The 72089-nt window shown below is 36.3% G+C and overlaps 4 protein-coding genes across 15 annotated transcripts in view; all 4 read left to right on the top strand.

Annotated features, from left to right (window-relative positions):
* Positions 1 to 17725: 17725 nt before the first annotated feature.
* On the top strand, positions 17726 to 20062 carry LOC105051659 (pentatricopeptide repeat-containing protein At1g71460, chloroplastic). The gene is given in 4 exon segments (XM_010932187.4): positions 17726 to 18065; positions 18068 to 18589; positions 18592 to 19782; positions 19785 to 20062. Coding segments are annotated over 4 exon segments (2052 nt in total). The 5' UTR covers positions 17726 to 17827; the 3' UTR covers positions 19886 to 20062.
* Positions 20063 to 25159: 5097 nt separating this feature from the next.
* LOC105051660 (ethylene-responsive transcription factor TINY) lies at positions 25160 to 25905 on the top strand. Its single transcript, XM_010932188.4, has one exon. The coding sequence runs from the start codon at positions 25227 to 25229 to the stop codon at positions 25749 to 25751; it is 525 nt and encodes a 174-aa protein (XP_010930490.1). The 5' UTR covers positions 25160 to 25226; the 3' UTR covers positions 25752 to 25905.
* A 19978-nt stretch (positions 25906 to 45883) lies between these two features.
* On the top strand, positions 45884 to 61922 carry LOC105051661 (uncharacterized). Of its 7 annotated transcripts, none has more exons than XM_073243664.1 (10): positions 45884 to 46062; positions 53310 to 53511; positions 56534 to 57325; positions 58687 to 59049; positions 59716 to 59777; positions 59873 to 59971; positions 60202 to 60295; positions 60590 to 60688; positions 61420 to 61508; positions 61592 to 61922. In XM_073243664.1, the coding sequence occupies exons 2-10, from the start codon at positions 53440 to 53442 to the stop codon at positions 61614 to 61616; spliced, it is 1695 nt and encodes a 564-aa protein (XP_073099765.1). In that variant the 5' UTR covers positions 45884 to 46062; positions 53310 to 53439; the 3' UTR covers positions 61617 to 61922. The 7 variants fall into 7 exon arrangements, with proteins under 7 accessions (XP_073099765.1, XP_073099768.1, XP_073099763.1 ...); XM_073243662.1 differs by lacking the exon at positions 45884 to 46062 and adding an exon at positions 51075 to 51471; XM_073243666.1 differs by lacking the exon at positions 45884 to 46062 and adding an exon at positions 51075 to 51522 and having other exon boundaries at positions 53346 to 53511.
* A 5337-nt stretch (positions 61923 to 67259) lies between these two features.
* LOC105051664 (cytochrome c) overlaps positions 67260 to 72089 on the top strand; it is an 8203-nt gene continuing 3373 nt past the window's right edge. Inside the window, exons 1-4 of one of the 6 annotated variants that reach the window (XM_073243798.1) lie at positions 67260 to 67529; positions 68461 to 70950; positions 71056 to 71175; positions 71833 to 72089. The exon at positions 71833 to 72089 is cut by the window's right edge and continues 249 nt beyond it. In XM_073243798.1, coding sequence (XP_073099899.1) covers positions 68776 to 69960 — 1185 coding nt within the window. In that variant the 5' untranslated portion in view covers positions 67260 to 67529; positions 68461 to 68775 and the 3' untranslated portion in view covers positions 69961 to 70950; positions 71056 to 71175; positions 71833 to 72089. Of the gene's footprint in view, positions 67530 to 68460 lie in introns of those variants that run through there. The other 5 variants (XM_073243796.1, XM_073243797.1, XM_073243799.1 and 2 more) reach the window with 5 other exon arrangements.

The following is a 72089-nucleotide window of genomic DNA, read 5'->3' as shown; positions in this document are numbered from 1 at the left end:
AGCCTAATTAAGCCTAATTATGTTGGGTTTAATCTGGTCTAATTGTGCTTAACCTATTTTAAACTAGGTTGGCTCAATTTGAATCAAACCACCTTGTTTTAAATTCCCTGCGACACCCAACTTCCTTGCACCCATTTGAATTCACGAGAAGAAACTTCTCATGAAATTTTTCTTACGCAAAACCCTTCCCCACGCCCTCATTTTTGCACCATATGGATGGATAAAATAATTAGTTAGCCATTCAAATTCAAAGCATGTTTGAATTTGAATGGATAACTTATCACTTGCCCTTTCATCCTTATCCATTTTGTGTGCCACATTACTTACATGAGAAAAGGTTTCTCGTGAAATATTTTCACACACAAAGAGCCACGCCCCTTCTCTTCTCACGCCCAAAAGGATAGGGATAAGTTGGTTTTCGTTTGAATTCAAATTTGATTTGAATTCAAATGTGTAACCTCTTGTCTTTATCCTCTCACGCGGATAAGACACGTTCGACGTTGTTTTAAAAAGAGGAGAAAGGTGGGACGTGCGTAGAAATTTTAGGAGAGAAACTTTGAGGCGTGAGGAAGGCTTCTGCTCAAGGTGAAGGTCCAAAACCTTCCGAGAGAAAAAGAAAGAAAAGAGAGAAAATTGGGCGCAGGGTTTTTGGTGTGTACCCTAGGGTTTCTACCTAGGGTTCGGGAAGTGAGATTGGTGTGCCACGAGTGTCGTGAGTCCACCAAATTTCAGGGAGAGATCCATCAACCTCTCAAGCAACTGTGCAAATGATCCGGAGCATCCGAGAAGTCGGCACACATCGATCGAAGGAGTTCGATCAACATCTGCCATCAAAAGGGTGAAATCACGAACTAGCATTCGTGAGGAGCTGATCAGACGGGAGCTTCGTGTGGACGATCCGCAGAGGCCAGACATTTGTGTGGCTGCGACGTGACGATCAGAGCCCTCCGACGGTGATCAGATTGCGATGATCGACTATCCGCAAAAGGTGATGTGTTCTGAACACAGTACTGTAAAACGTTTACTGATTCAAATTTGAATTTCAAATTTAAATGCATGCTGTTGTATCATATTTAGATCCTAGTGTAGGGTTAATTAGTATTAATTAATGAGATTAATTAATAATTCTACTGTAAAATAGTAATTTTGAAAAAGTTTTAAAATTACCATTTTGCCCCTGCACTAAATTTTCGCTACAATTGGTATCAGAGCATGGTTCTAGAATATGATATACATATGCATGCGTAGATTAAGGTGTAATCTATAAGTTTAAATTTGAAATTCAAAATTCAAAATTCAAAAAGATTTAAATTTAAAATTTGAAATTTAAAATTTGAAATTTGTTAGAAGTTTCAAATTTGAAATTCAAAATTTGAAATTTGAAATTTGGTTGAAATCTCAAATTTAAAATTTGAAATTCGAAATTTGAAATTTGAAATTCAAAATTCAAAATTTGAAATTTGAAATTTGGTTGAAATCTCAAATTTAAATTTAAAATTTGAAATTCGAAATTTAAAATTTGAAATTCAAAATTCAAAATTTAAAATTCAAAGATTGGAAATTGAAATTTGAAATTTGGTTGAAATTTCAAATTTAAAATTTAAAATTCAAAATTTAAAATTTAAAATTAGTATATTTAGATATACTTGATCCAAGTAGCAAGTAATCTAATTGGGTTGGTTGCCATGGCCGTCCGGTCATAGGAGAAAAGTAGGGTTTAAAGGCCCTCTCTTCCCATTCGATGGGGTCTCCTATGACGGTAGGGGTGCCGATGCAATTATATCCCATGCCGATGAAGAGCGAAAGGACTTAATTAAGAAATTTATCATGAATGTGTTAGATTAGATCTAAAAGAAAATTTATGATTTATTTTGAGTTATTTTCTGTTATGAAATGAGCAATAGAATTGCTGTTTATGAAATGTGCTGATCCGTTTGTGAAATGAGTTAACACATTTGGTGAACAGAAAATAAAATCTTTCAAATTTGAAAATTATTTTCAAAATGCCAAACCCTGACCCATCAGTCCAAGTACTTAATTAAAAGAATTAAGTTTGTCTAGTAGGTCTAGAATTGTGAATTAAGACCTAAGACAATTGCACAAACTTGTGGGTCAATGGGTTAGATGAATTAGGTCCATAATTGGGTTAGACCTAAGGTTAGTTTAAAAATGGACTAAATGGAGTAATTGGTCAAATCTAATCAAAAGTTGAATTAGATTAGGTCAAGGATACTCTAGACTCAACTTCAATAGTTGTAGTTGAATGGGTCCATGTCTTTAACTAGACCAAGATGGACTTAATTCATGGCTACGCGGTGGAGCCCTATTTACTAAGTTGATCAAAATTAAAACTAATGAACCGGTTGGTGTCTAAGGTAAGTTCGGCAGTTTTGACCAGTGGTTCTTAAGCGGGAGCTACTCGCATTGATTCGATCATTGACGAGTTAATGGCAAATCCCCACCACTGATCTCACTTACCTGGCCAATCTGGTAAGTTAGATTTTGATTAGATCACTTGGTGATTAGAGCTCACCCATGTCATTAGGTAAATCAGTGTGACTGATTTAGGTGCTCCTAATGCCAGCTTTAATTAAATCCTTTTTTTAATCTGACTTGGTGAAGTCAGTGGGAGGATTGAAATTGGCTGGATGATTTCTTCTCTACTATTCTTTAATAAAATCTCAAAATTATTAGGTCCCTAAAATGATTAAGTTATAATGATAACTAAGTCATAGCCTCCCATTAAGTGAGTGATAATGAGTCCATTAGTTCAATGATCATTGGAGGCCCAAAGGCCTGGTGCTCATTGGCTAATGGAATTATTATTCATAATATGATAATTTGATTGAGTCTTTCTGATGGTGGTTAGGTTGGCCGGCCAAAGTCGGCCTGATCATTTATTGGTCCGATTCACTAAATTAAGTCATGTTAATGGTTGGACCTAACCAGATCTTTTCAGTGGAGGCCAAAGCCTACTGATTAGGTTCTGGGGCAAAATCAATTACTAGAAGTTGTTTAGAGAAACAACTGGTTAAGAACCTACCCATAGATGCACATGGGTTGACCAACCAAAGTTGGGCTCGTGTGTAGTCTGTGTGGATTCTAGTACCATTAAGGAATTAAAGTAATTCCTCGAATTGGAGGATGAGGCTACCAGTTCGTAAAAATATTGAAAAAAACTTTAGACTAAAATCCAAGTCTTTAGTATTAATTTATGTACTAATAGAGGTCTCATTTTTTTTAAGCAGCTATGGCCACTACCCTGTCGCTCCGTCATTATTAGATAATGACAAGCTCATGGGACCAATTTCGATAGCTGGTATCGAAAATTGAAAATCGTCCTTGAGCATGAGCGGATCCTTTATGTAGTAACGGATCCAGCACCTGAGGACCAGCTCCGAACGCTAGTAAGGCGATCCGAGACACTTACTTGAAGTGGCTCAATGACCGCACCACCGTTCGATGTATTATGCTGGCAGCAATGAATGACGAGTTCAGCCGAAGGTTTGAGAACGCCCAGCCACAGGAGATGCTTCAAATGTTGAACGACTCCTTTGGCACGCCTGACGACGTTGAAAGGCACAAAACTAGTTGTGCCATTTTCAATGCTCGAATGAGGGATGGGGCCTCAGTCACTGATCATGTACTGTACATGATCGAGATGATTGAGCGCCTAAGCAAATTGGGCTTTCCTCTGCACGAGCAGCTCGTAAGGATGCGATCCTTAATTCCTTGCCCAAGTCCTTCCTCCCATTCCTTACTCATTTTCGAATGACAAAGCCTGCAGTAAACTACCACGGATTGTTGGGGTTGCTGCAGAACTTTGAGAAGGATCACCAACTCCATAAGGAGTCGGTGAATGTAGTGGGAGGTCTTCTTCTCGTCGTCAACCCTTTGGGAAGGGGAAGAAGAACAAGAAGAAGAAAAATAAGAAGGTGCAATCTCATGCTGGGACAGTAGCACGGGGTCAGACCAAGAAGCGCAAGCACGACCAGAGCCAGGCGGAGTGCTTCTTTTGCAAGAAGCACGGGCATTGGAAGAGGAACTGTCCTCAATACATTGCCTCCCTGGACCGAACAGGCCAAAGAAGAAGCAAGGTAATTATATGATAACTCCTTGCAACTTTTTGATTTGTGATACTACTGCCTGGGTATTGGATACCGGAAGCCCTTATCATATTTTTAATTCGATGCAGGGTCTGCAGGTCAGTAGGAGATTTGATGAAGGCGAGAGGTTCCTGAATGTTGGAGATGGAAGCAAAGTTCCAGTTCTAGCTTTAGGAATCATGAGTCTTGTAATCAATTCTCGTAATGTAATTCTGAGTGAATGTCACTATTGTCCAAGTTTTTTATTAAATATTATTTCTGTAGGCCTTTTGGCCATGTACGGTTATGATTTTTTAATAAAAAAAATATTTGCAATATCATTTTGAATGGTGTTATAATATTTGTTGGATAATTAAATAATAAATTTACTTACTATCACAGCCTGTTAATGTGGTTCAAAAATTTGGTAAACGCTCTAGAATAGATAATGTGTCAGAAGTCTACTTTGGCACTGTAGGCTAGGTCATATCAATAAGAACTGGATAAACAGGTTGGCTCAAGAAGGAATTCTTGAAGTTAGTGATTGTGAATCACTTCCAACCTGTGAGTCCTGTCTTCTTGTGAAGATGACCAAGTCACCTTTTACTGGAAAAGGTGAGCGAGCCAGTGAACTCTTAGGTCTGGTACATTCTGATGTATGTGGACCCATGAGCTCAAGTGCAAGAGGTGGATTTTTCTACTTCATAACTTTCACAGACGACCTATCTAGGTATTGGTATGTCTATTTAATGAAGCATAAGTCAGAATCATTTGAAATGTTCAAACTATTCCGAAATGAGGTAGAAAAACAAACTGAAAGTGTATTAAAACTCTTCGATCTGATCGAGGAGGTGAATATCTTTCCAATGAGTTTCTGACGTATCTAGGAGAGAATGGGATTCTCTCTCAGTGGACTCCTCCTGGAACACCACAACATAATGGTGTGTCTGAAAGGAGGAATCGGACCCTGTTAGACATGGTTCGATCCATGATGGGGTTTGCTGGTCTGCCGATCTCCCTCTGGGGATATGTGCTCGAATCGGCTTGTTACCTTCTAAATAGAGTTTCGAGTAAGTCTGTAGCCAAAACGCCATATGAGATATGGATAGGACGTAAGCCAGTACTCTCGCACCTTAGGGTTTGGGGGTGTCCGGCTTATGTTAAACGTTTAATTACAGACAAGCTTGGACCTAGGTCTGACAAGTGTAATTTTATAGGGTACCCAAAAGAGACCAAAGGGTATAATTTCTACCTTGCTGATGAAAAAAGGTGTTTGTCAGCCTTAAGGCAATCTTTTTAGAAAAGGAGTTCCTTAGTGAAGGAACTGTTGCCTCTAAAGTCGAACTTGACGAAGTTCGACAGGTGAAAAAACTGACACATGTTACTGAACCTGAACCGGATTTGATTAGATCAGAACCGGAGCCCATTGATTATGCCCCTTAAGGCGGTCTGGTAGAGTACCACATCAACCGGACAGATACTATGGTTTCTTGGTCCGGGATGGTGATCCTGTCGAACTTGATGAAAATGATGAGAATCCGATCACCTACATGATGCAATGCAGAGACCTGACTCTGAGAAATGGCTAGAGGCCATGAAATCCTAAATGGAGTCCATGAAGGTCAACGATGTGTGGACATTGGTTGACCCACCCGAAGGAGTAAAACTCATAGGGTGTAAGTGGGTCTTCAAAAGGAAGAGGGGCGCAGACGGAAAGGTGGAGACCTATAAAGTCCGTCTGGTTGCCAAGAATATCGTCAACGTTATGGTATAGACTATGACGAGACGTTTTCTCCTGTGGCAATGCTCAAATCCATTCGGATTATGCTTGCGATAGCTGCCCATCTGGACTATGAAATCTGACAGATGGATGTGAAGACAGCTTTCCTAAACGGAGAGCTGGACGAAGAGGTGTATATGATACAATCTGAAGGGTTCACATCCACAGATGAGTCTAAGGTGTGCAAGCTACAGAGGTCCATTTATGGACTTAAGCAGGCATCTCGGAGTTGGAACACATGTTTTGATAGGACGATCAAAACGTATGGCTTCGTTAAGAACGGAGAAGAGCCCTGCATTTATAAGTGGGCTAATGGTCCAGTAGTAGTATTTCTTGTATTGTATGTGGATGACATTCTCTTAATCGGGAATGATGTCCCTGCATTACAGGGAATAAAGATTTGGCTATCGTCACAGTTCTCCATGAAGGATCTGGGAGAAGCTTCCTACATCCTAGGGATGAGGATCTATAGGGATAGATCCAAAAAGTTGCTTGGCTTATCCCAGTCCACGTACATTGATACTATGCTGAAAAGGTTCAGCATGAAAAATTTCAAGAAAGGCTATCTACCGATAGGTCATAGAATTTCTCTCTCGAAGAGGGATTGTCCGACAACACCTCAAGAGAGAGAGCGTATGGGTAGGATTCATATGCTTCGGCAGTGGGATCTATCATGTACGCCATGACATGTACACGACCAGATGTGGCATACTCACTAGGGGTAGTGAGTAGATACCAATCTGATCCAGGAGAGAATCACTGGAAGGTTGTTAAAACCATCCTGAAGTATTTAAGAAATACTAAGGACCAGTGGCTTATATATGGTGAATCAGACTTGAGACTTATAGGGTTTACAGACTCTAGTTTCCAGTCTGATCGCGATGATAGCAAGAGTGTGTCAGGATTTATTTTTACCCTTAATGGTGAGGCTGTCTGCTGGAAGAGTTCCAAGCAGCACACTGTGGCTGATTCAGTATGCGAGGCGGAGTATATTGCTGCATCAGATGCTGCCAAAGAAGCGGTGTGGCTGAGAAAATTCATCACCGAGCTCGGAGTAGCACCCTCCCTTGTTGGTCCAGTTCTGCTCTACTGCGACAGCTTTGGAGCCATTGCTCAGGCGAAGGAACCAAAGGCACACCAGCGGACGAAGCATATTCTGCGCCGCTACCATCTCATCCGAAGATCGTGGATCGAGGTGACGTCGACCTTCAGAAGATCGACGGGAAGGAGAACCTGGCCGACCCATTCACTAAAGCCATTGCGGTGAAGGAGTTCAACGACTACAAGTCGAAGATGGGTATTAGATACTGCACCGATAGGCTTTAGGCCAAGTGGGAGATTGTTGGAAATAGTGTCCCAAAGCAATCGTCAGCCTGTTGACGGTTGTGCTCCTTTTTGTATTAGTACATGAATTATAAATAAATAAAAGTTATTTTGGTATTTTTTCATCACAAATATTTCATCTTCTAATGAACTCCTGTGTTGTGGTGAAGTCCTTAGGACTATTTAGACTCGACAAAGGAGGATTTGTCGCTTAGTCCTTAAACATGTTCGCGACCAAATGATACGTTGTTACCAAGGACGACAACGTTTATCGAGCATAGGTCGTTGTGTGTCATATGGGTTGGTTGTCCTCATAACCAAAGAGTGTGGAGACACTGGTATGGCATACAGGTGAGATGTAATGATACATCTGTACTGAACGTGACCAACTCCGGAGCTATTTCTGCTGTCAAGATTTGCTCCGATGGGATATGGGTATAAATGTCCCTCCGACCTGAGACCACCACGGTAACTTGCAAGCAACTCACTGCACTTAGGCACTGGACTACCTGAATTTCTAATTCAGTGATGGAAGGTTGCTGGGTGTAGTCAAGTACTTGACTTGTCGGTGCGTGTGTCAAGATGGGATTGACCACTCCAGTTTAGGAGCTGTGTACAGTCGTGTTTCAATTTAGCAAAATCTTGGCCAGGGTAGTCCTAGTGAGGAGTCACAGGACTAATTGAGTTGAGCACGATTCGGATGATATCATCAGGGTTGACAGTTTAACCCTGAGTCGTCCTAAACACAGGGGTCAAAAGGATGAATTATACGGTAACCATATTCACGTAGGTTCTGAATGTTGCGATTGCGATTATTCGACCTATCCGATCGTCGGGTACCATTGCTAGATGGTCACATCGATTAGTACAGAAATTGGTTCCTGTGCTACCGGCTTAGGTTCGAACCTGCGGGGTCACACACATTAGAGGTTCCTTTCTGATCTGATGGCTGATTATGAGTCTTATCTATCTGGGACTCTATGATTGAGAATTAGGATTCTCTAATCATGAGTTTCACACATTTTGGGTACCGGGGTCAAAATTTTGAATTTCAAATTTTGAATTTGAAATTTGAACTCTTTGATCAGGGTTTCATATCGATGGTCTCTGATGCTGATTGCCCATCGATTTGGACTCAATATTTATGAGAGATTTAATTAGTGATTTAATCACTAATTAACTCAATTTGATTGAGTAATTATTTTTGGATCAAGTCCAAATTGAATTGGATTCAGTTTGGATTGACCCGATTAGGTTAAATGTTGACCTAATCGCTAAGGTGGTTTAGTCCCTGATTTGATCAGGGGTTAGGTTTAGTTAATTTTGATTTGATTAGGATTTTATTGAGCCTAATTAAGCCTAATTATGTTGGGTTTAATCTGGTCTAATTGTGCTTAACCTATTTTAAACTAGGTTGGCTCAATTTGAATCAAACCACCTTGTTTTAAATTCCCTGCGACACCCAACTTCCTTGCACCCATTTGAATTCACGAGAAGAAACTTCTCGTGAAATTTTTCTCACGCAAAACCCTTCCCCATGCCCTCATTTGTGCACCATATGGATGGATAAAATAATTAGTTAGCCATTCAAATTCAAAGGATGTTTGAATTTGAATGGATAACTTATCACTTGCCCTTTCATCCTTATCCATTTTGTGCGCCACATTACTTACACGAGAAAAGGTTTCTCGTGAAACATTTTCCACGCACAAAGAGCCACGCCCCTTCTCTTCTCACACCCAAAAGGATAGGGATAAGTTGGTTTTCATTTGAATTCAAATTTGATTTGAATTCAAATGTGTAACCTCTTGTCTTTATCCTCTCACGCGGATAAGACACGTTCGACGTTGTTTTAAAAAGAGGAGAAAGGTGGGACGTGCGTAGAAATTTTAGAAGAGAAACTTTGAGGCGTGAGGAAGGTTCTGCACAAGGTGAAGGTCCAAAACCTTCCGGGAGAAAAAGAAAGAAAAGAGAGAAAATTGGGCGCAGGGTTTTTGGTATGTACCCTAGGGTTTCTACCTAGGGTTCGGGAAGTGAGATTGGTGTGCCACGAGTGTCGTGAGTCCACCAAATTTTAGGAAGAGATCCATCAGCCTCTCAAGCAACTGTGCAAATGATCCAGAGCATCCGAGAAGTCGGCACACATCGATCGAAGGAGTTCGATCAACATCTGCCATCAAAAGGGTGAAATCACGAACTAGCATTCGTGAGGAGCTGATCAGACGGAGCTTCGTGTGGACGATCCGCAGAGGTCAGACATTTGTGTGGCTGCGACGTGATGATCAGAGCCCCCCGACGGTGATCAGATTACGGTGATCGACTACTCGCAAAAGGTGATGTGTTCTGAACACAGTACTGTAAAACGTTTACTGATTCAAATTTGAATTTCAAATTTAAATGTATGCTGTTGTATCATATTTAGATCCTAGTATAGGGTTAATTAGTATTAATTAATGAGATTAATTAATAATTCTGCTGTAAAATAGTAATTTTGAAAAAATTTTAAAATTACCATTTTGCCCCTGCACTAAATTTTCGCTTCAAGAAAGACTATATCATTGTCTTTAAGATATCTCAAAAAATTTTGATTAAGGTATTCACCTTCTCAATCAGATCGAAGAACCTTAATGAGTTTATCTGTTTATTTTTTTACTTCATGTCTGAATTTCTTGAATTTTTCAAAGGCTTCAGACTTGTGTTTCATCAGAAACACATATGCATACCTAGAAAAATCATTGATAAAGATAATGAAGTAGCTATAACCATCCCTGATCTGCACATTAAATGGCCTATACATATCGGTGTCTATCAAGACAAGTAACTCAGTAGCCCTTTCCCCATGTCCTACAAAGGATAACTTGGTCATCTTTCTTCAAAGGCAAAATTCACAAGCTAGATACGACTGTAGGTTAAGAGAGCCAAGGATCCCATCCTTTTCTAATTGGTTTATGATGTCCTCTCCAATATGGCCTAGTCTATGATGCCACAGGTATTTTTGGTTAATTTCATCTCTGAGTCTCTTTTAATCTATGGCACTCACTATTTGCTCATTCAGATTCACATTCGCATCAATATACAAGTGATATAGACTGCAATTAAAAGATCTCGTGCAACCAATTTATTTCATAAATAAACAAAACAAAAGTCTTTATTGAAATTAATTTCAAAATCTTCCTGTGCTAGTACAGACACGAAAATCAAATTTCGATGAGCTATAAGAACAAAATAACAGTTCTTTAAATCTAATCTAAAATCAGATGGTAATCGAAGAGGATAACACCAACGCTTCTGCAGTAATTTTTACTCCATTGCCAACCCGAAGATCATGTCATCTTCCCTCAACCTCCTATTTTTATTAGATCATGCATTGAAGTACATATATAAGCACTCGAACCAGAGTCCAATATCCAACTAAAAGTAGAAGAAACTGTAAGGTTAGATTCAATTACGAGCATACCTTCCGAAAGTTTATCATCTTTTTTTATCTTTAAGCTCTCCAGGTAGAGTGGACAGTTCCTCCTCTAATGGCCTTAAGCATCACAGTGGAAACATTTCCCTTTACTTCGGCCTTCTTAGGAACATCCTTCTTTGGCTTGCTTTCTTTCTTCTGCTTCTTAACGGATTTAGTCTTCTTTTTTCAGTAAACTTTTCTTGAAAGAAGTTTGCTCCACAATGAGAACAGTGCCCCTTGAATTCTTCAAGATTTCTTCCGTAGTGACCAACATGTTGATCAATTCGGATATAATACAATTCAGTTTGTTCATATGAAAATTTATAATAAATTGACTGTATGAACTCGTAAGAGATTGAAGGATCAAATCATCTATAATTCTTTTGCATATCAAGCCCGAGCTTTTCAAGCTCCTCAATGTCCTTGATCACTATCATACAGTGCTCATAAACAAACTGTCCTTCGTGCATCTTCAAATTGAAGAGTCTCTTGGACACTTCGAAGTGTACAGTATGGCTCTGCTCACTATACAACTCTTGCAGGTGAGTCATCGTAGCTCTAGCAGTACGCATATACTCATGCTGGCTTTGCAACTCGTTTGACATAGATGCAGTACACAGTACTTGATCCGATGTCTTCATCTGTCTATTTTTCAAAAGCAGCTCTTTGCTCAGCAGTAGGACGGTTTGGTAACATTATAGGTTCATATCGTATACATGACCTAATTTTTCTGAGGTCAGGATAATTCTGAGATTTCTGAGCCCGTCTTTGTAATTAGTTCCAATCAAATGATTGGTTTGAAGAATACGGGCTAGAGATTTGAGACTGATATTGTTTAACCGTAAGAGTAGAGATTCAAGTTAGACTTTTATATTTTAATGTTATATTTACTTCTAAGACTTTAAGATGAAAAAATTACTCCCATTAATTTTTGGATCCTTCCACTCTCTGGATGAGAAACGAAAATCTAAGTGACAAAAAGATTCCTAGTGGGTGCTACGGTCCCATCGATGCCATGCACCTCACCTAACAGTTATTGGTAATATGCACACCAATGCATGGACAACTCTATGCCCAGATGCTTCTCTAAGCATGCTGCAGTGACTTGGTCTCTAAATCATGTGGGCTCACTTAATAGTTATTGACCACACTCCTTAGTTAAGCCCAACCCACCATTCACAAATAGGTGCAAGGCCGTCATTAGGTCCCTCACCTAATAGTCATTGGATCCAACCACATCCTTATCCTAGAGCAATACTTTGCTAATAGAGTGGTTGCGTATTTTCAATGCAACTGAACCACTGTAACCAGCCAAGAACAATCAACATCAGTAGCATGCCCGCACATCTATAATGTGGAAGACCTATGGACTTAATATTTATGGAGAGGTTTAGGTTTAGATCTCATCTAATCAGTCATCATATAACTGATCTAATTAGCATGGGCTAAATCAAAATGTCAAGCAACCTTATTAAAGATTCAATCTTTCAAATTGATCAGATAAGTCGAGATCAGTGGGGGTCCCCCCGTTGCTTTCCTTAGACACCAATAAATTGGTCAGATCAGCTACGAATCAATTAAATAACCACGTTTCAATTACTTGTTTTAGGCATCAATAGGTCAATTGATCCAAATAGGTTAACTCAAGCGAATTAGACTCAAATCATTGAGCCAAATTATGTCATTAGGTTAATCGATTCTACATATGAGATTCAATCGATTTGATTAACAATAATTACATGATCATTTAACTTAATTGATCTAATCCTAATCAACATTTGATTCGATTTGATCAATTACTTAATCGAATTAGATCCATATGATTCAAATCAAAAACTTTAGATGTAATCTTATTACATAATCTAATTTTTGATTTTTTTCATAACCAAAACTCTCATGCACAAACATAAATTTCAGATTTTAAAACTAAATTTTAAATCTAAATTCTTTACATGAAAGGTAAGTTTTAAATCATGAAATAATTTTCAGATTTAACATACAAACATATATCTCATATATGCATGTAAAATTTAGATCTAAATAAAATTCAGATCAATACATGATATCATATATCTCATATACAAATCATGGATTACATTAAAAATAATTTTATGACCTAACATATAATCATATATCTCATACATGAATTATTAATTAGATCAAATAAAATTTTAGGCTTATGTATGCATCTACATATCACATGAACTAGAAACTGTTCTAGATCAAAATCAGATCTATACATACTTTCACATATCAACTATATGTTATAAAATTAAATTTAAAATAAAATTTAATTTAAATATTCATCTATACATCTCATGTATCAAGAAAAAATCAGATTTTAAATTTTTTTTCAAAACATATATGTCAATTTCATGCATATAAAATCCGTGGCTCTAATACCACTGTTGTAATTTTCATGTCGAGGTATGCATGCATATTTTAAAATTTTATTTTTTAAATATCACAGCAAAATAGTAGATTAAAATATTTTTAATCTATATTATGCATGCATAAAATATAAACCATAAAGATCTACTTCATATGCTAAAATTATACATATGCTGAAATTTAATATGTGATCGAATCACATATATGTTTCATAATTTTTTTCTTCAAATCTAAATCTGAAAGAGAAGAGGCTCTCTCTTAACCATGCAAGTATCCGACCTCTACGGATATCCACTCGGGATCAGTCTGGAACAGTCCTCTTAAAATTAATTTTTTCTCTCCAAGAAAAATCAATCTTCAAATCTGAACGAAGTCTGGATCACGATGAACTCTTTGATTCTTTTTTGATCTTCTTCTTCTCTTTTTCTCTTACTTTTTTTTTTAGATTATGCTGCTACTACGGAGTAGAAACCAGCGTAAGAGGTGACACCCAACAACCTTGGATGTGGGAGGGACACCCAAAGGGAGGGGGTGTGTGGACGTCCAAGGGAGAAGAGAAGGGAAGAGGAAGAGAGGGCGTGGGGCACTCTAAAGGGGAGTGGGGGTTGCTGGTTTTGATGCTTAGGGACCTTAGGGGAGGTCCTTTTAAATAGATATAAGGATTAAATCCTATTCAATCTCAAATACAAGTCCTACTTGTATTAGGAATTCTTATAACTTAAGTTATTCAACTTGCTTTAGGAAATCTATTAGGTGCCAACTCTTGAAGTCCTTGCACCTACTAAATCACACCCCAAAATGCACCCAAGGGATGCCCCATCATGGATCCACACACCCTTTAAAGGTGAGACACGCCCAACTTGATCAAATCAAGTGGCACCCCAACTTAATTATCAAGGAAATTAATTAAGGACTTGCACCCTTTATTCATTTGATCCAAAATCTTAGACACCCAACAATTAAAGTCCAATGAATCTAATTTATTTAGATTATTTATAGATAATTAAGTTTGAATTATTTTATCAAATAAAAAAATCAAACATAAAGAGAAAATTGGGTCCAACCATGTGCTAGCAAAGTTACCTTGAACCCAATAGGATTTCTCTAAACCCAATTGATACTTCATAAATCTAATTGCTTATTCCAGATCTAATTCTTTTTTGTATAATCCATAGATCAGTTCTATCTAGTAGTGAGATATACAATAATTTTTATCAAAGTATCATTGAAACTCTTTTCAATAGATCAGAACAATTTCACTCTAACTCATCAAGGATTGTCGATGTAGAATAACCCTAGTGAGCTCTCACAATCCATCAGTGACACCTAGCAGTATGTAGTGCAACCCAGTAGAATCGAAAAGAATCTCAAGGTATAGTTAACATGTGATTCAGCCCCTCTATCGTGAGTTTCAATTAGATGGCAAGTTATGGATAAATCATCAAATCTCAACATCAGTCATATGATAGATCTGATCAGCTCAAGTCTAATTATGATTTCTATGAAAACTCTTTTTTATCAATCATATTGCTATGGCCACAGACTTTCAGACTTCGCCTCTCAAATCTCATAGGACTATTTCTTTCTATCAAGATCGATAGATCCCATCTTGATGCGTATCCTACTCCTATAATAGACCAACTGTCATCAATATCCACTATAAAAGCTCATTGAGATCCATATTTATGTGTCAATCAAACTCCAGCAGCCTCACTATGAATAGTAGTACCATCTCAGATCAAAAGATTATTTACACAACTACAACATCGAGACAATCACTGACGATCGAATAGAAATCCAAATAATCTCTCATATGGTCACACTCAGTACTAGTTATTCTCTAACAACTACTTATACTCGTCGTCCAGTGTCTCTACACTGTAGACTACGGACTCATCTACTCTGAAAGAAGCGATCTGTGCATCGATCTATCTGGATCGATCACCATCCTCATGATGATTCTATGATCGAAAGCATTTAGGAATTAAATGCGTGTCTTTAATTCTCAACACTTTGAGAATATATATTGAAAAGTTAATTTCATGGATGATTCAAGGACACATCACATTTGAATGAAAAATAAACCTGTTTTTTATTGATCAAATCAATGTATAAAATATAAAATTATGTCCTAATTTTATTACAATGTGTCAGTCATATTGGCTTCTAGGACATACATCTAACAATATACAAATCTACTTGTATTTGAGATTGAATAGGATTCAATCCTTACGTCTATTTAAAGGGACCTCCCCTAAGATTCCTAAACATCAAAACTAGCAACCCCCATGCTCCTTTAAAGTGCCCCACGCCCTCTCTTCCTCTCCCTTTCTCTTCTCCCTTGGACGTCCACATGCCCCCTCCCTTTGGGCGTCCCTCCTTCTTCCACGTCCAAAGCTGTTGGGCGTCATCTCTTGTACTGGTTTCTACTCCGTAGTAACAGCATAATCTAAGGAAGAAAAGCAAGAGAAGAAAAGAAGAAGAAGATCAAGAAAGGATCAAAGAGTTGATCGTGATCCAGGCTTCGTTCAGATTCGCATGCTGATTTTTTTTGAAAAAAAAATTAATTTTAAGAAGACTGTTTCAGACTGATTCTGAGTGGATACCCATAGAGGTCGGATACTTACGCGGCTAAGAGAGAGCCTCTTTCTTCTAGATTCAAATTTGAAGAAAAAAATTACGAAACAAGTATTTGATTCGATCACATATTAAATTTCAGTATACGTACAATTTCAGCATATGAAGTAGATCCTTGTGGTTTATATTTTATATATGCATAATATAGATTAAAAATATTTTAATCAACTATTCCGCTATGATGTTTAGAAAATAAAATTTTTGAAACATACATGCATGCCCCGATATGAAAATTTCAATATTTTCATGCATATTCTATTGCATGATTATTCTTTTTTTCCCTAAGTAAATTATAGAATAAATTTTCATGCACCACTAGTTTAGAAATAGAAGGGTATACAAACAAATCTAATATAATATATAAAAAAAGGGCTTGGTTAGTGACCTTTTGACAAGTGGTATTTTGAGTGTTTGACAAATGACATTTTGAGTATTTAGCATGATTTATTACAATTTAATAGGAAGGACCAGGCTAGTGACCTTTTGACAAATAGCATTCTGAGTAGTTGATAAATGGCATTCTGAGTGTTTAGCATTAGTTATTATAATTTAATAAAAAATATATTAATCATTAAGAGAAAGAATTATTTATTAATTATTTTTAATATTAATTAATTAATTAGTTTTAATTATTATTCCGTTTAGTTTTAACAAAAAATATATTTTTTTTCATATACTCTCTTCTTTTTTATTACCCCATGCATCGCATGGGTTTTAATATCTAGTCTTGTAAGAAAGATAGGTCATTTTATTTTTTCTTTCCTTTTCTTTTCTTTTTGTTTCCACAAAGTTATGCTATCATGTTTGATTTTGGATTGATTTGGAGTTTCGCTGGTCTTTTTTTGTTTTAGATATTGTTGGTAGACATATAATCGAAAATAATGATTGTGTATCTAATTTTGATTCTCTCTTTCAAATTATGGATCTAGGTTTAACATTATTGTTTGATCTTGTACCAAGATCAAATTAGATCAAATTGGGTTCTTGAACTTAAAATTTCTTTACCAACCATATCAAACATTTTAGTCTTATTTATCTGGATCAGTTTATTAAATTCATTGGGTATTCTATTTTGAATTATGGGTTTGAACTGAATACCTAAAAGGATTTTTAATTAAATTTTTGAGAAACTTTATGATTCTCTTTGATGCAAGACAGATAGTCTTGTTCTCCATTGCTATTTGATGGTAAAAGTTTATCTAAGAAATTATCCCAAAAAACCCATTTCTTTCCATCCTATTCATTTGAAGCAGGGCCAAATCCAAGATTATTTTATCCCATTGCTTTCTAGATTTGTTCAAGCATAGTGTTAAGAAAAAAAGATCCAAATCTACTGTCTCCTAAGAAATTATTCCAAAAAACCTACTTCTTTCCATCCTATTTATTTGAAGCAAGCCAAATGAAAGATTATTTTGTCCCGTTGCTTTCTATATTTGTTCAAGCATAGTGTTAAGAAGAAAAGATCCAAATCTATTATCTTCCTAAACTCTTAGTCTCCTATAACAATTTAACAAGAGGTGGATGGAGGATGCTCATTAAATACTAGCACTTTACCTTACCAATGTATTAATATCTTTGGGTTCCAATGAGATAGATGAGCCATTGATATCTCTACTTACCCCATCACCCTTACTAAAGTAGGAAGTACTTGACATATAACTGCATTTATTACCTATCTCTCATATTTTATCTGAGCCTAATGACTTAGATTTACCCCTTCGATGTATATGGACAATCTGATCTTTTCATCCACCACATTGTCTTGTTGGTTTAGAGGATGATACTCTCTTATTTTTCCATAGTAGGAAGGGTAATTTTCCAACTTTTCTAATCTAAACCCATCTTTGGAGACTAACTCGAATCAAATCTTTGACCCGTATCAAATACCACAAAAATACTGCTTTATTATTACTTTCACAAAAAAAAAATAATACTGCTTTCTTGCATAGCATATTGCATGCAAAATTTCCGGTCTGATTGACAAGAATACGCTGATCGTCTGTCGTGCTCCCACAAAACATCACATATGCGGCGCAATATAAAAACTTGGAGTAGTTGTAGGGATGCAATCAGGTCCCAACGACTCACGTAAAACCCAGGCCAAGGGCTAAGCCGACCGTTGCTTCTTCCCATTCCTCTCTGTTCGAACTCGTTTTCTCCATGGATTGCAGAGCTCTGCTCTTCACCAACTCCTCAACACCTCTCTTCTTCTCCAAAACCCCTACCAAATCCCACTCCCTCCGATCCCAAACCTCTCCAAATTATCTCCCCAATCCAACCAAGTCCAAATCCCCTCCACCTCCCCCCACCCAACCCCTCAGACCCCGCAAATTCTCTGAAAGCGACGCCTTCCCCAACTCCCTCCCCCTCCACTCCAAGAACCCGCACATCATCTACAGAGCATCCAACGTTTCGCCCGCCTCGGCAGGCTCCGAGAGGCCCTCACCATCCTCGACTACGTCGAGCAACGCGGCATCCCTGTCAACGCCACCACATTCTCCGCCCTCCTCTCGGCCTGCTCCAGGCTCAAAGCTCTCACCTTTGGCCGCCAGATTCATGTCCATATAAGGATCAACGGCCTTGAGCGCAATGAATTCCTTCTTACCAAGCTTGTCCAGATGTACGCCACTTGCGGCGCCCCTGACGACGCCAAGAGGGCGCTCGCCGTGCTCGCGCCGAAGAGTGTCTTTCCGTGGAATGCACTGCTTAAAGGCAAGGTCGTCGGCAGCCCGCGGTGGAGCCATGAGCCGCTTATGATTTTCGAGGAGATGCGGGCGGAGGGAGTGGATGTGAACGAGTACACCTTCTCCTGCTTGATTAAAAGCTTAGCAGGCTCGCCGGCTTTCACGCAGGGTAGGAAGGCCCATGCTCTTTTAATAAAGAATGGGTTTCTTAGTGCTTCGGTACTTCTACAGACTTCTTTGATGATATGTACTTCAAATGTGGCAAGACTGGCCTGGCAATGAAGGTCTTCGATGAAATTACTGAGAGGGACATTGTTCTATGGGGAGTGGTGATAGCGGGATTTGCACACAATGGGTTGAGGAGAGAGGCTTTGGAGTACTTGAGGTGGATGCAGAGTGAAGGAATTGAGCCTAATTCAGTAATAGTAACGTCGGTGCTCCCAGTAATTGGAGAGCTCGCGGAGCGAAAATTAGGACAGGAGATTCATGGATATGTCTTAAAAAGGTTCAGGAATTTTGGGAAAATGATTTTTATTCAATCAGGATTGATTGATATGTACTGCAAATGTGGGGATATGGTCTCAGGGAGGCGCGTCTTCTATGGGTCGAACGAAAGGAATGCAGTCTCATGGACTGCTCTCATGTCAGGATATGCGTCAAATGGCAGGCTCGAGCAAGCTTTGAGATCTGTTGTCTGGATGCAGCAGGAAGGGGTCAAGCCTGATGTCGTTTCAATTGCAACGGCTCTTCCAGTTTGTGCTGACCTGAAGGCTTTGAGACAAGGAAAGGAGATACATAGCTATGCTTTGAAAAATTGGTTCTTGCCCAATGTCTCCATATACACTTCCCTGATGACCATGTACTCAGGATGTGGAAACTTGGAGTATTCTTGCAGAGTGTTTGATGGAATGGAGAGAAAGACTGTCATAGCTTGGACAGCCCTGATTGATTCATACTTAAAGAATGGGAACCCACATAATGCTCTGAATGTTTTCCGATCGATGCAGGTTGCTAATTATAGGCCTGATTGCATTACCATATCTAGAGTTTTGAGTACTTCTGGTGATTTGGGAGCATTAAAACTTGGAAGGGAGATACATGGGCAAGTTTTCAAGATGAAGGTGGAGTCAATTCCTTTGGTTGTAGCTGAAGTAGTGAAGATGTATGGCAGGTGTGGAGATGTGGAGAAGGCACATAAGGTCTTTGATAGGGTCCAGTCCAAGGGATCATTAACTTGTACTGCAATTATAGAAGCATATAGTTCTAACAATCGGTACAGAGAAGCACTTAGTCTCTTTGATTGGATGCTATCAAATGGGTTCATTCCAAATCATTTCACTTTTGATGTGGCCTTAAATATTTGTGAGAAGGCAGGATGGCATGATGAAGCTCTCAGAATATTTGACACCATGGTTCGGAAGTATGATGTAAGGCTTTTGAAAAGCATTATGACTGCATGATTGGCCTTCTTACACGTAAAGGTTGCCTTCAAGAAGCACAGAGGTTTATCTATTTGAAATCAACACTATTTTAAGTTAGTTACAGTGGACAAAATCTTTTCACTGGTTGCATCAGTTTTCTTGATATGGCTTCTGTTTGTTATTTCTCATCTAAAAAAGGAAGTTGATATTTGTAGATCTCATCACTGAATTGGAATTGTAAATTTGTCAGGATACTTGAGTTGTTCCTAAAATTCATTAATTGCAGAACCTTTAGCACTGGTTTTACTGTTCAAGACAGGTAATGTGATCTTTTGTATTATTTCAAATACAAGATAGCAAAACAACTAGATATGACTAATTGCAGGCAGAATTACAAGTGAAGTTGAAGGTTTTATATATGGATTTTTTTATTGCAAGCAGAAATGCAAGTTAATCTTGATCATGTATTTATGACTAATTATGCTCAATCTTTAGTGCATTCAACTTCCTAAGCTTCAATAAAGATTTGATCAGAACTTTCTTCAGACTTTTTTCTCTTTCCATGCTTTCCAGCTGGTAGTCTGGTACCCATACAAAACTTTGTTTGGTGAGGATCAAAAGTGGCAACGTAATCTGTTATAGAAATTTAGTATGCCACTGAAAGAAATGAACGAAGGAACTAGTAGAGGGAGATTAGCAAGATGTGTCAACAGTAGAAGAAAGAGAAGGAAGAAGAGAAATTGATGCACCTCTCATATTGGATGAGGCTTCATCATAGCATTTGCAGTCAAGAAACTTAAGTTACTCAGGTGCCTGCCATTGATTAGCATCTCAGGATTGCTAACTTGTAAGGATAATGAACAACTGGATAATATTCCTCTAAAAAGGAAAAAGTAGCACCTAACATCAGAAAACGATGTAAGAATTTAAAAAATGCATTATAAAATATTACATACTAAATTAATAGAAGAATTTGTAGTTATTGTTGAATAACTTGAAAGGCACTAGATCAACAACCCCGTGGACATTGGGTTCAAGATCCAGGCTAATAACAAAGTTTTCAAGTTTAATCGTATTGGATTGGTTGATTGACAACTACTGTTCCTAGTGATCATAATAGAATATAAAGTGTCTAGCTGGATGCAAGAATCATGATTTTTTGTTAGATAGTTTGATGAGAATGAGATCATCAATCCAGTTAACTATGATCAAGTTTCCAAGTGAGACCACCAAGTATTTGAGTTCAACCGTCGAATAGGAGCTAATGATCCTTGTTATAATCTCTCCATGAACATGATCAAATGCTGAGTTAGATCCCGGAGTTTTGATAGATATATCAGAGTAGATCTGAAACTCATCAGAATTACTCGTATGTTGAAAATTTAAATAATTAAAGAGCAGAAATAATGCAGAACTTTTTATCAGAGTGAGAAATAGTTTAAGCATACAACTAATTAAATAGTGTCTAAAAATTGGATTAAAGTTTGCTCTTCTTTGTTTTTGGTTAGAAAGATTGAGGACATTGAATCACTAATCCATCAAGAACTGAAAGTGGACTTTCCAGGTCAGGGTGCTAAGGAAATGATCCAGCTTATGTTTATGTCGAAATAACAATTCAACTTGTGCAGATAAATTAATTATGCTATTGACATAAATGACAATCTGATTTAATTAGGTGTGAAGGGTAGAAATATGAATCAGTAAAAATAGAAGTGAAGAAAGGAAAAAGGATCTATTTTTTCAGTGAATAATGAAAAAGACATTAACACATATTTTCTAATTATCTCAAGGCTTCCTGACAGTTTGAAGTGGCTCATACTCTGATCAATCTGAGTCGATGGACAGCTCAGGTAAATCAGTGAAAAAGTATTGCCTAATATGTATGTATGTATGTTCTCTCTCTCTCTCTCTCTCTCTCTCTCTCTCTCTGTGTGTTTGTGTATGTGTATGTCTGTGCATGTATGTGTTTGTGTGTGTGTGTGTGTAAAAAGGATATCAGATCAAAAGGCTAGAACTCAATCAGATCACATATCTCGATGATCCTGGTTGGGTTCCGAGCCAGATTACTTTGTCCAACTCTGAGTCCACTCCTAAAAACATTGATCACCATTACAACAGCATTACATGGTCTTCAGTGGAGTTCAACTGCATTGATAATAGATAATTGGAGAAACTTTGTGGTGATTCCAGCTCCCAGGGAATGAGCTCACACAGATGAGGCATGGCTAACAGGATGATTACGTTTTTTTGGCGGTGCCTGGGATAGATCCCTGACACAACGCCGTTTCTTTTGTGAGGAAATCCAGACCTAATGTTGCAAATTTGCTCCACAACCAATTGATGGAAAGCTCCAGCTATCAAAATTTTCTAAGAAAGCTACATCTAGATAGACAAAAAGGCAGCACCTTTTGAATAGACATTGCTATATTGATATGTTAATCACTTGAAATCTTACTGCAGTGATTTAAATCTCAAGAGTGTTGAACCACCTGAATTCCCGCAAATCCAAGTGTATGAGCAACTGAAGAGAATTGGATAACTAGAATGTATTTCAAAAAAAAAAAAGGAAGCAAATCAAGCTAAATTTAAAGAAAAGATTATGTTAAAATGCTTGAAGAGAATTGGATCATCAATCAAGTCTGGAGCTCTGGGTTGAATCTTCAAATCTTCAACCTACATAGATATGAGCAACTTGGATTTGGATCACCAAATCTAGAACAATGTGTCACCATGACAGCAGCAATATGTGGCAACTTTATCATCAAGGCACGGTTTTGATCTTTATTAATAAATAGACATAGTGTAAGCTGTTTTAGTTAGTAAATAATTAGAGAAAATTTGTGGATCATCTCAAAAAGAGATGAGATAAGGCTTACGGGACCATTACGTTTTGCATCGACGGTGCCCATAAATTAAACTGCCCTAAAGCTTCTGATCTCATCATACAATAAATATGCTCCAAAAATAATTTGAACAGAACTCTAACCATGGAATAAAAAGACTCAGAGAAGGCTACACCAAAATAGATAAAATGAGTTCCTATAAATTACGTTCCTCACAGTCGTCAACAAGACGGGGGGACGTACATGCAGCTGTTTCAAGCTCATCAAATTAATGCTTCCTCTATTATTCGGGTGATGGGGAGTGTCTTTTTTCCCTTAAGACGGCAGCTACGAAGCTTCTCTCTCTCCTCCAGTGGCAAGGTGATGCCATCACACCATGGGCCCCATAGTTTTATTGGGGATATAATATCTCATACTATGGTCCCTCATAGTTTTATATAGGATATAATATCGTCATCACACAGTTTTTGTTACATAGCTTCAGATTCTGAGGCATAGCTCCTGATTCTGATGGCAACACATGGCGGCACTGTTTGAATTGGTCAGCCTACAATTTGTGTGTTGATTTGGTCCTGGCAGGATAAAGCAAGCATCAGTCAATGTTACAATAAAATGAATAGGAAAAGGAAAATAGTTTAGAGCCATATGCTGATATGCTTTCAGTATCATCTCAATCATTCCATTGGACATCCTTTGAAAGGTTAAATTGATAGGATAAATATCGTACAGGTATGATTGAAATCGTGCAATCATTACATTAGAATGGTGTAGCAGAGAGGATGGCAATATGTTGACAACCGTAGGAATTGATTGTTGAACATGTGCATCTCCTGGATAAAAAAATCATAGGTACCTTAAGTGTATGGAAGTCATGTGAACGTGTTTGAGGCTTAGCAGAATTCTTCACATGGTCCAACCACATCTATGACACCTGAAAATGGGTAGATTTAATGAAATGAGATTGGACCTCCAGCGATTTGAGTGATGATAGGGCATTTAGCATCTATAGTGGCATATGCATGCATGATAAAAAAAAAAAAATTACAACTTGAATTATCAAAATTTGTCTGAATATTCAAATTGAAGATGAGGATAAAAAACCTACATATTTTTACTTAGTATTACACCAATAATTCCATTCAATATATGAGCATGTGGCTTAAACTTGTGCCATTTATTTTATTCTAAATTATTGAAGCAATATCTAATAAGATCAATTGCCTGTAAGGTAGGCCTAACTGAATTTTGAGAGATTCTAGATTGGTCAAATCAAATTCTCACAATGTCCTCACCCAAGATTAACCATGCTACAACGTTGAAAATCTTTTGGTTTTTTTTTTTTTTTTTTTTTTTTTTTGAAAATACAACTTACTGGTGAACCCATGCTTAATAATAATCTTGCACATCCTCCATATGGATAGAAACATATTGCATGAAGAAGCTAGACATAATTACTGGCTTTTATTCGACCTCCAACCAGAAAAGCCTCCTTATTTGTTATCATTCTTTTCTGTCTTCATGATTTGCAATCAATCTCTCTAGTTCTAAATGAAGATAGACCCATCTTCTAATCAACTAATCTCAAGTTAATTGATTCATACACAAAACATCCATCTCTTTATATTCCTCCTATATACTCTCTCCCTTCCTTGGCCTCCACATCTCAGTTCATATCAAACTCATCATGTACAAAGCAATAGGTTAACGTACCCTTCATACTTTTGCCCACAGTGATTTAATACCCCACCGCAGATGGAACAAACACATCTGGATCAGGTCCGTACTAGACTGGACCCGGTCCCCACGCTTGCTCTACTGGCTACATCGAACCCAGTCCGCACCCAACCCCATGCCCCATGTTTGGACCCATCCGCGCGAGTCAAAATCTTTAGCCCATCACTTTCCCAGATTCGCAGGCCCATACCTACACTTAGCCACGTACCGCTCCCCCACTGGCCCACACATCAGATCCGTGCATCTTGCGATAGCACGAATATCGAAAACCAGGTGTCCAGCGGAACAAACGCTTTTTAATCATTCGGTGGAAAGGCCACACCCTGACCCTGGCCTTGGCCGCCCTGATCCCCCTTTATAGCCATCTGATCCGTACGGTCCATCCCCATCTCCATCCGTGCTACGGTCAACCGCCACGTGCCAGTCCCCATCTACCCCCAACGCCTAAAACCGGGACCCACGCGACATTCAAAGCTCACGCTGACGCCCTCGTTAATGGAAGCCAGTGTGCGATCGCGACCCCCCCTCTCTCCCCCACCTCTTCCTTCGGTGATCCAGCTGGCTCCTCCTAGCTTAAACAGCAGCCCTTTGTCGCAGTCTCCTCTAACTCATGACATCTCGAACATTTATCCATTTCCCCATCATGTATGCATCCCATTTCTCAAGTGCAATGCATGCAATCCTCATAAAATATCACCCCAAATTATTATATTCCTCCTTTACGTAGCTACTCGGAAGTTCTCCCACTCTAACAGCCTCACATGTGACCAATTACACCGTCACCCTCCCCTATATATATATATACTCCCTACACCCTTTCAGTACTCCCCCAACACCACCACAATATTCTGACACCACTCTCTGTCTCCATAAAAGCATGGAAATGGAGCATGAGAACAAGGCGGCCACGGAGGATACCGGCGCGCCGGCCACGAACTACCGGGGAGTCCGCAAGCGGAAGTGGGGCAAGTGGGTCTCCGAGATCCGGGAACCGGGCAAGAAGACCAGGATTTGGCTTGGAAGCTTCGAGTCGGCCGAGATGGCCGCCGTGGCCCACGACGTGGCCGCGCTAAGTCTCAAAGGACGCGACGCGCGCCTCAATTTCCCTGAGAGCGTCGACCAGCTCCCCCGGCCCGCCAGCTCCGACCCGAGCGACATCCGGTCCGCCGCCCTCGAGGCCGCCGCCCGGGTTCGGTTGAGACAGGAATTCGCCCGGTCGAGCCCCGTCAGCTCCGGCTCGCCGGCGTTGGAGTGGCTGTGGAACGATGAACTCGGGCTCGAGTCGCCCAAGATGTGGGCGGAGCTGGCGGAGGCGATGCTGCTGGCCCCACCGGTCTGGTCCAATGATACTGGTGAGCTGGAGGATTGGGTTCAGGGATCGTTGTGGGATCCGTTGTTGTAAACTGTAGGGGCAACATCCTTTAATTTTTTTAGGGGGGATGGTTGGGTGTTAATTTGTGTTTGGGATATCGAAGATATCAATGTAGGAAAATTTCACGTGCATACAGGTGGATGTATTATTATGTTTGTAAAAGCAGACAAAGTGAATATTATCGTGTGGCTTCATATATATATATATATATAAATATTATATATATTTGCTTATGTTCTACTCTGAAAACTTTATGGGAAGATTATGCCCCGGTGCAGCGAAGAAATTAAAGAAGAGAGAAAAAATTAGGTATGTTCCTGAACCTTGGATGATATTATAGTTCTATGCAAAAAAGAATGTCAAGGGGATGAGCTTGTGGATTGGTAGTTTGATTACGATAAGAATTTATTCCAAATCAAATCCTTTGCGGTGCGTATTTTTTTTACCGTAGAAATATAGACACCTTCTAGTAGCCATCATATTTTCCAATCTCGGAGATAGATAGCTATGAAATATTCAAGAGCGATGCACTACACGTAATCTGATGTGATGTATAACATTTTGTTTGACGATTGTCCATCTTTGACAATCACCAAAGAGTGTACACTAGATCTCTATGGTATAAAATACACATCATAGAGAATCTGAACTCTCTGCTCTAGTCATATCCATGACTTAAGCATACAACAATATTTTCTTAAGAATCATGTCTAAATTTATAATTTATGCATATGAATAATCTAGCTAAATTTATTGTTAATTTTATATTTCCTTGCAAATGAATTATTTTGATAGAGCTCTTAAAAGATGAGCTCGATAATGGTTCACTAAAGGAGAAGGGGCATGAAGTGAAGAGAGGATACTAGACTGGTATTCGTCTGTGGCAAATCCTTCAGTTGTTTCTGTATTATAATAGAAAACAATATGAATTTATTAAGGCTCTTATGAGATGGCTATATTTGTGAAAGTTTAATTTATTTGAACACCATGCACTCGGAGCCAAAGCCAATGATGAAGTGCACCAAAGAGTCATATGAATCTTATGTTATCTTTTTTATCCTTTATTTTTATGAGTTTTGTTTCCTCTTAGCAAATGCTTCTTACATAGATTTGGATCGTTGGAATGCCATGATGCCTTACTGGCTTATATCATTTATATGAGTGGGGAATCCATAATACTAAAGCCCTTGTCTTGATTGAGAAGATGAGGCGAAGCAAGGGTAATGTAGGAGGAAATGCAAAGACCATTATTTGATAATCCTTGGTTAATTATGAGATAATGCAAATCATTTTGGGGAGCACTATATTACAACTCTTTGCTTATGAAATTGAAAACTCCACCACAATAAAAATGGGTACCATCTTTTTTTTCTACATATCATTCTAAATGCATCTAGTCTCCCTTGCTTTCCTAAGATAGGGTGCTAAATGACTTGGTAGAGTCATTAGAAATGGATACCGGTGACTTAGGTGCAAATTATACCCTCTCCTAATTTCATTCAGGTTTTCTCTCATTCTAGTTTTTTTTTTTTTTTTAAAAAAAAAAAGAGAAACTCTGCTCCCTATCTAAAAAATCCATTTGATAAATTCAAATTAAACAATGCTCCCCTCCAAATGTATTACATTTAGATTGGAGTTATTTTCAATGGTAGGACACAAGCTATTTTTGGTATCATTTTTAAGAGGTGATTGATAGCACTCCCAGTGCATTATCAATAATTGTAACAACAATAAAAAAAGATTATTGTCATTACAAGTATGGACATCCAAACACACCCTTAATATAAAGAGCATTACCCAGAAGCAGGCATCTTTTTTTGTATGCTGTTGTAAGGTTTATCTATCATGGATTCTTTATTCCAAACGATTGCAAATGTGAATGCTTAGACCATATTCCACCTTTCAATTGAATAAAGACTAAATGATTAAAGGGAGACACGTAAGCAAGCCGCCTCCTCTTAGGAGACAAGAAGGTCTACTAAGTCTTTCAATTGTTAGAGATAAGGATAGCAAAACGCGTAATAGTTGTCACATCCATCAGATTATAGGATGGATTATTGTGTGCTAATGACGACGGTGCAAATTAATTTAACTGGTCTATGGATTTCGATAGCCATGACCATGTTCGATTATAAAAATATTTAATCATTATTAAATCCACTTTCCAATGTTTGAGCCAAATGTATCTTCAAACATTTGCCTCCCTAGATGGAACTCTTGTCTATGTTTCTAGACGTGTTCCGAATTCCAAGCATGTCCACTTAAGCCCGGTTCAGACCTGATTCACCTTATCTTCCTAAACCCACTATCAATTATCTGATAAATAAAGCATATATGGAACCATATATATTCGAGCTAATGCATAAGATCTCCATGATATCAATTCAGTGGTTCTGAGGATCTTAGACCGGACTGATTGGTTAGAACCGACTCAATTCGATTTGAACCGGGCTCGGTCCAATCTACTTCAAGAAATACAAAACGTGACAGTTACGAGGATTTGGTAGTTTAGACATCTCAAGTGCAGGACAACGAGGCGTTGGGGATCTTAATCAAGTCTTTTAACTGGTCAAAAAAGTGAAAGTAGACATGGACGGCGACCTTGTTGGATGATTCAAATCTTCTGAACCTTTGAGTCAAATCTTCCGAACCTTTGATGGTGATGGAAGATTCGATATCGGATCTGGAGTCGGAGAAACAGCGGCCGGTCCGCACAGATCAGGAAACATCCCATGATCATTGTAGTTGCCTACCATGTGTCCTATTTTTTTGATGGTTCCAACACCTGGATGTAAGACCTTATCATAGTGGTGGTAGCTACGATGTTTGAGGTGGATCAGATGATCTTTGGCTTAGTCTAGAGGTCTTTTACGACTAAAGCCTCTTCGGGATTGGACTATTTGAGGAAAACAAATAGTAGCAAATATATTTATCCTTTTATTTTAAAGACTATTTGAATACCGAAGAGTACACGATACCTGGGTTAATACAAGGAATGCTTCTTAATCTATATATTCATAAAACAAATATAAATTGTTCCAATATTTTTTATAATAATAACATTATAGATTCCAATGCTAATTATTTTGCATCTGAATCGAGATCATACAGATGAAAAGGTAATGCTATTTTGCTGTCTAATATTTCCATGCCACATTTAGCTATGGTATGCTGTGGTCCTCAATATATGCAGCAAAATAAGAATGAGCTTGTGACAAGACCCTCCATATGAAATGAACAATGGACCCCATACACTCAACTTTTAGTTAGATGGAAGATTCAGTCTAGTAAGACTTACAGGGATGAAGAAGACTAATCACCAACACATGTTAAATAAAAGAAGACACTTGCTAACATATTATAAGATACAAATTATAGAATCATTTGTAGCATTATGATTATTTCAAAATTTAATTACTATATAGATCAATAGTTTTGCAATTTTGTTATTTAATTTCTAAATACTTTTATTTGTGGGTTGTCTAATCTCGTGCGGATAAAAAAAGCAATATCAAGCAGTCATTCATCTGTTTTTCAGCATTTGAGCTTGACAAGCAATATTGTTGAATATGTGCAATAACAACAAAAATAAAGTTGTGATTAAGACACTTTCTAAAATAAAAGAACGACTTGGTGATCATGTTTGATTATTTTTGCCAACTAAGAGATTAATGTGGACTTGGCGATCGTTTTTTCAATACAATAGATAAGATGATGGCTATTAAAATCATGTTGGAAAAGAATATATATAGGTGGAAAAGTATACACTTGGCAAAGTTTGAAATTTAGATAATGGCATGATCTTAAAGAAAATGTACCAAGGGTGATAAAGAATGAATCGCTGCTTAGCGGTAGGTATCAGATTAAAATGACTTGATAAGCTCAGCCACAGTTTAATGTACAAAAAGGTGCAACCCATATAGGTTGAGAATAAAATATAAATATTTTTTTCGTAAAAGTTCAAGTTGACAAATTTAAGATCGATGGTAATGACATACCTTTTTTTTAAAAAAATAATGAAAATATTTTTCCAGCAAGTGGAGTAGACTACAAAAGGCTGCCCAACAACAAGAATTTAAGATAATATGGATTGCTAACATTACTAATATTCAATGTATCCAAGGATTGTAGCTCAAACATTCATGTTGACAAATTTTAAAGATATATATCATGACATAATTTTTTATAAAAACAAGCATGGTGTATTTAGAAAGGATGATTAGAGATTAATTAGCTACTAGTTAACTAGCATTCATCATAAAATAGATAATATTAATAGTAGTTCAATGTATCTATATAATCATGCAACTAAGGAGGTCAATTTTACAACTAATTAATGCATTCACTATTATCTGCATTTGGCAAGAAATTATTAATGTTTTATTTATTTATTTGCTGCTTTTTTGGGTGAGGGGAGGTTGGTTGGATGTGATGGTTAACAAATTCTAAATAGTCATGCTATTTTATTATAAAAAGTAAGAAATAAATTAGTTAAATTCTTTTTATGTGATTTAATTCATGCTCCTTCTTCTCTCTCTTTGTTCTTTTTCTTTTTCTTTTCTTTTTTTTTGAGAAAGTATGCCAACTTCTTTTATGGAACTTTTTTTTTCTTCAAAGACAAATATAATGTGAGCTTGGTTTTTCATAGCTACATCCTTGTCAAGTGTTAAACCGCATAAGTAGAGGAAGAATCACATGGTAGATTCAAAGTAGATTAGCCTTAATGCCGACAACTAAAGGCTCATGCAGAGCCTTATTTTTCAAAGTTAAGCCAACACCTTTTCCTAATTTATGAAGAATAATAGCTCATAAGTGCTATAGAAAGAGTAAGAACTCAATCTGTACCTAAAAAAAAAAAAAAAGCAAGAACTCAAAGTTACAACATTATACAAGCAAAACCAAAACTTTCAAAAAGTACTCATGCAAAATATCTTATAAAATTATTTGTATAAATATAGCAAGATTGCCAACTAGCCAGTGCTTTAAAGTCTATGAGGCAAAATTGAGATCACTATCTTTCACACAGAGTCGAGGTCAACATATAACAAATGCTAAAATGTTTCCTACCAAAAAGTGGTGCTACAAATTTGTTTATAGCAACAAATGTTAATGCAAATGCTCAAACCACAATCTTTCCTACATCATCACCACTATCACCATTGTTATTTTAGTCTTTTCCAAATAATTACAGGTTCACAACCTTTTAGGAGACAAAAGTGGTCTACCTAGCCTTTCAATTTTTTGGTGTCATGGATCGGAAAAGAGCACGGCAATTATCAAATCCTTTAAGTTTTGGACCATGGATAGATTATTCTTTCCTAATCACCAAGAAGCATGCAATTTAACTGATAAATAATTCGACAATGTGTGATCAAATTCAATTGTATAAAGTCCAAAAATTTTCTTAAATGCAATTTGCTTTGCTTAGCTTAATCCACTTGTCTCCTTGCATGACGCAACTATCTTCTGCTTCTAGACGTCCAGATTCCTGGTGTCTCATATTCTTGACCCGTTCACTGGTTAATTTCGGTCCATTTCAGCTCCGGTCCAGACCCTTCTACCTTATTTTCTCCAAGATTTTCTTGGGGAGCCATGAAATTTAAGCCAGACCGGTTTGCCATTGCCAGTTCCACTACCTGGACCGGATCCGATTCAGGAAAAGGAAACGTGATAACTATGAGAATTTAGCAAGTGGGAGACAACGAGGAGATGTGACTCTGGAGCAAGTGGTCGAACGAGTCAAGGAAAGGAGACAAAGATTGTGACCATTTCTTAAGATTCAACTCTACTCCTGTAAAGTCGAAACCGGATCTTTGGTGTCGGAGAAGGATTGGCTGATCCAAACACAACATAAAACAGCATCATGATGCATGTCATACCTGCCCCGTAGTTGATTTCTGGTGGGTCCATTCTTGCATACGAAAGATGTCGTAAATGTGATGTTAGATGGTGTTCAAGGTGGCACAGCTCATCTTTTTGCCTGGTTTTCCATGATCACATGACCTCATAGGAAATGGACCAATGGAAGAAAGCAAACAAAACCATGGACCATGGAGGTGGCTTGACAAGAATAATTAATCATTGACAACTGGGTGGATGTGGACTTAATTGTACTCTTTCGTAGCTTTGCAGACACCGCGTGCTAATTGAAACTTTCGTTTCTTTGGATGAGGGATGGCTTTAAGTAAATCCTATTTAGATATGGACGAGTAGATGATGTTGGGTTATGCAAGTAACTGCTTCGTAAGTTGGTCATTTTTTTACTAAGCACAGATCAAAGAATATTACATTTAGATGATACACTGTATCCTTTGTATAGCTAAATAAACTGATAGGTTTATAAATATTTCTTGGGCTTATGTTGAAATATGAGGTATCCAATATTTGTATCCTATATTTGGGCAATTTAAGAATGGAAGTATGGTCCATAAGACCATACGGAATGAATGAACAACAAACATGGTATCGTCCTCCTGTTCAATATTTTCAAACCAAATCATACATTTGCATTAGTTGACAAATCTAATTGGATGAGATAGAATACGTAATATCGGTATGGTACAAGGAAATGCTTCATGAACTATTTATATGATAGGGATTAAAAAGAGTCCTATATAAAGTAGTATTTCTTCTCTTAAATCATTGATCAATATTTATTTGATATTTTTTGTATAATATGGTATTCATTTTTTGTAGGCTTGCTAGCATTATATGGATGAAAAAAAAGGGTGAAGATTTGAGTTTCATGTTCTAAGGATATTCCTGAGTTCGGCAAGCAATGCCCTTCAATATATGTAAATAATGAAGTAAATAAAGGTGTGAGGATCTTCTTTTTTTTTTTTCTTTTTTTTTTTTGGTTGATGTAAGTTCTACTTTTGTAAATCAGAATTGCATGCAAGAATTACCCAGTGTTAGTTTTGTACAAAGAAATATTTAATTATGTACATATAAGATTAAAAAATATAATAAAACAAGATTTCCAGCTTTGTTTTGGTAAGAACATGAACTAATATTCCCATGGTTCTGTTATACTAAGTCGTTACCTATTCTAGAATAGTTAAAATCATGCCAATGCCAAAAAAAAGAGAGAGAAAATTAATGTATCAAGCAGTTGTTCTCGATTCATGCAATCAGAATAAGAATGGAAGCGTGGCACTGCCCCTTTTTAAAAAAATAAAAGAATCGCAAATATCATGCTATGATATTCTTATTTAATTTTTATAATTGCATGTTTCACTTTGTAAACTATTATAGGACATGGAACATTACTTTGCACTCACTCTAACAAGAATTGCTGGGTGATCTATTTATAATATAAAATTATAAAACCTTGAAGAAAATAATGTTTGTTTTATCTTCTTTTTAACATGATGAACAAATATTTTATCATCTTCTTATATTTTATACTTTTTATTAGTATGCTTGCATTGTGTTAATAAATAAATGATGCCTATAATTGGTCTTGTAATTGGATATGGATAGTGCTTCTCGATTCATACAATGGAATGATGAAGAGTATGCAAGTTATGGATTGTTTTTTAAATTGCTAGCATAGCAGATGCCATACTTACTATATTCTTGTTCAATTTGTCTCAATTACATATATTATGTTAATGACTAAAGATTTTTATGATCAAGTTTTTTTTTTTTAATAACCAAAATATCTTTTTCAAAAATAATATTATTTTTCCTCTAACCGCACTCTCCTAAGCAACTCATAAGTTTCATTTTTCAAGCAAAACTTTTTCACTAGTTGAAAGCATGCTTCCCAAGCAATTTCTTTTATCCCACTTATCTGAAATTTTGACACCCCTGCGCAAATTGCTTTGGATTTTTAGTATTTTTAGTATTTTTCATGGATTCTCCCAACTCCCTCTATATCATGCATTGCACATGCAAGATACAAGTTAGTTTTACATTATCAAGTCCTACTTACATGTAAAAGACTATTCAAAATTAGCTTCGTAGAAAAATGTGCTTCATAGCCTATTTATGAGATAAAATCACAGGTAAGATCATGGATAAAATAAATACTTTATCTTTCTTTACAGCTACATGAACTAATAATATAACTATTGTTATAAAAAGCTAACATCATGCTGATGAAAATAATAATGCCAATTGGATATTCAAATAATTATATCCTATACAGAGACTTAAATGGCTCTCCATGTATATGATGAATGGTTCTCCAAGCTTGACCAGAGACATGTCTGTAGCTTAAAATAAACCAAAATTTTGACTAGAACCCTAGCAAAACGAAAAAAAAATATCTAATGTTCTGTGAAGGGTAAGTTAACTCGGATTAACATGTACTCTTATACAAAGCTTAGTACTAGAGATTAGAGATGTTTGTGTAAGCTGCAAAGAGATTTGTTTCTTATGATCAAAAAAGAATGGAAGAAAGAAGTGAGGCAACTATCTTCATTTCATAGATTTATTAGGCATCACTATATTAAAATAGGTTATTAATGATGTAAAATTTTCGTCACTAATAATCAATTTTTATCGCTAATAGTTATTAGCTATGAAAAATCTATCGCTAATTTTTTATCGTAAATAATCAGATCATTGATAATATTTTACGACAAAAAAAAAATTTCATTACTAATAAAAAGTATTTACGACAAAAATTTTCAACGTTAAAAAATCTACGATAAAAAATTTTAATCGTAAAAAATATATTTACAATGAATTATAACATCGCTAATAAATAAAAAATTAATAGCAACGAAAACAGTTTTGCCGTTATTAATTTAATTAAATTTTTTTCTAAAATAAAATTTTTAAAAACCTTTTAGTGATGAAATATTTTCGTTGCAATAAATTTTTTTAGAAACAAAAATATTTCATTGCTATTAATTTAATAAAAATTTTAAAAAATAAAATTAAATAATATTAGTGATGAAAAAATTATATCATAAATAAGATAATTTTCAATGAAACTTTCCATCGCTAATAATTATTTACGATGAATAATTATTCATTACTATTAATTATATAAAATTTTAATATTTTTATATTTATTGAAAAATTAAATTGTGTTACTAAAATATTTTTGGCGATCAATCTTTCGTCAAGAATAATTCCATCGCTAATAATTTAATCATATTTTTTTAAAAAATTATGAATATATATTTAATTTATATATAATATTTTTATAAATTAAAAAAAAAAAAAAAAAATAATAAAAAAGTTATATAAAATTTTATTTTATTATATTAAATTAAAATTACAAGAAGTCTGAAAAAAGTACATGAAAAAATTGTCAAATATCAGCATCTGGAGAATGAGTTGGGAAAGGGGAGCGCTCGACGGAGCTCGGACCGGCCTACTGCTACCTCATCAACTGTATCATCTGTTCCATCTGCGCCATCCACTCCATCATCTGAATCTGAAGGTGCTGATACTCGTTGATACGTGCAGCCAACTCTGAGCTCGTTGCTAAGCCTGCTATCGATCCGTGGCAGTCTACTGTCGATCCTCGATAGCCTGCCTCTACACCTCCGTCAGTTGAGCCTCGCACGCAGAATGGATGTCAGTCCTAGATGTGCATGAGGATGAGGGAGCAGTGATCCCATACCCTAGATCCTAACATAATAGGGTCTCGTACCGAGCACCCGATCATAGATCTCATTATCTGTGGGTGCGGTCGAGCCTCAAGATAGGCTGGGATCTCATGTTGTCATACGGTCCTAAAAATTAAAGTTATAGTTATTTTAATTTTGTAATAAAAATCAGACTGCGAATGAAAAAATAATTAAAAAAACTTAAAAGAGCTTTGGCTCCCGTCGTCCATTTTTCTGACCATCGCTGGTGGGTCCGCTGATAGATATCGATCCTACCAGAAAACTCATCACTCTCAGTATCTCTCTATAATTTAAAAATTAATTAAAAAAATTTTAAATAACTAGAAAATCATATGCTAATTAAAAATTAAAAATTATCTATCATATGCTCCATGTGATGAGCGAACGATTTCGAACTCCCATAATGCGGTATGATCTGTCTCATCTATTCATGACATTCTGGGCACATCGGCTGTGTAAGTTACTAGTCAAATTAGTAGATAACAAATTTAATTTAAGAATAAATGATTCAGTCATTAAATTCTAAAAAAAAGAAGTTTAGATGTGTAACTTGATATGCCGGATCGTCGTAATGCCGGCATATAGCAGTCCAATCATCCATGATGATGCTGTCATAGGGTTGCAACACGCTGTCTCCTCCCATTATCCTCACCACCCAGTACTAATGCTGATGCATGTGATGACGATAATCCTTAAAATGCAAGGATAGATGAGTGTCGACGGCTCGCCTCACACGATCCTCCTCAAAATCAATGATGTCAAATATACCCTGCCAATAACAAATATTAGAAGAATACTATGTAAATTAAATATTTATAATATAATTTATTTTACCTGTAAGTGGGGATAGAAAATCTCTCTTTGAGCTGGTAGAACGTGACGCCAATCGAAGAGTGTCACAGGGGTATTACTGCGGCATATGATGCCCAGCTCAGTCTGTCATGGCTTGCACCATCTCCTAATGGGTTTGGTGCAGTCGTTGGTATCTCGATCCGAAGACGCTGTCCCGAGTGCTCGCATCTTCAATACTCTAAAGCGAGGTTCTTCGATGGATCTCGCCCTCGTCTCGCTACCGATGAAGACTGACCTGAAATAACAATAAATAAATTATTAATATGATCCAAATAAAAGAATTAAATTTTATTATATAAAAAATATAATAATATCACTGGATCTATTTCACTAGGATCCATCTCATTGGGACCCACCTCACTGGGACCTGTCAGTGCAGGACCCTCTTACAGTGGAGCCGGTGTGACAATGGAGATAGGTGAAGGCGCCTCAACCTTGAGGTAGACTGTGAACGCAAACGTCATCATTTGTCTCCTGATGTCATATCTGCAATAATTGAGATATAAATAAATATAATATTGAATAATAATAATAATAATAAAATAATATTTTAATAAATTTAATTATATCGCATACCATTATTGCAAGAGAAGATTGAACGAAGAATATAGTCTACTTATCAATATTCGTATCTTCCTCGATATGTAGATCCTCCTCCGAATTACAGTGATCGATATATGTATCGTCTTCTATCTCATCATCATTTATGAACTGATCGTCATCCTCCAACTCATCAAGATTAAATACAAAATCAACTTCAACTTCGTTGGACGGCAGATCAGCCCTATTCAAAGGTGCCGTTACAAGTTCTTCATCAATAAAAAAACTCAGCTAATGTTTGTTCTTCTTGCTGAAAAGCTTCCTCTTCATGTAAATCCAAATTTTCATCCATCTCTAATCGGGTTAGTATGTCATATACGTCTCTAGGTATTATTTTTTGTACAACATGCTAATTACCTTGATACTTTAGATCCTTCAAATATATTACTTGTTTCGCTTGAGTTGCTAATATATACAGCTTATTTTGGTACCATTTTCGTCCAAAATTTATATTGATAAATTATGAATCGATATGAATACTGATCTTTTTATTACTAATATCCCATCATTTATACTGAAACAAAAATACAAAATTACTGGACCCATACTTCAATTCTATGATATCTACCAATACACCATAATAATCAATCTCTTCTTCTCCTTCATATCCTATTGTAGCAATCCCACTATTCTGGATCCATCGTTGCATCTCAAGCTCCCTAGTGTGAAATCTAATTCTTTCAATGATACAGGATGCATAGTGATTAACCCTTCGATCGAAACCACGTACTAAATCATGTAACTCATCCGTCGCCCTACTTCTTTATTGAAATACTTATGTTTCATCTACATCATAATATAAAAAATTATGTTGGTTTAAAAAATATTATTTATAAGTAAATAAATAACGTATCACTAATACAACTTACAAGATCATCAAACCATTTTGCAAATTTTTTCCTATGTCGTTCATCGGCATCCATATTATTCTCTCTATATAGTATACTCTTGTACTCACTACAAGAAGTTATGATTTTTAATTTTACATTGACATAAAAAATTTACTCAAAATATTAATTAGTATGGTAAGATGGTACTTACTCAATAAAATTTTTAATTTTTTCATAATTATTTAGAACGTAAAAGTGTACCTTGGATAGTTCATTCACGTCCATAAATTCATATCTCCTTGCACTAATAGGTTGAACCGTTTGTTTAAATAGAGACAACATCGGTTCATTATCACTCCATTCACAGTCTACGTTACGATCTGTACGATTGAATCTTATTTTGATATCATCAAGATACATCGAGCAGAATGTGACACACTCGGTAGATACATATGCTTCCGCTATAGATCCTTCAGGCCTTGCTTTATTACGCACATATTTTTTTAAAATACACAAGAATCTATAAATAAAAATAAATTTAAATTTTAAAAATATATTTATATCTTATAATTGATATGATAAAGTATGTATAATTTTTTTACCTTTCAATAGGATACATCCATTGATAATGTATCAGTCTGAGCAAAAGAGCTTCCTTTGAAAGATTAACAGCGAGATATACCATAACATCAAAAAATAATGATGGAAATACTTTTTCTAACTTACAAAAAATAAGTACGATATCATTCTCTGATCTCTCAAGTAAGTTAATCTTCAATTTTCAGCAACATAGTTCTCAGAAGAACACTCCCAGCTCAATCAATGTAGTTTAAACATCATCATCCAAATAGCACGCTTGACCACAGAAAGCAAATGTTGCATCATCACATTGGAGTCATGACTTATTATATCAGAGATATTACCATCGTTGTTCCCAACACACTACGATATGTTAGAAGCGTATGCATCAGAAAACTTTACGATTTTGAACTATCCACAGAAATTCTTCTTTTCCTCACCAAACAGCGAATAACACGTAGGTGGCATAAAAAATCTCTCACCTCGACGAACTAAATGTAACTCCGATCGGATTTTTATTTTTTGCAAATCAAGACGAGCTTTTGTACCATTTTTTATTTTTTCTGAGATGTTCAATACAGTACTGATGATATTATCATAAATATTCTTTTCAATGTGCATTACATCCAGATTATGACGAAGTAGTAGCTGCTTCCAATACGGTAATTCGAAAAAAATATTTTGCTTCGTCCAATTCAGGTCAGCTTCAGTACACTTCCGCTTGCGAGTATCCGATATTTTTTCAAATTAGATATTTTCAATGACTTCAAGTTGTTCTAAAATTTTTGCTCCACTTAACTCTTTAGGTGGCGGATGTCGGTCAAACTTACCATCAAAATATTGGTTATAATGGATCCTCCAAGAATGATTAGCAGAAAAAAAACCGTCGATAATCCATGAAACATATTTTTCGTCTGTGTTTTAAATGTAAGGAGGATGCATTCCTATTGCATATCGAACATGCAAGATATCCTTTGGTGCTCCATCCAGATAAGTTTCCATATACAGAAAAATTATTTACGATCCATAAAATCAAAGCATCCAACTTAAAATTATTTCGACTCATAGAATTATATGTCTGTATCCTATTTTTCCATAGCTCCTTCAGATCATCGATTAAAGGTCGTAGATATACATCAACTTCATTACCTAGTACTTTCAAACCCAAAATCAGCAGTGACATAAAAATAAATGATTCTTTCATGCACTTTCAAGATGATACATTATATACAACTAGCATCACAGACCACATGCTGTAAGAGGTACTCAGATTGCCAAAGAGATTAAATCCATCTGTTGCTAGACTAAGCCGGATATTGCGTGAGTCACTCGCAAAGTGCGGATGCTTTGCATCGAAGTCTTTCCACACTAAAGAATCGATCGGATGGCTAAGTATGTTCTCCTTCAAATCTACTGCTCATAATGCTATCTCATTTCTTCAGCTGTCTTTGTGGACATATACAACTTTTGAAGTCTTAGAATCAATTAAAAATATCTCAAAATCTTTTGAGGTATCTTCTTTGGTTTTCTATTATCGATTTTGTATCTAGGCTCACTACATTTCAGACATTCAGTTACTTATTCATTATCCTTATAAAATAATATATAGTCATTTTTGTAGGCATGTATAAGAATATAGCCAAATCCTATTTCCCGCATGTATATTTTTGCTTCAGAATATGATTTCGGAAGTCTCTTTCTATCGGAAAGAGCTGCTTTAATCAATGTTAAAATTTGATCAAATGACTTCTGACTCCATCGATTCATGTTTTAATAAGAAGCAATTTTATCAAAAATTCTAACTTAAAAATTTTTATATAATTTGGATAGAGTGGTTCTCATGCATCCCTTACAAGCTTTGCAAACTGTTCAGAAGTCCCTTCCATCTCAAGCCGGATATTATGTTCATGATCAGAATTACTTTTAGATGTAGTAGTACTCATGCGTATATTTGAACAAGCACCTTGATGTAAATCATCTAATAATTTTTTTATACCACTATGTTCGACAGGTCCAGCAGCAATACTATCATCTTCAGTATCATCATCATTGCGCATCACTTTATTTGAATCACCCTCCCCATGCCATATCCAACAAGTGTACTTCTTATCCATACCACATTGCAGCAGATGCTCCTCAACAAGTGTTATGTGATGATATACCATATTGACACTTCTCTTACATAGACATTTTATCCGACTAGCACTATCAACCTTATGCCATGCAAACTTAATAAAATCTCGAACTCTTTTTCAATATTCAAGGAAAAAAATATCTCTAGCATTCATCCAATTTTTGTTGATATCCATTTAACAACAAACACAAAATCATTAATAACCAAAAAAAAATTAATGATATTTTAGATCTCGATCCAAATTTTGAACTAAATCACGATCTGAATTTCAATCAAAATCTCGATCCGGATCTAGATCTTAATCACTTTATATAAAATAATATATATTAAAAAATACAGACTGAATAGTAACACAGAAAATATCCTTCCATCAATTTAATGAAGTAAAAATGAATGATCCTATTCATTTCAAATCATTACTAACAGGTATGGTCCTATCTCTTTCAAAAAAATAATAATCTTATTATTGTTACTAGTGGATATTTCATCTTATTTTTATAAAAATTTTGATAGTATCTTTCCATAGTTCTCCGAGTATACGATATGAATATGGTGCCTACACACCTTATCCACCATATACCCAGAGAATAATAGACAGATAACTACTGAATACCACATAATAAAATAAAATATCAACTATTAACAATAATAATATTATTATTTTTTTAAAATATCCAAATACGGAACATCCAAGATTCGATCTCACTGAAGATCGACTCTTGAACGAAAATCTACGACTCAATGTAATTTAACTACCATCTTTAGATATGCATTCGAAGATGAATTTCTAATTCATCAAAAAAGCATAATTTTGCATCAAAAATTTCAATAGAATTTTTTCTAAAATAAAAATATTTTTTATATTTATAATTTCAGCAGCATACAAAACAGCATATAAAATAATTAAATTGTAACAAATAACCGCAATTGCATTATGTTAGTAAAAAAATAATTAATCAAATAATTAAATAATTTCAATAGCAATACTAAAAAATAATATGTAATAAATATAATTAATCAAATAATATGCATCTTCCCATCCCCGCTGCTCATAATGCCATCCCCACAGGCCCCGGCCCACATCGTCGGCCCAACCCGACCCCTTCCGACCCGACCCGATCCGACCCAGCCCGCCCCATCCCCGTCCCCATCGACCCCAGCCCCGTCCACATTGGCCCGGCCCCATCCTCGCCGGCCCGACCACGGCCTGACTCGAACCCATCCCCGTAGGCTCTACCTAGACCCGACCTGGTCCGGACCCGAGCCGGCCCGACCCGACCCAACCTAGCCCGGCCAGGCCCAGCCTGCCCCAGCCCTGTCTCCGCAGGCCCGGCCCTGTCCACGCCAGCCCGACCCGACCCGACCCAGCCTGACCCGACCCACCCATCCCCGTCCTTGTCCCCAACGACCCCGGTCCCATCCACGCGGCCCAACCTGGCCCAACCCGGCCCACCCATCCACGTCGGCCCAACACGGCCCCAGCACCGTCCACGCCAGCCCGATGGCCAGACAAAAGATCAAAAAAAAATAAAAATACTTACCGACGGCGGATGCAGGCACCGCCGACCCGGCCCCATCACCATCGGTCCGACTCGACACCATCCCCACTGGCATCTCCCCAATCCCCGACTGCCCACCAATGGCTCGAGAACACCCCAAAAAAAATAGCTTATCTTATCGACGAACGGTGATGGAGAACGACAACGGCGGTGAATGCGGCAGCTGGGAGAGGGGGCAGAGCAAAGAGGGGGACCGGGGGGGTGCGCGAAATCGGAGTAGGGGGGCATCGGGGAAGAAAATGGATTTCAGATAGGACTTGACAGGACGCGACATATTAGCGATGAAAATTTTCGTCGCTAATAATTTCAAGAAAAAAATAATTTACAACGAAACAAAATATTTTCATCGCTAATAATATTATTAATGACGAAAATAATTTTCGTCGCTAATAGTTTCCGTTAAAAAAAATTTCACTGAAAAAATATTCTTTCCAAAAATATTATTTGCGACGAAAGCAAAAATTTCATCACTAATAATTTTTTAATGATGAAAATTTTTCATCGCTAATAGTTTTCGTCAAAATATTTTTCAATAAAAAAAAAATTTCAATAAAAAAGTTATTTATGATAAAAATTTTTCATCATTAATTAATTTATTAACGATGGAAAAGCTATTTTGTCTTTAATAATTACAGAAAAAAATTTCTATTTTTAAAAAAATTTACGATGAAAAAAGCATGAGCAATGTGATACTTCCATAGAAAAATAATATATATATACATACATATATATAATATATATATATATAAATATATATATTTAAAAATTTATATAATATATATAATAATCTAGAATCTCGATCAAAAGACTTATTAGATCCTGCTAAATTGATGTGTAGATATATTTATATATATTATATATAAATATAAGTGCATGGCTATTGTCGCATTATAGAAAATAATTGACTTGTTTATTAAAATAGATGCACAATCGTTACTGCTCCTACAAAAGGCATAGCTTTGTTTACAAATTTATTATAAATTACTAATCTGCTAAAAGTTGCATGTAATTATTGGAATATTTTTAATATAAATAACTCTACTCACTAGAGATAAAATACTCAATTTAAAATAAATCATAATTTAAGTCAATTATTGATAAGAATCATAAAGGGTTCAATTCACATTATTATACCAAAAAAATTAACAATGTGGAGGACTCTTCTCGTTGTACTACATTAGTATTCATTTTTTTTATAGAGAAATAACATCATGTTTATTTTTGTAAATATACAACTCGCCTCACCTCACCTCAACTCAACTAAGCTACGATCCCAAACTCATTAGGATCGAGTATATAAATCTTTTTTCTTCATTTCACTTGATTTAGAGACATTAAATATCAATTCTTTTCTTACCACTTTATCTATATATTTTTTGGTGCACTTTCTTATTTTTATATATAAATCACTCATTTGTATGGACGCATATATACTTTGACCTATATTCTATATATCTGAAGTATCTAAAATCAACGTTCTCTAACTTTATCTTAATTGATGTTATCTTTATTTTTTTACAAACAACTTCATTTTAATTTTATTTTTTTTATATTACTACATATTCATCTTAATATTTTATATTTTTTTGTGCATATATTATTTTTTAAAAATTATCTAATATTTATTTTTATAAATATAGAAAAATTTACTATAATATATCTGAACATCCTTCAATAGGAAAGTTTTTTGAAATTTTTAAAAATTTTAAAATTTTTAAAATATTAGCGATGAAATTTTTCATTGTAAAAAAAGACATTAATAATGAAATTCATATTTTTCATCACTAATAATTTAGTTTTTAAAATTTTAAATTTTTTATTTTTAAATATTGACGATGAAAAGTATTCATCGTAAATAAGTAATAATTTTATGACAGATATTTAACTTCGCATCGCAAATAATAGATTGTTTAAGTTAAAAAATTTACCTCACAAATTATCTTTTATTTTTAAATTTTTAAAATAGATTTATTAGCAATGAAAAAACTACTTCCATCGCAAATGCGCTTGATGATTTACGACGAAAATCTTTTGCGTCACTAATAGTGTTATTTTTGAAAATTAAAATTTTTTATTTTTCACATATTAGCTACGAAAAATATTCATCCTAAATAATCAGTAATTTTTTGATAAAAAATAAATATTCCATCGTAAATAATAGATTATTTATGACGTAACTTTTTGTAGCAAATATTATATAATTTTTAATTTTTTAATTTTTTCTCATTATTTACGATGAAAATTTTTTATTGTAAATAATCTATTATTTATGACAGAACTTTTGTTTTCCATCGCAAATATTTTTGTTATCTATGATGTATTTTTTTCATCATAAATAATCTTTAATTTTTAAATTTTTATTTTTTTAATTTTTTTAAATATTAATGATGAAATTTTTATCGTTAATAAATTTTATTTGTGACATAACTAAAATTTTTATCATAAATAATTAAATTATTTACAACTAAAACTTACGTTGCAAATAATCTATAATATTTGATATTTTTTTATTTTTTTTAAACATTAGTGATGAAAATTTTTAGTCATAAATAACAGTTATTTACAATGAAGATATATTTTTCATCCCAAAAATTTGAATTATTTATGATGAAAATATTTTTATCACTAATATTTGAATATTTAGAATTTAAATAATATTTTATTATTTATGATGAAAAAATCATCGAAAATAACTTTTATTTGCGACGAAATTCTATTTTTTGTCGCTAATATTTTTTATTGATGATGAAATTATTAAAGCATTATAAATATTTTTTTATCGATGAAAATTTTGATACGTTACAAGTAGGCTTATTAACGATGAAAAAATTTTCGTCGCAAAAAAATCATCGCAAAAAGATTATTTTCTTGTAGTGCATATATATCAAATACTTAAACACTGCAGTTAATTTATTTTTTCAATAATTTGTTTTAGAGCAAATTCAGTTGGATTATCATTTACATAAATTTATAGGTACCTTCAAAGAAGAGCTTTCTATGTGAGATAGTTCAGTAGAGAAATACAAGGACAATGTCCACATGACATCTCTTTTCTCATATGAATGCTATCTAATCCAATACATCAGTACCACTCAAGTTTCTTTATTGCGAAAAAAGATGATTCCGTCTCAAAGTTCTATTAACATGACTCAAAAATGAAAGGATTAATCTATATTGGCGAATTCTTACCTTTAATGCTGGTCAAACTCCACATAGTTTCCAGCAATTTGTCATGATCAATGTGTTAAGATAATCGAAAGATTCATGCTAGTTGGTCTCCACGGTGACGATAAACAATCAACATCTCAAAATGTTAAAATCAATTCTAGCTGGTCTCCATAATGTATAAATCGACATGTGTTCATGCTGATGTTAATACGTTGAACATCTTCACCATTAAGGCCAAACAAATGCAAAACTATATGTGTCATTATTTGTGGCAAACCAACTACATGGGTCCTTGTTGATGTGAATATGTGGCACTTGTATCTAATTAAGGTCAATGAATACAAAAGTCTCAGATGATGAACTTGTCAAGTCATAACCTAAGAAACAAAAGCACAAAGCTAGCTTAAGCTAGCTTACACGTGGAGCCATGTGTTCCAAGATTCTTGCATGCAATTTTCAAAGGTGGAAGGTTAAACAATAGCTAATACTGTCCTGAGAAAGAGAGAGAATTTGTTCTTTGTCACCAAACAGTATATGTGTACAACATTCCAAGCCTGTCATGTTTTTTAAGCTAGAGATCCAGTAAGTCACCGTCTTATTAAACTCCAACGCCCGTTCCATCAGTCCATCACTTGATAGGAACCATTCCTTGGATGGTCCCCTTTCCGGTGTCCATCGTTGGATTGGATGGTGACAGATCTAACGGCTCGAAGTGCACCGCAAATGGATGGCTTTCTCGTAATTAAAGTAATAGCAGGGGCGATTTTTTAGAGGATGAACCAACTACTTGGCTACTGTGCATCTCCCGCTTAGAAGGCATAGTGTCTCTCGCTTTGCCCCCCAGAGAGAGAGAGGGAGGAGAGAGAGAGAGAGAGAGAGAGAGAGAGGATTTCTGGTATAGATTTTGATTTGGATCGAATCGGAGGTCTTCTTGAATCGTTTCTAGAATTTTAAAATTTGTCAGATCTCTCATCTGCGATCTGGGATCCAAGTACTTCACTACGTCGGAGATTTCTTCTTGATCAAAAGGTACGCGCTCCCATCGCCCTTAATTTCTTGAATTCTCTTGAATTTTTCTTAATCTTGGTGCGGTGAGTGAGTGTTGGATCTGATCTAAAGATTCTAGGAAATGTAGTAGAATTCGTCGTCATTTGAAGCCTCATAGCTCGAATTCAGCTAATTTTCCTCCCGAACTCTTCGTTTTTGGTGGGGTTCTCCCAAAATTTTTCGATCCGAACCTGTGATCTAATTCTAGATTTGCAGAAATGTCCCTTTGTTGGAAAATCTTAGGAAGAAAGCCGATCGTTTAGTTCGACGTTTTGAACTGATCAAAATTGGATCTGATGTCAGTTCAGAAAAAATTACATCTTATTTCACGCTAGAATTCTACATCAAGAATTCAAGTTTAATGGGCGAAACTGATAAAATAGATTTGTATGGGAGGAGGAAAATGATATTTAAACTGATGAGTTCAGCATTTGAGCTGCAGTTTGATGTAAAATTTTATAAGTTTCGATCTCTGACCACGGAGCTCTGGAAAAGTTTTTTCTATTTTCGATTCAAAAACTATTCGAGAGAAGTATATTTTTTCGTTCTTTCTCTGTGAGTTCGGATCCTCTTTTACCTCAATACCGTCCATCTAAATCCCTACCGTCCATTGAGATGAGACCCATTAATCAACGGTTTATAGTTGAACAGATGGTGGGACCAGAGAGTTCGATCTCTTTTTGTTCCACTGGTTGGCCTAGAATCTGTTATCGTGTCTGCATTCTGGGTAGTGGTGGCCCCATAGCTGATGTGTCAATCCCCCATTGGGGTAAAGAACGGGCCCCGGCAGTATCATGTGGTCCCAACAAACACGTTAAAAGCTAGGATCTTGCATTTGCATTGAACGTAAGAGAAAAGGGCTCTTTCATGTGATCGGTTCCGACAAGTGCGTGTTATTCGTTGCTTGGAAATGGCAATGGCCTCCATGTGAGCCTTCTTTTTGTCCGCGAGTTCTTCGAGCGTGGAGTTCTCTTTCCACGTTACTTTCTGAAGGGATGGGATTTTTTAGTGATAAAAAGTGGGGAGATCGGGTGAGGTGTCCATCGGGCTCACAAGCTTATCAAATTTTAGTGGTTATGAGTCTTGCTCCGGGCACGTGCATAAAGCTGCCTTTTCTTTTCAATTTTTTCTAAATATTAAAGCTGAAATATTATAATAACAAAAATTTTCAAAAATCAAATTTACTAATCTTGGCCATTTATATGTATCTTATTTCAAATTGTGTCATCCGAGATAGCAAAATTAGCTTATATCTATGGTATTCTGATCTTTACAAGTACACAATCTGACCGTTTATTTAAAATTGGATGGTTTCCTATGCATGGTTGGATATCCGCGAAAGAGTAATGTAATTGGTATTTTTGTAATTAGACTTAAAATTATACCATTATCATTTCTACTCTCTCTTTCTAACCTTCTATCCCTAATGTGGAGGATGTTTCTGTCACGCCCCAAACCCAGCACTTGAGTTGGGCACGAGACACGGCCACACAACCCTGAGCAATGTCCTGATCATGTAAGGCCTAATAATTTAACACTTCAAAATTTTAAATAACCAATTAAATACCAAATCAATCAACCGAGTCACAACTTCAAATCGAATGTAAACTTGTTCAATACAATTATTCAAATGTTCATTAGTATCAGAGAATTTAAGCTAACTAAATTACTAAAGGCTTTAGTTCTCATTTGCTCTCGCCCAAACCATCCAACTAAGCATCCTGTGAGTCTGAAAAAAAATAAGAAGAAAATATGAGCTTCTCCAGCTCAGTAAGAATCACTGCACATGTACATCAAGCTAGTAGATAAAAGTAATATTTCTGAAATCAATACAATTGGTGAAGACTCATATGTATATAATAATTAAATATTATCATAAAGATGCATTTAATAATATGGATCATCATATATCATCAAGTGAAGTCTCCATTCATTTTTGAATTACATATTATATGTTGTATCTTCTCACATTTTCGGTTTTAATCTTTTATCCCTTTTTGGCTTTGGACTAACCCAGAGCATACCTCAATCTCTTCCCAATCCAATTATTCTTTCATATAAGCCTTTCAAGGCTGTCCAGATGAGCTCCTGGCCGGCTATCCACGAACGAAAGCCCGTGAGAGGCTGTCCCAGGCATAAGCTCCTGGCGGCTGTCCCAGGCATGAGCTCCTGACCGGCTGATTCATATGTCGAGGCTAGTCCAAAACATATCTTTTCATTTAATTCTTGATTTTATCGAATTATTTCAAATTACAGAATGATGAAATTGATAAGTCATATCCATAAGACTCATACCATCAATCATAAAAATCCTTTCATAACATACTCATATTTAAAAAAAATATTCATATAAGCCATATCTCAATGTCTCGAGCATAGAAAATTCATCGATTATAATTTCGATATTGCAAATTCAACATATAGACTAACAAATAAATAACATATATTTAGCGATGATCATGTACAGGATTCTTACCTTGATAAATAGAATTCAAATTCACAGCCTTATAGTCTGAAAATCAAACCCTACTCGTTGTCCCCCTGGTCGTTGGACTGTTCTCCTATCAAACAAAACAAATTAATTTAACCAAAAAAATTTTTTAAAAAAATTATATATTGAGGTTTATCGGAACTCTTACCTATGTTCCCCCCTTTTATATATATATATATATATATATATATATATATATATATATATATATATATATAATTTAATTTTTATTTATTTATTTATATATATATATGTGTGTGTGTATATATATATTTAATATATATATATATATTTTTTTTTATTTAGAGAAGAGAGAAGAGGCTTCTTCTTCTCTTCCCCACGATCAAAAACAGGGACCCGCGCTCTTTCCGAGCGCCTCCCCCTCATCCGGCCAGGTGAGCCACCTCCGGCCACCCTCTCCGGCAATGACTCGATGACGGCGAGGCTACCATCTCAGTGGCAGCCCCACCCCCCTTTGCTGCCGGCGGCGGAAGGAGAAAAACAACGTAAACAGGGGTGTCCCTGTTTGAGCCCAAACCGGCATCTCGCCGGCTTTCAAGCACCCGATGGCCGGAGGATCGATTCGAAAGAAAAAGAGAGAAAAAACGTACCTTGTTCCGACGGCCAAAAACAGCTTGACGGCCCTTTCTTCCGATCAACACTCACGGTGCCTCCCTTGAGAAAATTTCACAATTCCTCAAATTTCTTCGAAAATTTTTTGTTGAAAGATCCTAAGGGAGGAAGGGGATCTTTATAGTGAAGGTTTCCTACCCTAGCCGGACTCTTTGAGTCCGATTTCGCCGGAAAAGGGAAGGAAGAAGACTTCGATTAGGAGTCTTCCTTCTTCTGAAATTTGTTTTTTTTTTTATTGTTGGGCTGCCAAAGGTCTACAGGCTCAAGTACTGGGCCGTTATAGTTTCGGCTAACCTTGATATGATCCGAGGTGAACCAACTAAGCATGATTGACCTCATCATCTTGGACATGAACGATTTGAAGATGCCATCGTACCAGTTCGACAATCAATGACAATATGCCCGTAGCTATTATCACATGATTAAGGCATTTGTAATCATCGGAGCATGCGGTTAACTATTACAATCCATTTACTAGCTATTACTATATAGTTATTGTACACACCACTTGTTGCGGAAATGACTATCAACCATTGTAAGTAGGAGAGAGCAGAGCACCCTCAAATAATTCACTCGAGATCATGCCACTACTTTTACTCTCTCATTTTCTCCTTTCCATTATTCTTTAGCTTCCGATTGACTTCAATATTGAAGAGTTATCTATGGAAAAAACTTCGATAAATAAACTTCTTTTCAAACTTAAAAGTCAATTAAGGTATATTAGCAGCTGCACCAACCTTAGTTCATTTTGGCTCCAACCAACTTCAGCCCAATCTTGGAGCTTAGTAGCAGATAAGGGTGGTGATGAAAGCGCCATCGTGGATGAGATGTTGCTCAATCGAAGGGAACAAACAATGATGGTTATCATTTAGGAAGCAAATTTATGAGAATGTAGTCATGCATTGGGAGAAAACAATTAGCCATGAGAACTAAGTTTTTTTTAAACTATTTAGCTAGTATCATATTGAATTGAGCTATCAGTGCTCACACTATAAGCAAGACTGAGATATCATTTTTGTAATTGTCAATTTGTACATGTGAGGTGCTAGCAACATCATACTATAGGCCAAATATTTTGAGATGGTGCACATCAGCTATCATAGCTCAGGATCTTATCTAAAAGAACTAATCGAGATGCGCCATTCGAATTCATTGATCCTATATAAATATTTAAAATTTATATTAATTTATAATTAATATGAGATTAAATTCAAACCCACCTAGTTCATGCTTGATGCGAGATCAAACGCAAACCACATGGGTCCTCACGCCAATACCGCATGTCCAAACATTCGGTATTTGGATGCCTGCTTGCGTTAAAGATGCATATCATGCGTAATAGCTGTAGATGTAGCCGGAGTGCACCTAGCCATGACCACTAACAGCCAAAGAACGTTTGTGCAAATGGTACTGTATGGAATGCTACAAAACGTAGTAGTAGTTTAGACGCGAAGTTAGTACTACAAAAAAAGCTTTAGAAGTCACGTGACCAGAACGGCATTTGTCCAGTGCTTGTCAGAAATATTAAGTTATAGATAGTAACAGGCTACGTGTCCTCCCATATGACCTAACAAATGGAGTACGCGTCAAGTGTGAGTTCCATCAGTCTTTTGAGGCAGCAATAGCCCTTCCTGTCATCTGTTTCGGTCCAATTAAACTCCAGCCGTCCGTTGAGGAGGATCCAATTGATGGAACGTAGATGGTTAAAATAAAAGCCACACAGATATGGTGTGGATCCCGCCGTCTACTCACTTGCACACCGTATGGAGCATCAGAAGTGGGCCCACTCAACCAGAGACTGGCCCACCATTGCGTTAGACTAGATCTGAGACCCATCTCCTCTCCCATAAGTCTTCGTGCGAGTCCCACGTGCGCTGTAGTGAAGCTTTTCACCCCAGCGGAAGCAACGGTCGCTCCCCTCTCCCTACTTGAAAGCCAAGAAGGCAAGGACCTTCCGAGATGCCCATCGCACAAGAAAAGGACAAAATGGCCATATAAGTTAGGCCTGTGGAACTGAACTCCATTCATCTATCTCCCCATGACCCAACTACTTTTCTGTTCTTATTTATTTTACAGCGTTAGATTTCCAGCAAACATGATACGTGTGAAAACGTGCATTTATTAATGCTGCAATGATGCCCAAATCAGTATCTTTCTTTCTCTCTCCCGGTTTTGGAGCACTGCGCTTCTTTTCCGGCTATTGGTGATCTCAGAACTCTTCTTGAGCTGAAATCCTGGTGTTTGGGAGCCTAGTATTGGAAGCACAGGTTCAAGGGCTTCAAACCTCTAGTACTTCTTGTTTCAAGCTTTCAACCCTGGTTTGCTCTTGAGATCTTTCCTGCTCTCTTTTTTCCCTTGTTTCGGTTATCTTCTTGGTACCGAAAAGATGGAACAATACGATTGTTGTTATAGTTTTCCTTTTCTTACTTCGGTAAGGGTTATGATGCAGAGGAAAAGATAAAATCTTTGATTTTAACATACGGTAAGAAGTTGGAGGGCGGAATTTGTGATTTTTCTATTTTCAAGAATGTTTCTCTTGAGCAGCAATTTTTCTCTACTAATTTCGTTCCTCTCTCTCTCTCTCTCTCTCTCTTTATGGCTGTGGCATTACCTGTCATTTTTATAAAGGAAACATTGATCTTGTTAGTGTGGATGCAGAAACATTATCTTCCAAAATTTGATCATCATGCTGGAAAGAAATTACTTGTTTCCTTTTTATATTTGGTAAATTTACAGTTTAAAAGTCTGCTTTAGTTTCTGGAAGCTGGAATCTGCTGTTAGCACTGTCATAATATTTTCTTAAGCTTTGCTCTTTCAAGACGTGGGTTATGGAATTTTGATACGAGGAGACAGGTAACAAGAATGCAATACACAAGTCTCCTAGACGTTTGATTTTGATCTGTCGCAAAGTGGATGTTTGGTGTGTGATGCTAGTATTACTTAGTTTGCTTGACAGAATTTGTTATGAGAATACGTGGTAGTCAGTGAATGATCTCAATCTAAATCATTTTCAGGTGCTACTTTGATATTAACTACAGAATGTGTTGGAATGACTTGACCAACTTTCTTAGCTTGTTCTTGAATTATGCCCCTTCACATAGGTTCTTTTCTCCAAAGATTCTTGCTTCGCATAAGAAGTCCTTAATAACCTGGAAGACTACACCTGGAGAATTGAGATTTTATGTGAATCCTTCTCTTGTCCTTTTCCTTTATTTCTTTACTCGATTTCACTAAAACAACAACTCATCCTTTTTCTCTTGTTATTGTTTCCTATATTTACTTTTGTAGAGAAGTCTTGCATTTAGATTAGCACTGGCCACAGAGTTAATAGGGGCCTTTCTATGTATCTGTTTTGGCGAGATATATTGCCTTCGAAGCATGAGTGCTTTTCTAGATCTTTTTACCTTGTACTCTGTAATCTCCAAGATTGAAGATAGTAAAAATCTCCAACCATCTCTGCCTGTGGTTTTTTCTTTTAATTTAAAGGATTTTCGATATAAATCCTGTATTTGCGTTGATCTTTATTTTTGTTGATCTTTATTTTCTTCGATTTTTCTTTTATTTGGTGTCTTACTGCAACAACTTTAATTCCACTTTTGATGAAATCTAAGAATGTGCAGTGATAATCATTGAAACTTGAAATTGGTGGAGCAAACTTAGTTGGGAAAAATTAAATCTAGCCTTAAAATGTCCATCAGTTTATTGTTCAACTCTTTTTTACTAATGGTTCTCTGCATATTAGCATGATTGATTCTTTAGTTGTAGATTATTTTTTAAGTTCATGTTAGTCAACTGTTCATGAATTTTCTGCTCTTTAATGAATTATTCACCATAAATGCACCCAATATTTCATTTTGTTTCTTCACATAAGATTGTCATCTAAATTTCAGCACTTCCCTTCATTTCTCTTGCCAGCATAGAAATGAATTTTGTCTTTGTCATTGATGATCTATTTGTGTTCTCCAAAAGAGGCTAAACCTTTCCACAAATTTCCTCAATCCCCCTCTTCCCCCTTTTATATAGTTGTGATAGTTATCTGCTGAAATTATCAATAACAGCAGTAAGAACTTGTTCCTGAAATTTGCTCATGTTACCTTGTTAACAGCTGATACATCTTACACCTATGGCTTTATCTTGGTAGAAAGGAAGGACATCTTCCGGATTTTTCATGATGGAGGCTTCTTATTATGGGGTTTTGTAGTGGAAACCATTGTGTAAGACCTGGTTGATATGATATGGCAACTGATATTGGTCAAACTTATAATGGATGGTCGCATGATAAATTGTCGGACCATGATGACTCTCAGGTACTTCCTTCTTTTATTAGGTAACCCAGTAATTACTAATTCTGAATATTTTGTCTGTCCATTGTTTGTGCTTCTTAAAGTTGTTTTCTTCGACATAATGCTTGCGATATCATGTAAACTGCAGCTCTTTTTTATGTATTTCTTGTTATTCTCAACATAAGAAATGCCTTCATTATAAAGACTCTTTCTGTGCCTTCGATATTCTGTGGCTTTAAAGTAGTCCATTTTTTCTGAGTAATTTTAGTAAATTTTTCTTAGCATAGCGCTAAATACCTTGATTTTTATATATGGTCTTATGATTTGTTTTAACATTGAACTGTTGTGGAATCTTGCCTTCTCAATTATTTTAGCTCTTCTTTTAATGCACTATTCTTATGTATGAAACATGTGCTACTATATATCATGCTTTGCTGCATATATCCTGCTTATTAAGAGATTTTTTACTGTGCAAAACTTAATGTAAACCAATAGCGGTGCAAGTGTGTAACCTTTGGATATTCCAGCAAGTTCCTATATTAATCTGATGGCAGCATTAGTGCAACTTTTGGATGTGTTGTAGATTGAGGCTCTTGTGTCCACGACCTTTCAAATTTTATTTTTTTTTGTACAGCATATTAATCAACAAAGTGTCAAGAAATTTATTTAGTTTTGGGGTGCAAGATCATCCCATTAGGACTGCTAGCTCAGTATATAATGGACTAGCTATAAGGGCATATTACCACAGTTCAAAAGAACAGAATAATATGATATGCAGTGGTACGTGTGTTATGATGCTCCCCATTTCAACTCAAGTTAGATCATACATCAATGGTTTGCCAATAAGTCTGACATGTCTGCATCATATGTGACAACATGACAAGGTCATCAAGCCTCATTTTCAAGAGGATTTATGGTTGTGTTCATGGATCTTATTTCACAGAACTTTCTTAGTAGAGCATATAATGGCTGGAATGCTAGGCAAAGTTCATCACCTACTGATTAATAGCAAAGACATGATTTGCCTAAAGCCTGTTCCCATTGTTCTGATTTAATTCTTCTCGCTTTTATAATGAAAGTGAACTTTGTTCCCCAATTTAGTTACTGTCATAATGTTAAGCAGATTGATCATAGTATAGATTAGCAATCACTAATTTATGTGGGGAAACGAGATCAAGAAAGCTCATGATCATGACTCCACATATTTCTGGGTCAGAAGGCACAAATGGCATACAACATGTTTGAGTCTATATAAGATGCGCTGCAGCTCTAGTTCGGTTACCAATATGATAAGTTGAGCACTGACACAAATATTTTGATGCTATCTAAAATTTTAAGTTTAGACAGAAACCAGACTTTTAGAGAAGCCTGATAGGATAGAAAGTCGACTACATGGAATTGACTTTGTTTGTGAAACCTACGGAAGCATAGCATCAGCAGAGTTCACAGAAGTATAATGCACCGAACCAAGTAAGCATAGAGCCATATGATGATTATATTGGAGTATGGAAAGAGTAGATGTTGCAAAAGACAGGAAGGTTCAATGCAAAGGACATCACAGACAATATGTCAAACAAACAGAGAATAACTTACCTGTTGCCTTATGGTTGAGGGACAATTTTTGAGAGGAACATCATGCAAGCAATGACAGCATAGCTATGCTAGAGGAGTGAATCTCCCTTATGACTACTTGCACTGAAGCTTCTATTCCTCTGCTGATCAGTTGCTTGTACGATACATATTCATCAATCCTTATATGGTGTTACTTCTCCCATACTAAAGGGCACATTACATACTATATTGACTAGGCGGAAGTTCTTCTTGATAGGTGAGTGAATGATGGATCCAACAAGCCATCGAATATTTTATATGGTCATTTTCACAAAAGATTTGTCAGCGTTCTAAAAGAACATTGGACAGCTCATCAAGCAAGTGATGCATCAGCTTAATTGACCATGGATGTATAGTATTAGAGGATGTTGATTGTTGAGAGGTACGGCTAGATATGGTGAGAGATGTTGCAATAGAGAATCATAGATTAAATGTTGCAGCTAGCAAAGGATGTATTTGGCCAGAGCAACTAAATACTGAAGGAGATTCTTCTGTCGATTGATCTACATATTGTTGAATCTTGATACCCTAGGTCAACAACTCAAAAACTTTCTTAGCATGTTAACTGACAGTTAACCAATCTACATAAGCGTAATCTGAACATGAGCATTATCTTGCAAGAAGGATCTGAACACTAAGTTTCTCAAGTTCTCAGAATTTTAGTCGAAAGTACTAATCAAAAATGCAATTTGTGGGATAGACAGGAATTGCATTCCTAATAAATCACTAAATTTAAATTAGATACTGAATGTCATTTCTTCAGAACATAATATAATTACTATTACTTATATGTCACTAAAATATTAAAGCTATCTCTTATAACGTGTCATTGCTAATCTGAATAAAAATTTGTTACTACATCATTAAACAGTTTCTTGACTGAATGCTGTTGCTTTGGTCCATTTTGGGGAATTCTTGAAAATCATCATTCCATTGTTCTTATTCTCGTTTGCATTTTTGGAACATAATATCTTTCATTTTATCTCTCTTAAGTTCTACCTCGTTTTTCATTGTTATTCCCTTGTGTATATTATCTGTCTGGTCTGACTCTAAACTTCGTCCACATATGCATCATTAATTTTTGCTCTAAATTATGCCATCTCTAAGACACGTTTAGGGTTTAAAGGTACAAGGGCCTTGCCTTCCTGTTTGTTGGTTACTTGGTGCATACATATGAAGCTCTACGTGTCTTGTATCCTTTGAAACCTGAACTTGCAGTGCTTTGGGCTTAAACTGTAATTGGTCCTGATCTTCTTCAATTCCTTTGTGTCTTCACTATTCTGTAGTAGGATTATATGGACAAGATTGTTATTACGTGAGCTAGTATATCGTTGATATTTTATTTTGTTTCCTTTTTCTTTACTTTTCATTTCTTTTATGTAAGATCCTACATGTCACTTCTTTTTTTTCTTTTTTTTTTTTTTGTGGTTTGCAGGAAGTTTCAATTTCCCAAATGCTTGATCATGGTTCAATATCCTTTGGAAGATTTGCAGTTGAATCATTGTCATGGGAAAGAAGGTCGGTGTTTACTTGCGATAGACGACAAGAGGAGCTGGAGAAATTCAGAGCTCCTGGTTTAGTTGCCCAAAAGAAGGCATACTTTGAAGAGTATTACCAAAGGATTCGAGCTATGAAGGCTTCGCAGGAGAATCAGCAAACTGAACGCCCATCAGATCATGGTGGTGATGATAGTATTTCTAGCCAAACAGGAGAGGAAGATGAAACAGCTACACAACTTGAAAGTGTCAGAAATGGGGTAGCAAATGCTAACAATGCTTGCTTAAAAAATGCTGCAGTTGGAGTTGCCTCGGAAAAAGGGAAAAGCTTCAATGAAACTCTTCAATTAAAGGACTTGAACCAGGAGATTGTGACACCATCAGAAAAAAGCTTGGAAGAGATTGAAGAGGAAAAGAACTCAGACTATGCTCATCAGATGCGGACCTGGGATACAGAATCCTCAGTACATGTATCGCTGGTAAAAAGCAAAGAAGAAATTGGTCAGCATGATCTCAGTGGACTTGATGATGGAGGGATTTCAACAAAATATGACAATTCAGCATGTGATGCCATGACTGTGGCAGCTTCCCAAAGGACAGCATTATTTTCTGTAGATTCTAATCCAGAGAATTCAGAGCATTGGCTGGTTGACAACACTACTGTAGGGAAAATGAAGTCAGGTACTAAGAGGCATATGGAGAAACATGTATCAGTTCCAAAGGTCAAGAAGGTATGCCAAAGTTGGAATTGGACTTTTTTAATTACTTTTTGCTGCCTAATAGATCCGCATAATCAAATTTAAGTTGAATATATACCATTCCTAAGCTAATCGTTCACAAAACAGAAACAACCAAAAAAAAGGGGGAAAATGAATGAACATGAAGATCGAAATATCAAAATATTTCAAGTGCTTTAGATGACCAACTGCACTGCAACCATTGAAAATTCCATGTTAAGCATTTAGTTCCAAATCCATATCATGGTCATATGCCTTTTGCGATCCAAATGACTTTCATGATCACCATAGATCTTTATGATTGCTACAGATGAAGCTTTATGATGTTTTTAGCATGGTACCACATGCAGACATGTGATTTGATCCAGGGTGGAGATAGAAATCATCTTTTTGGTCAGGGGAGAAGGAGGGGGTGTTTGGGTAGAGTCAGGTTTTCTTATTGTAGTTTTTGATATATAATGCTAGAAGTTACAGTAAATATTATCACAAAACAATAAGTTATATGTCATTACCTAAACCCTTTTCAATAGATCATCCTAATTAAGCACAAGATATGGTTTAGGCTGTAGGAATATCCAAAAAGTCCCTAAGTAATTCAAAAATAATGTTTAAACCTCAAGTCAAATCTGACTTTCCAATCCCCCAGTTCCCCAAATGACACCAACCTGCTTCTGCACTTCAAAGCACAAGCATGGCTGTGGATTTTTTTTTTTTTTTGAAAAAGATAGGACATTATTTTATCAATTAAAGATTCATGATTTGTTAACAAGATTATGAAATTTATTATATTCGTGATTCATTCTCAAAATGATGTATGATTCATTGAGTGATTCGGCAAGGCTATCAATCAAGAATAATTCATTTTTTTTCAAAAAAAAAGTCAGCAAATTTGGTAGCTACGATTTTGAGTATAGTTTATCGGAATAATTGATTTGATAGATTGTGGTAATATTTCTCCAAGATAGGCTGTTAATCAAAGTAACGAATGCATTTATTTTGTCAATAATTTCTTCATGAAGAGTTCTACCATGAAGCATGTCAAGTTTGCTAACAAAATCTGTTTCTCCAGATTTTTTTTTTGAAAAGAAAAATCATTAAAGTTATACTCCTAGATTGCATAAATACTTCTTTCAAATATAGTTAGTAATTGTTTAGGGCCCGGCTATTCAAATTTGAAGCAATTCCTCTGTTCATGTAATTCCTTGCAAGCTTATTTGCTTTCCCAAGGTACAGTGGATTTTTCTTAATAGGAATCAGTTTATGGAAAACATGATAATTTATCCACAGATTGAAAAAGTACCTAGTGGCATGTCCATTGGATGATTAAGTAATTTCTTCATCTAATCTGTTGTCAGGGGCCTGCTGCCTTGGTGAGAAATGGCCTAGAGTTGGACTGCAAAAGCAAATCAGAAACAAATTCAACTCGAAGGCCACAATATCTATCTCAGGGGATGATCAGCAGGACAGATAACGGCATATTTTCAAGCAAGACTCATGCTGATAGAGTCTCAAGCAACTGCCGATCTACCTCTGTTGTTTCCCACAGACAACTTACAGAAGTGCGTTTTAGCGTTACAGTACCTCGCCCTTTTTCTTTTGCTACTGAAAAACGAGCTGCCAGCCCTTCTGGCATTAGAGAAGGTACACGAAGATTGGATCCCAAAACCTCAAACAAGTCAGCACCATCATTAAATCATGCAAATTTTGCAAATGTTCAGGTAACCTTTCCTTTGATAATTACTGCTCCAGAGCAATGGAATTGATACATTCCACTTCCTCCTTTGATGTTTTTTGTTTGAAGAAATCTTGCCAATTTTGCTTCACTTTGGTATTGTTAGTATTGTCGACGCCATCTCCAGACACATGAACTCTTAACACTTAGTGTTGTGAAATTATTTTTAAGAACATCTAAATGGCCTATGTTATATTTGTCTAGAAATTGCTTTGTAATACTCACTTGGGATTCATTCATCTAGTTCATTAAGTTGGAGGAAAATGTTCTTCTTAGGAGCAAGTTGCGAATGTCCTATTGGCTTGTTGGATTTCTTACTTTATTGATTCTAATTTCAACATGGGTTGTAGATAGAAAGGTGACAAGGTGCAAATCTATAATGGGTAGAGGCACATACATCAACAGCATATATTCTTATCTTGTTTGGGATAGATAAGTCTAAATGGCTCCAGTATAAGAACTTCATGTTATTTATCATTGTTGTAAAAGCCTTCTATATGTACTATTGTTTCTTTTTCTAGAATGTCATAATTTTATATCAAAATTGGTGTCAGTTTTGCATTCATGGCCACTCCATTTCACACTTATTGGTACTTCTGATCAAAGGCATTATAATAATATTGCCTCATCTGCATTTCTGTTTTTCTTGCAGGTTACTTCAAAGAAATCAGCCACAACTACTAGTGTGAAAAGTAGAGGATCAGAAAACAAAAGGTCGATTTTTTTGATGATTTTAGCAACCTTATTGAAGGATAGGTTCAGCTCATACTCACACCATTGTTCTGCACCATCTGATTTGGAATTTTTAGAGGCTTTGGAGAAGTCAGAAGAATGCCTTTAGCATCAGAGAGCAAAAATACCATTCCTAGGGGAGGAGGTATTACCATGCTTGGACCACCAAAGGCAAGGTATGTTACTTGCTTAAATCTTAACTTGCTGGAGTTGGCTATATTAGTATTTGGTTATGGAACTGGAATCTTGTGCCAGCACCATTTAGTTTTATCTTGAAACTGATGATTACTGGAACTACTTGGTTGACAGGCTGCAGATGAGAAAATTCATCTGGACTGTTTGCTCTTTATTTTTTTATATTCATTAGCTAGTAGGATCTAAAAATCCGAAGTTACCTGTGAACCAGGTCCATTAACCTTCCTGCTCGAGACAAGTCTGATCCAAATGGTGGAACTGTCTCCGGATCCATAGATGCTGTCAGACAAAATAAAAAGAAAGAGGTAAAGTTGGCTAGCTTAGCTGTTTGTTCTGTTCAGTGATATTTATGTTTTCTTGTGCATTCTTTGGCAACTTCCAAATAGTTGCTTCAAATCTTCATTCTAAACGTAGAGAGGTAAATAGCTCATCCTGTTCATTTGCATGCTCTATGATGTTTACATCCCTGTTTCATGCCCGATTCAGATAATATGTATAGTTATTTTAATCTCTATGGTCAAGTATGTATTACCTCTTATTAGTTTATATACAGCAGATTCTATAAATTTATGGTGATGCTTATGGATTTTATTCTGCAGGGGAAATTTGTAACGAGGTGCATGCCAGAGGTTCATGGTGTCAGTACAAAAAGTTTTGCCCCCCATCTGACTGGAAATCTGAGGAGAGAAAGTAAAAAGGTCTACTTCTTTCACAACAAATTAATTTCTTTAATGTTTAGGGATTTAGTAGGCAGTGTGATTATGTTATGGCACTACTTGTGTGTTTGCTCAGTAGATATTAGATGACCAGCAGGCGCGACACTGCTATGCATTCATTTACCTCCATGCTATTCGTCTACTGATATTCTTGCACAGCTGAGCACCCTAATGTTGACCAGGCAGCTCTCTTTGCACCATTCATTGTATAAAATTATGTTGTTATTTAAATGCTGAACTATTCTATACATCATTAGAAATCCTTACTTGAAGAAAAATGCGATACATTCAAATATATTTCCAAACATTTTTTCTCTGCACAGCTTGTTTGCCACAGTGTTCAAGGTGACTGGTGCTCTACACTACAACTCTCTTAAGAATTGCATGGATTGCATTAGTCGCACAAATCTCCTAAGGACATGGGAAACCAGCTGTGCAGAGTTTTGGACCCCCTTATTTGTTGCTCTTCTTTCAGTCAAGGAATTAAGAAGTGGTTGATCCTTCAATCTCAAGTCTTTCATACTAAAAGTAATTGTTAGTGGATTATGATATCCTGTATATGATGACTGTTGGAGGCTTGACAATCATTGGTATTGCCTCCAACGTACTAAAGAATCTCTTCGTTTATGGTACCCCTATATTTCTGCTGCTTCCTTTTCTAACAACATGTCAGACTTGAAGAGGAGAGAGTCACATAGTGCTAAATTCTGCAGATGATCCAATCATCTCAGACGGGTAACCTGTTGGTTAATGGACGGAAGCCACAATTTAGTGATCTGTCACTTGATGGGAGAAGGCCAAGGTATTCAAATCTGCATGCATGAAGCTTCCTAAATTGAGTCCTGCATTTTCAACTTGGAATGACCTCTTCTAGTTTTGCTACAGGCAAACGATGCCCCGATGGCGGTGACGGAGGTGGAACTCAAGTCTCAGGATGATTTGCGTGAAGGCATTTGTGTCCCAACGATATAAGCAGCATGTACAAAAGCGTTTCAATCTCTTGCCTGTTGGTGTTGATATATATATATATATATATGGGAAATATCAAATATGTCATGCGAATATGTAGTTTTGCACTGATGTTCTCCTTGATTACTAAAGTTGCTGCATTCAAGCGGTAGACGTGGGTAGTGATGTGACCTCTGTTGTTCCACGCGTATCTTTAGTGGTGGCACATTATAGTGGTCGTGAAGGGATCATTTTCCAGTTCAACTCATACTATAGTTTGATTATGTTATGATACTAATCCATTGGCAGGAAGAGGATATAAACAGCAATTGCAAAAGAGGTTTAGATGCTGTACCTGTTGGAGGGATCTGACCATCCATCCAATTTTGCATTCTTGGCTAATAGATGTGTTACAAAAGCTCGTGTATGGTTTTGCTAAAAAATTTACTAAATTGTTTAGAAATTTGGAATTGAAGGTCATGGTTGCAGAGAAGATGAATGGTTGCAGAGAAGATGGAATGTTGCGCTTCATTGCTTACCAAATCGTTTGGCCATTTGTCATAGTTTTAATCATGAGTAGGAATGATGGTGATTGGATATTATCCATCTGAATTCATTTTTGTATTTGATTCTATTCGGATATGGATAGAAATTTGAGTATCTGATTAATATCCGTATTCATTTTCGGTTAAAAAGAATGATATGGATATGGATAGATAATCATGTGATCCGATCCGAATAGTTGATTTTATTTGTAATCATAGTTAATTTTATCTAGTATCCATGAATTTTTTAAAAATATATATAATCATATTAATATACTATTAATTTGATTTACTATCTATTTAGTAATGTATTTGAATCTGCCATCACAAATTTAATTTTTCAACTTATCTTCATAGTTATATTTATATTTTAAGTATTCGATTTATATCTGTATTTATTTTAAATAAATATAAATATATTTTTTTATTAAATAAAATAAATATAGATATGGATGGTGATATCCCATTTTTATCCGATCGATTTCATGACGTATCTCCTGGGACTGGGAGTTGCACGAAAGGGAAGATGGTAGGAGTGGAATGAATGGTCAGTGGCTGCTGGCAGCTATTGTTCTAATTTCCCACTTTGACCATTTCTCCTGTGCATGAGTGGAATTGTCATTCCTTCAAATAGAGAAGTCATGGTTCTAAGAAAATGTGGTTCCATCATTTAATATCATACCAAATATTGAAATGACACCAAAACCGGAATCCCGTGCATTCCAACGCCCATTCCGGTAAACCAAATGCAGTGTAAAGAGTTTGGATTTGATTATTGTGGATAGATCTTTTATTATTGAGTCTGGATAATTATAATGTAGGTAGGTCTTCGATCCTCTCTTTTCCTTTAAAAAATAATAATGATTTCCAAATAACCGAAGTCCACGCATTGCTTCTTTGAAAGTAAGATTCAATGTCAAGTCTTGAGGCTGTCCCTTTCCATTTGCGCCTGGCTTCTTGCACGCTAGTGAGTAGCGAATAGAAACCCTGAGGTCATCGTCCCATAGGAATGCTCTTCTAAGGCCGAAAATTTTTAGACAGGCATAAAGAAATGATACCAGAAAATATGGATTTGGAGCAAGAAGGGTAAAGGGCTGACTCAAGAGAACATGAATTGGATCCAGGGGGGACCTAGCCACCGTTCTTTCCAGATTAAGATTTTGCAGTCACCACTAATGAAGAAAATGATGCTAGTATGAGGCGTCTTTCCAAAAAGTTGGAGGCCATTGTGTTTTAGTTATCTTTTGTTTTTTGTTTTTTGGTTATTTTTTTTTTTTGGGGTTTTGGTACATACTTATCTTTTGTTAATGAACGAAAAGTTTGCTCATTTTAAAATATGAAATGGGATTTCAAAAAATCCATATATATATCTATATATATAAATAATAGTAATAGTTATTTAATTATATATACAATATTAATGTTAAGAAAAATGATAGAATACAACATCTGCACCACAAAAATGATAGAATCCCAGAACTTGTAGTTGTTATGAAAAAAAAAAAAAGAAAGAAAGAAATACATATTAATGTCTCCTACTAAAAGACAATTAAAATATATTATTTTAAAAATCTATTTTTAAAAAATCACTCATCTGTTAGATTACCTATTTTTATATTAATTTTTAATAAAATATTTTTTCTTTACGACTGCATAGAGGTTCCAGTGACTCTTAAAACTGATCCATCCTGCCCATACTGTACCAATAATCTCTTTTTATTGCATATTATCTTTATTCTTTAGCTAAAAAAAATCCATAGATAACGAGCTACATTTTCAAATCTTAAGGTAAAATAATTATTCTTATAAAATATAAATATTTAATCGTAATATTTGAAAGCTGCTTCCATCAGAAAAAAACTTAAAATAATATTTTTAAGACAAATTCAAAAACCTAGTTCCTCACTTTTTTTTTTTTGCAATAATTTTATCTTTTTTAAAAAGAAAACCAAACATGCACCTCATATTCTTAATCCTCCAAATCCTAGGGATGCTGAAATTTAAATACAAATATTCAATGCAACCGCCGGCAGACTTCACCTTTAAGCTGTCAAATTCCATTTTATAGTCCACGTAAACACCTGGAAACACTGCATTATCTTCTACATCATCCCCCACTTCCCAGTCTCCCCAGATGTCGACAACTCACCATCGTTGGCCTACGTACGACCGAAATGAGGTGACTCTGACTTTAAAATTACTTATTGCGCACATTGTTTATCAGATTTACAATCCACTCTTTCGATCTCGGCCGTCCGAGCGCTCTTTGTTTCTTCTCGAAGTCCAAAGAGTCCCTCGGATCTTTACTCGCGTAGGGGCACAATTGTCAATATGAATGCCCATCTGTCAAACCCAGTCCGAAGCAAGGTTTCAGATGACGCCATTACCATGACATAACGGACTCCACAGAAACGATTGCTGACCGTTATCAACCGTCATAATGACGTTATGTGAAACAACTATTTTGATTAAAGACTATTTGGATTTAACTTTAAAAAATAATAGCCAATAATAAAAAATAACAATATTATTTACCATCAAAATATTATTAATTATTACTGTAGTCAGTTGTAGTTACTTTTCTTTGCTGAAAAAAGGGTGAAGCCTCCACACACACACGCACACAAATATATTTTATTATACATCAAATATATTTTTATAATAAAACTTAAAAGAGTGCATATAAAGAGTTGACGAACAATAATGGATTGGATATATCAAAGAATAAAATCTAGTGCATTAATATTAATATATTAATTTTATAAAAAAATATTTTATTTTTTTAAAAATAAATATGAAGTACAATTTTTTATTGATTATTAAAGCTAAATTTATTTTTATTCTAACATCTAAATATCCTACAACGTGGAAATAGTCTAGGCTACCATATTTTTATTCTACTAACTTACGACACCGCAAGAGAAGCTACAAGATCCCATGCCATCTATACTCCATCTTACTTTTTGTGAACGTGAGAATGGTTAGATACACAAAAAAATGTTGAATCTGATAAGTACTTTCTATTCTACCATTCAATAAAAAATTTATATTATATTTTTTAAAAATATTTTTTTATAAAATATAGTATTTACAAAATTATCAAAAATAAAATTAAGTTTTTTTATTTTGGATAATATCTAATATCATAAAATATAATTGAAGTAGTTTAAATCACTATATATAGTGTGATTGTAGTGGTTCAAATGGTCATTATTATACTTGTTCTCTATAAATTTAAAAAATATATAATTTTTTAAAATATATTATATTTCTTAAAAATTCTAATAAAAGACCTATAAATCATGCATTTTTAAAAATCATCAAAGATAAAATTAATATTTTTTAATTTAAATTAATATTATAACATCTGCATAATATAGAAATAGTTTGAGTCATTATATACGATAGTTGCAATCTTTTAGCTTATGATAAATATGAGGTGCTAGTTAGATTCAAAGTTTTTTATTCACTTATTTTTTATAAAAAAATTATAATTAATATAAAAATATAAAATTTTAGAAGAGTAATTTTTTTAATATATTATATTTTTAGAGATTATAATAAAAAATTTTGCTATGGTGCTCCAAAGATCATTTCCGTCACTTTATTTTTAAAAAATATTGGCCATTGGATTAACAACCAATGATCACATATGAGTGGCCAGTCACAATCGTGGCTGGTGCGGGTTATTTTTTTGACTTTCAGGGGCAAATTAACAAGAAGATGAATGATTGGGACTGTAAATTTTTAAAAGATTAGGAGCATTTTCAATGCAGGTTTCTTCCTCATTCATGATCTCTTGATTTCCTCATTCCCAATCTCCATCTTGACTTCCTCATTCCCAATCTCCATCGCCTGTTGTCAAGAAGCATCGAATAAGAGACACTAGATTGTGGCAAGCAGTCATTGATTCTCTTCAGTTGTCGCAGAGGGTGTTTCTTCTTATCATTGGTGTTCGTTGAGGACGTGCGGCGGCAGCCATAATGTCATTGATTCTTTGGATCATTGCCGTTGTAGAAGACAGCTGAATGCACTAGACGAGAGAAGGGGGCAGCGACGCTGCCGAGGAGGGAGGCCGCCGGCATGGGGAGATCACCGGTATGTGGACCCTGTGAGCAAGAAGAGGAGGGCGGCAAAGGAAGAGGGGCGTCGAAAGGAAGGGTAGCGCATGCTCGCGTGAGGGGGCGACTGGCGTTGCCCTTGCAGGGAGGCTGCGGTACGAGGAGGCCGCCGATAAGGGGAGGCAGTGGGCGAGGGTCCAGGGGTCAAAGATGCCCAGACGGGAAGAGGGAGAGGAGGGCCCGATGATGGTGCTGGAGTAGGGAGGCCGCGGGCACGGAGATGCTACGGGGATGGGGAGTAGGGCGGTGAAGGAAGGTGAGCACCGAAGAGAACAAAGAACGATGAGTGAAACCACACAAAAATAATAATAATAATAATAAATTCTTAAGGGTTATCGATTGTCATCCTATTGGGATGAAAATTTCTTAATTAACCTCAAGTAATCAATGACCAGGGTTTCCCCTAACCTTCTATAAAATATATTTAAAAGGTACTGTAGAAAAACCCTACAATAAAATATATAAAATACAAATCATATTGTTAAAAAATGAAATCATATATATGTGTGGATTTTGAAAAATTGTAACGTACGCTACGTGCACGGATGGTATGATCATGCATGCTACTAATGAGTAATAAGCAAGATATATTTAAATAGGCCAATCACTGAGATGATTGTTGGTGATTGACGGTATGTACGAGGATGCTGATATATGCGGGCAATAATTTCTCATGGTTGGTAGTAGATATTGTAAATTTTTTGTTATATGGCTTACCCTAAATTAGAAAAACAAGATAGCAGTGACGGCCGTTAGGTTTTAACGTGGTTCGACGGCGGTCTAAGTTTCCGCCTGTGGAAATAAAAGCCCGAAAGGCCACCTAGGCTCGGTTGGATTCCCGAACCTCCGCCCCGGTTACCGAACCCGACGACAGCTGGAGACAGCCTGTCAGCAACCCAGCCCCTCTCCCCTCCTTCACCCTCCACCCCACCCCCTCGCTTTTTCTTTGTTTCTTTCGTTCCCCTGCACTGCCCTTCTCTCTCGTAGTCTCTCGTCTCGATTGCTAGGGTTTCGATCCACGACGACCAGAGATATCTGATCTCTTTCAGTCTCCTCGAACCCAGATTCGGCGCTTCGAGAGCTCGCGTCCGAGTCCGGCATCGCGGGATTTCGTTCTGTATCTCTTTTGGAATGCTCGAGATTGGGCGCTTTCTTTCTGATAAGATCTCTTGTTCTCGGATTTTGATGAAATGCTTGTAATATCTTGAGGTACTCGTGCTTGTCCTTTTGTTTCTATTTTTATTTTTTTTTCTGGGTGAATTTGGTGTCTGGTTCATGTAAAATGGTGAAAAATATGCTGAATTTGATGGGTTTTTTTTATTATGATGCGATATCTTTTGCGATTTGTGGATAAACAGCAGAGATTTGCATGATTCAGTGGTTTTTTTGATATAATGGGGCATTTTTTTTGATATAATGGGGTATTTTTTTTGTTGAAGAAAAAGGATAGTTATTCTTGAGTTTATTCAAACTCAAAAATGATTCCTTTTTGTGTAGTACTGTAATTCATACTTATTTATTTGTTTGAGTCAATGAAGTAGTTCGTGCTTGGATTTTAATGTGGTTTGCTCTGACCTCAAAGATTTCATATATGGTATTGAAATTCTGAGTGGTATAAAACTGCAGCCAAAGTTCGGATTTTTTAACTTTCAACTGATTCTTTTATGCAAACAGTTATCGAAACAGGATTTTCTTCCTTCTTTATTTGTACATTTTACAAAAGGTGACCGATGTCTGATCCCTTGTTATCGGTTTAAAGAGTTCCTTATATAACATGTAGTTGCGGAACTTGAAATTGCTTCTGGGAGGTTCTGAAACGGGACTTGTGGCACTCTTATCTCCTTTAATGACTTCTTAGAGTAAGGATAAACTAGGAACAGCGATGTAGGGAGGAACTCAAATAAAAATACGATCTTGTTCTTGTGAGAATCTTTTCACTCGCTTCATAAGGCTTGTAGGCATAACTTTGTATTTGTTAGTTACTTGATTGTCAACATGAGTTTCGAGGTAGACTTTAATTTTCAATTGCTCTTTTCTTTTTCAATCTAAAATATTTTTCTATTAAAGTACGTAACATTTATCATTTAGTCTTCTTTTAAATTGTAGCCTATGTGACATTTCATATTCTGTTCTTCTCTAGGGTGTCTGTTAAGTTTCATATGCACAAGAAATCTACCGCATGCATCTCCATTGACAAGAAGTGTTATTTCAAGGTTTTGGATTAAACGAAGTGGTGGGACAATTACTCTTTTGGATTATAGATGGTTCTTGGTGGTTTGACTATTTGAAGATTACTTGCAATGATGGAAGTAATGACTGTTGCACATGAGAAGGCCAGTGGTCCTTGATCCAAAAGTTTCTATACTTTTGAGGCAGCGGCTCATTTAGTGGTACCTGCGGGCAACTTTGGTATCCTTGCTGGCAGAGAGCATGCGCGGAATCTGTGTTTTGGGTGATGCCCCTGACCAGAACCGCCGCCGATGCAATCGGTGTGGTGACCATATCCCTCGTCTCTCTAACTGCCATTCTGGGCCTAGTTTGCATATATCGTTCTCTGTACTTCCAGTTGCAGATCCGACGAAGAGGTTTTGCTCAGCTCAACTACTTTAACGGGCCTTGGATTACACGCATTTTGCTGATTCTAGTTGCAATTTGGTGGGGTTTTGGAGAGATTGTTAGGCTAACTTTTCTGAAAGAAGAAGGAAGACCCTTTTCCAGCCAACCATGGCAGAAGAGTGTCTGCAAATTCTATGTCCTCTCCAATTTAGGGTTTGCAGAACCAAGTATGTTTTTCATGCTTGCGTTCCTTCTCCATGCCGCATTGCAGAAGAGGGAATCAGACACTCTGAGCCAACGATGGAACAGAAAGACCATCAGCTATGTTCTCTTTTCTTGCCTTCCAATATTCATCGTGCAATTTGTCCTCATTTTAGTTGGACCCATGTTTAATAATGAGAAGAACGGCAAGAGAACAAAGATGTCAAAGTTCTTCATGTGCACCTATTCTTTAACCAATGACAGCAGCGTGTGCACTTATCCCTTACTGAGCACTATAGTTCTTGGGATTTTTTATGCCCTCCTTATCAGCTGTGTAACTTGTGTTGGAACCCGGTTGTTGTCCTTGGTGATCAACAAGGGACTGCGACGAAGAGTATATGCTCTGATGTCTTCAGTTATCCTTTTCCTCCCATTTAGGGTGCTCCTCCTTGGGTTCTCTGTCCTCCCTCGCCCAGGCAATTTGGTCTATGAGGCCATTGTGTTCCTAGCCTTCCTCATGCTGTTATTTTGCACCATGGTGGGCATTTGTATGCTAGTATATTTCCCCGTGGCCGATTCCCTGGCACTGAGAGACGTAGGGCACATAGAAATTGAAGGAATGCCATATGATGACTACTATTATGATGGTGCTTCTCTCATTGCTAACCAGAGCCATCAAGACACAGGTAGGAACTCAGATGCATCTACCAAGCATGGCTCGATATCTTTTCGCACTATGATCAAGGATGAATCCTCACAAACAGAAGGCATAGGTGATGTCCGCTTCTTTGCTCATGGTTCCCTCTACATTGGTTCACCTTCTGGGTCCCCCCCACTCCCTGGCAGGCCCATGGATCCACTTGGAGAAGTTCCTACAAACTGAGAACAATCTGCATGTTTTTTGATTTTTACTTATCTCTCTCTCTGTTCTCCCAAATGATATCAGTTTTGTGGTAAAGAAAGACTAATGTAAAGGTGTTTTTAGCAGTCAACATTCAAACATGGTTTGCCCATTGTTCATATTGGTATATTTTCAATTCTGCTGTGTTATTTCCTCTGATGTGCAGGGTTGTACTGTAGTCTTTAGTCTTTAATCTTTTGTCTTGTAAGGGTGGGAATTCCCGCAGCAATGTTATACTCTGATGATAAGGCCAGCTGAGGTGATTGTGAGCTGTAAACGGGCTTTGCTTCACTGGAAACTTTGCTCTGCCTAGATGTCTCTGAGCTGTATTTAGTGACAGCTTGTTCTCTGAATGAGCTGTCTTGGGCATAAATGATTGACTTGCAAGTTGCAACTTATTCCAATCCTCAGTTCTCACTACCAGCAGGGCATGATGCTAGCTAGCTTAACGATGAAATTCTCCAGCTTGATACATATTTATATTATTTATTCTTTTTCCTTTTCTCAGTAATGTACTCAGGAAACTATTGGATGTTCATCATTATGCAGCTAGTTGTGCAATTGTACACTTTCGATCGTGTACAATGTATGGTGGGTATGGTGGAACATTGACTGGACATTGTACGTCCCATGGCATGGGAAAATCACTTCGATTCTTGAATGAGAGATAGGTGGTGTGAAACTTTGGCCTTTAAAACGGCAGGCGTTGGGCTCAAACAATCAATCTGTGGCAAGTCATGCATAGTTGGCTAACATCCTAGAGGTCTGCCATGCTAATCCAGTTTTTATCCAGTTTTTTTTCCGAAATGGACTAAGTACATCTGAGGCAATGTTTTCATCACCAGTTTTTCCCATCGCGTTATTATTAGTTGGATGTGTTCTGCAATATTTTTTTTGGTAACTCTGATGTGTTTTGCTTTGAAGGAATTGTTATGCTGCAAGAAAACCGACTCTTCCAATGGCTTTCAGATGGTAACAAGTTTGTCTTGCTCTGACTGTCATATTCGTGATTGCTTAGAGCAAGTTCAATTCATGCTTCTTATACTTGTTTTCGTTGTTCTATTCCAAATACTTCAGGGCGTACCCAGAAAGACACACAAAAAAATGTTCCGTTTACAATATTACATGGATTGGTGTTTCATGATATAACCGTATGCTGCGCCGATCCTGTGAATTGCACCTTGTCATTATAGTGAGGTACTCAGTGTTTTGTCTCCTCGTAGCATTCTGCGCAAAGAGTCATCTTTCCCTTCCCCTTTCTGCGGATCATATAATGAATGATTTAAAAGCCAAATTTTCAATTAATATTGTGGTTGAAGGAGTTTATCTTCAAATGATCGAGAGACTAGATTTTGGGGGTGTATGGTGAATGGAGTTGATACATGGAAAAATAATCACATCCAAATTCAGGTTTTGCTGCAATGACCTTTTTGATTCCAAGGATGATTGATTCCTTGGATCATTTAATTTTGGGGTGCACACTCTGGACATTTGAGTTGTGATGTAGGTTTACATGCATACCAGACAACGGTGGAATAATCTTGGTGAGTTGATTTAAGAACTTATATGACAGCATTCAAACTCATCAGGTAGGAAACACATTTAGACACTGGTTGCCGCAGCGAATATATTTGCAATTTGTATACATGTAAGATAGTTTTGCTACCTGATACCAAGTGGTAGCCTAATCTACTCACCTGAAACCTACCAAATCTGACTCGAATATTAATTAAAACAAAGGACATAACTCGACCAAAACAAACTTTGCGAATCATAATCTACACGTGGAAGCACAGCATTGGTTATTGACCATTAATTAATGCCTAAAATTATTGCTTATATATGAACTCACAGCCTTGGGCATGTGGCCTGTACCGGACACGTGACATGGGAACCGTACAGAACGGCTAACGCAAACGTCAGCCGGGTTTATCGTGAAGATCCATCGATCAAACGGTCCATATTGCATCTGTCAGAGCCCACTGCGTGCGTACGCCAACCACACTCCGAATCGTGGGCCCCTTCTCCACCAGCGCCTCTGGCTCATCATTAATATCGAGAATGCCCGCAATAAAACTTGAAATTCCCTACCTTTGATCCATAACGCGTGG

The sequence above is a fragment of the Elaeis guineensis genome, chromosome 9 (assembly GCF_000442705.2).
Source record: "Elaeis guineensis isolate ETL-2024a chromosome 9, EG11, whole genome shotgun sequence".
Taxonomy (NCBI): Eukaryota; Viridiplantae; Streptophyta; class Magnoliopsida; order Arecales; family Arecaceae; genus Elaeis; species Elaeis guineensis.
This window is presented reverse-complemented; position numbering and strand designations above follow the sequence as displayed.

Excerpts from the sequence above, each read along its gene's own strand:
- LOC105051660 (XM_010932188.4), top strand. The coding sequence starts at position 25,227 with ATGGAAATGGAGCATGAGAACAAGGCGGCCACGGAGGATACCGGCGCG.
- LOC105051661 (XM_073243664.1), top strand. The coding sequence starts at position 53,440 with ATGGCAACTGATATTGGTCAAACTTATAATGGATGGTCGCATGATAAA. Across the intron at positions 57,326-58,686 it reads CAGTTCCAAAGGTCAAGAAG|GGGCCTGCTGCCTTGGTGAG; the intron begins GTATGCCAAAGT and ends ATCTGTTGTCAG. Across the intron at positions 60,689-61,419 it reads TGAGGAGAGAAAGTAAAAAG|ATGATCCAATCATCTCAGAC; the intron begins GTCTACTTCTTT and ends TAAATTCTGCAG.